The following is a 68,192-nucleotide window of genomic DNA, read 5'->3' as shown; positions in this document are numbered from 1 at the left end:
TCCGGCCAGAGCCAGCAGAAGCCCCTCCGGGTGGGCTTCTACGACGTCGAGAGGACCCTGGGCAAGGGCAATTTCGCCGTCGTGAAGCTGGCCCGGCATCGAGTCACCAAAACCCAGGTGTGTGCCAGACCTGGCCTGTGAGGACCCTCCCTGGGGGCGGCTGGGTGGTTTCCCTGTCCTCAGGGTTCATCGTGCAATGTCTCAGTGCTGACAGTTCTCAGTTCCACGAGGAGAAAATGCTTTATGTTATGATTCTGAATAATTTCGACAAATCTTAGGGGACAGCAGAGAGAGTAATGACTGGACGACCCAGGAGTGTGGGGCTCTGGGATCCAGGCCGAGGCCCTGTAAAGGGAGCTAGAAGACATTTAAGATACTTCCTTAACTTTAAGTACCACTAATGGTGACTTGTTTTTTTTTTCCCCCAACTTTTTGTGACCTTTGGGGACATAAAGTGTTACAGAAATTAAGCTGCAAAAAACCAAATGTGTCAATGAAAGGCGTTTGTTTGGGGACAAAAATATCCTTTCTTTTAAACTGTAGGTTGCAATAAAAATAATCGATAAAACTCGATTAGACTCCAGTAATTTGGAGAAAATATATCGTGAGGTTCAGATCATGAAGCTTCTGAATCATCCTCACATCATAAAGCTTTATCAGGTAAGGACTCAAGTTTGCCTTTTGCTGTGACTTCTGGCAAGTGTGTTACCTTTTATTTTCAACAATAAGCCTGCGATTCTGAATTTTGCCCCTCTCTTTGGGTGTGTGTGGGAGGCTGGGGGTTGGCTGTGTAAGGTAAATAGATTGATTTTTGTAAGCTCTTCAGATGCGTTTTCAACTATTTTCTTGCTTTTGGAGCATAACTGAGATTTGCCTCATTAAAATTTTATTTCGTATTGTCATTCGCTCCAGTTTTAAATGCGTAGAGGTCGGTTGTTAGATTCGCTTTCCTAAGAAAACAAACAACCAGACGTAGGTATTGTCTCATGTCAAGCATTTAGCATAGAACAGATTTTAGTGGAAGGAGACGCTTCCCCCTTTGCAGATGATTATTCAACTTTAAAACCGGCTGCGTTTACCAGTTTCCGTGAACTCTTTGCAAAGGCAGCAGTAAAAGCATTTGTCTTCCCGTTTCAACTCTTCCGTCAAAAACGGAGAGATGAAAATACTTTTGCCATGGTGAGAACAGAGAACTTGTCATTGAATCCGCGTTAAGAACATGCCTCGCCCTATCCGTCTGTCGGTTTGTTTGGTGACTTTATTGTCGTTACCGTGTTTTAACTAATAAATCATATCTCTGGAATATTACAAGCGCTGATTTAATGAGCGCAGTAAAGCAACTCTTAGCCGAGCACTTCTGCAGATGAGATGCCGGCTGCTACGTTTTTTGCAAATGCTCGGTATTTCATCCAGCTGTGCCGGGTGTAAGTTCCTTCTGGGGATTCTCGTGAAGCCTCCTGAATCTGAGAGGAACACGGGACGGCGCGGATGTGTGTGTGCCCACGGCGAGGCTCGGCGGGCAGTGTGGCAGGAGAGGGCGTTAGAAGAGAAGACTGTCCCACGGAAGTAGTGTCACCGGGCTTGTGTTCCCCTGAATGACAGTTCACTTAGAGTCACTGAGTGCAGTCATCAGCCCTCCACCATACGCTCGGGTTTGTGTTTTGTTTCTGTGTCATTTTTAGTTGTGCTGCTTTGATAAGAAGTTTCCTCCGTGGCCGCTGATGTCAGTGCCTGAGAAATGTGCCTGGCCTGTTTCCGCAGGAGTGGCCCGAGCCCTGTTTTTGACTTTGCTGGAGGGATGAGCCAGAGTGTACCTTCCTGGTCTTCCTGTCCCTCTCCTGGCCCATTGTGTGGAGCAGCCCAGTTAGACAGCACATCGCCCCCAGCATCAGAGTGAGAGGTCCTTTCACGGAGTGAAACCTCTCGGTGCTGTCTGGGTCGCTTTAACTGTTTGGACATGATAGGGACAGCAATGCGTATCATTCCTCGGGGTTTTACACTGGTGTCTAACTCTCATCCAGCTGGCCCAGTCCCCAGAACCTTGCCGAGACACTACACTCTTGCCTGGAGGTTTCCCAACACCCCAAACACGTTTACTCTTAATTCTTTCTCCGGCTCTCTTTTGAACTGAGGAGAGGGACGAACCTCAGCCTTCCTGCTCAGGCCTCTACCGCACACGTGGAGGGCCAGGACACTTCAGGACATTGGAGATTCTTGGTCAAACATACCGTGTTTGCTGTCTTGTTAGATTTATGGCCTAAACCAGTTGCCTTTGAAGTGTCTTTTTTACGGAAAAACTGTATTTCGAACCCTAAAGAAATCTGTTCCTGTGAGCACGTATTGTCTCTGTGTCTCCCTTTGAAATCTTGTAAAACACCTGGGAAGGAGTTGGATTTCCTTCTTTTAGGACCAAAGATGTGAAATTCACCTTGTTTCTTAGCTAGCTGTATTTTCAACTCTTTTTTAAAATTGTTTGCACAGTGAAGTAAAATTCTCGACCCGTAAGTGAGCCTGCAGGGTGTGTTTGACCTCGGCTGTTGCTACTGACACATGCTGAGGGGTTTGCCGTATAAAGAGCAGTGTGTCGTAGCTTAGCCTGGCAGAACCCGCTTCTCAGCGCCCAATTTATCATGTCAATAGCGCAAGGGGGAAGGGGTGTTCGTTTTCTATTATTCAGCTTGCGCTGGCCTGAATCATCTGTTGCCTGCTAGGCTTCTGGAAGAAAGCCCTAGCGGTGCATGCTGCGGGTGTCAGACCTCTGAGGCCTCACAGAGCCGGCGGGTGGGTGAGGCAGTTGCGTTAACACGGTGATACGGGAAGGTTCTAGTGCATTCGGATAGACAGGTTAGTGAGGAATTCACCTCTGATGTTTTAAATTCTTTTCCTGAATAGGAACCCCCGTATCTGTTTCTTTAACACAGAAGTGTTTATTTTCTTTCCTTTTGAAAGATAACGGATACACTCATCCTTGGGGAAGTTAAAAATTTACTGGGGTTCGAGTAGATTATTTATACCGTTGGCATGTTCTGTTCCCGTGTGGTTAAACGTTAGGTCTTTGTGTTTTTAGGTTATGGAGACAAAGGATATGCTTTACATTGTCACCGAATTCGCGAAAAATGGAGAAATGTTTGGTAAGTCACGCCTGTCTGTAACATCTGTTGAAAGCAGAGGGTGGAACTGGTCAGGGATCCGCCCCCCAGCATTTGGGTCTGCCCGTCTTTAAGTCGTACGGCTTTCCTCACTCGCGCTCCAGACGATGGCCAGGCTTCCGGACGTTAGGGCTGGAGCTTCGGCTTGTCACTCCTCAGATTATCTGACCTCCAACGGGCACCTCAGCGAGAACGAAGCACGGAAGAAATTCTGGCAGATTCTGTCCGCCGTGGAGTACTGCCACAGCCACCACATCGTCCACCGGGACCTGAAGACCGAGAACCTGCTGCTGGACGGCAGCATGGACATCAAGCTGGCAGGCAAGGGGCCCTCCGGGGCTGGGGGGCGGGGGGCGGTCCCCGAGCCCGGAAAGCGCCGTCTCCTAAGGGCCCACGAGGCCCCCCGCTGTGGGCGCGCTCACCTTTCTGTCCGTGGCCCTGCCGTTGCCGCCGTGACCTCACCGCCCGTTTTCCTGTCCCTCAGATTTTGGATTTGGGAATTTCTACAAGTCAGGAGAGCCCCTGTCCACGTGGTGTGGGAGCCCCCCGTACGCGGCCCCAGAAGTCTTTGAGGGGAAGGAGTACGAAGGCCCCCAGCTGGACATCTGGGTAGGAGCCCGCGTGGGCGGCGCGCGTCAGACACCAGGGCCCCGGCCGCGGGCGTGCGGGCGCTGACCCCAGGCCGTGTGGTCTTTGCAGAGCCTCGGCGTCGTGCTGTACGTGCTGGTGTGCGGGTCGCTCCCCTTCGACGGACCCAACCTGCCGGCGCTGCGGCAGCGGGTGCTGGAGGGCCGCTTCCGTATCCCGTTCTTTATGTCTCAAGGTGGGCGACCCGGGACGAGGGGCTTGCAGAGGGGGCGGGGGTTTAGTTCCCGAAACACCTGCCCGACGGTGTCTGGGTGTGCCGTCAGGTCCGTGAGTCAGCCCCGCGTTACCGCGGGCTGTTTCCCTGCCGCCTGCGACACAAGCCCCACCCACTGGGTGTTTCCTCAGTGCCCTACTTGTGGGGCGGGGCCTCGGCTCTGCGGGGGGGGGGGGGGGGGGGGGGGGGGGCGGCCTCCCCCCCCCCCCCCCCAGAGGGCCTAGTCTCTGGGATGCCGGCCGGCCTGGTCCTCGGTCGGGGGCAGGTCGGCAGGACCCCGTCCCCTCGATCGCTGGCTCTCCTGGCGGCGGGTCCTGAGTGGCAGCCCGGGGCCACTGCCCCCGGTCTCAGCGTCCTTCAGGACGGTCACTCGTGTGTCGCGCGCAGGAGGGGAGCCTGGTCCCCAGCGGGGCCGCTGCGGGAGCCAGCTGGGCGGTGGTGGGAGCACGCAGGGGGGCCGCCGGGCTCAGCGGGCCTCCCTCGCCCCCCAGACTGTGAGACGCTGATCCGCCGCATGCTGGTGGTGGACCCCAGCAAGCGCATCACCATCGCCCAGATCTGGCAGCACAGGTGGATGCAGGCCGAGCCCCCGGTGCCGCGGCAGGCCTGCACGGCCTTCTCTGCGCTCAGCTACAACGCCAGCCTGGGCCGCTACGACGAGCAGGTGTTGGGGATCATGCACACCCTGGGCATCGACCGGCAGAGGACCGTGGAGGTGAGGGCCACCGCCTGGCCTCGCGCGGGCTTGGACGGGAGAGGCGCTCACTCCGAGGAAAAGCAGGCACTCGCCAGTCGAGTTGAAACGGGAACATGGGCTGATTTAAGGGCCAGCTGTCCACTCCTCTGAAGGATATTCTCGGCCACCCAGGAATAACCCTGGGAACAGGCCTGTCAGGGAGCCTCCGCCGCTCAGGAAGCGTCGGGGGCACCGCCCGCCGCCGAGCCCTGTCGCCCCGCTCTGACCCCGCTTCCCTCTGCCTCCTGCAGTCACTGCAGAACAGCAGCTACAACCACTTTGCCGCCATTTATTACCTCCTCCTCGAGCGGCTCAAGGAGCACCGGCACACACAGCCGTCGGCGCGGCCCGGCCCGGCCCGGCAGCAGAGGCCGCGCAGCTCGGATCTCGGCGGCTTTGAGGTGGGGGGGAGCCTCCTTCCCGAGCTCTGCCCAGACTGTGCACCCCCACGCCCGCCAGTTACGGTCCCTCACCCAGACGGGCCCGGGACTGAGATGCCCGCCGAGCCCGCCGGCCCCCGGCCCCCGGGTCCCGTCTCCTGCCCGTGCGGCATGGGGGTTGGCGGGGGGGGGTTCCTGTGGGAGCCACGAACCAGAGGCTACACGGAGGAGAGGGGGTGCCGGCCGCTCCGCTGCGGGTCAGGCACTACCCTGCAGCCACTTGTTCCTTAACTGTCCCCGGTCTGGCCTCCTGACACCTTCCCCTGGTCACCCTGGGCGGCACGGCCTTGGAGAGGAAGGTGCCTGTGTCCTGAGCCCAGGCAGCCGGTGACTGACCTGTCAGCCCCGTGGCAAAGCCAGTGGGGCCTTCCTAGTGACGCTGTCTGCGGTTGTCCCCAAAGCTACCTCCCTGCTGACGTCTGTCCTCTGCCTGCCCGCAGGTGCCTCAGGAAGGCCTGTCTGGTGACTCTTTCCAGCCCTCCCTGCTGTGCCCACAGCCCCAGGCCTTCGGGCAGTCTGTCTTGCAGGTGGACGCGGACTGTGACCCCCTCAGCTCACTCCAGGTGTGTGATCTACACTGGGCAGCCGTCGCGTGGGAGGGGCTCTCCCAGCCGCGTCCCATGGAGCCCCAGGAGTTACGGGTCTGTGTCTGTCCCCCCAGCCCTTGCTCTTCCCCCTGGATGCCAACTGCAACGGAGTGTTCCGGAATCGCCCCATCTCCCCGAGCGGCCTGCTAGACGCGAGCATCAGTGAGGAGGTCAGGCAGGGCCAGGGCCTGGAGGAGGAGCGGGAGCCGCAGGAGCCCCTGTCCGGCGGCACAGGCCGGAGGCACACGCTGGCCGAGGTCTCCACCTGCTTCTCCCCGAGTGCCCCTCCGTGTAAGTGCCCGGTGGGGCAGGAACGCGGCCCAGGGCACCGGCCAGGGGGCGGGCGTGCGGTGGAGACTCTGACCGGCCGATGGAGAGTGCATCTTATTGGCTGGTCGGTGTCTGATTGCCCTTGTCCGGATTTGCCTTTTGCTCTGACCCCGAGGCCACGCAGATCCTACTTCGAGACTGCACGTGGTCCTTCGGTGGCAGGACAGCTTGGGGTTTAGCTGCCCCCGGGGGCCGGAAGGGCCGGTCCGCAGCCCAGGCCCCCGTGTGTCCTTGTCTGAGCCCCACCGGTCAGCTACGGCGGCAGCCACAGCCTCAAGGTGGCCGGCCACCATCATGGCTCCCAGACGCCTCTGACAGCCTCTGGCCGTCGTAGACTCCTGCCCCACGTTGAGGGCAGGCACAGGGAGGCCAGTACCGCCGTCTGCCCCTGTCAGCTGGCCCCACGGGCTGTCCCAAGACCCAGGGGCCGTGCACCAGGCACGGAGAAAGTGTCCGTGCCCGTTCTTTCCTCTGACTTCCGGTGAAAACTTGGGTGCTGTGGGTTGCTTCTGGCCTTGGGGAGCGTCAGGCCCCTCAAGAGCGCGTGCTTCTTCTGCAGGTATCGTCGTCTCCTCCTCCACCGCGAGCCCTTCGGAGGGCACCAGTTCTGACAGCTGCTTGACCTTCTCGGCCGGCGACGGCCCAGCGGGGCTCAGTGGACGCCTGGCCGCCCAGGGGCTGGTGGGCACCTGTTCCCCTCTCAGACTGGCCTCACCGCTCCTGGGGGCCCAGTCTGCCACCCCAGTGCTGCAGGCTCAGGGGGCCCCAGGAGGGGTCACTCTGCTCCCCATCAGCTTCCAGGAAGGCCGGAGGGCATCGGACACCTCGCTCACTCAAGGTGACTAACCTTTCCTGCTCCCCTTCCACCTGTCCCAGAAGGTGCTGTGTATGCCCCTGGGAGGGTGTCACCCTGTCCCGGTGCAGATGGCGTGCCCCGAGTCTCTGGCCGGGCCTGGACGGAGCAGCAGAGCTCCCAGGCTCTAGATGTCCCTGTCTTCTGGGACGAACTCACAGGGTCTCCTAGTGGCCGGTCCTAAAAGCCCAGGAGACACTTGGATGCCAGGCCGCAGCGCCTCACCTGGAGGAGGGGACAGGTCAGGGAGGGACCCTCCACAGAGGCAGCCCCCACCTGCCTGCCTGGGCTCCCTCCCTCAGCCCACCGCCCCGCTCGTGCCTCCGTCCACAGAGGACCCCCTGCCCAGACTCGTTCGGGGTTGGAGCTGCTGCCCCAAATCAAACTCTGAAGAAAAGAGGACTTAGCCCCGGGAGGGGTCATCCGATCGGATGACCAGAGAGTGCCCTCAACCCCCACGGGAAAGCAATCCGTTCATGCCTTCACGTTTGCATGGGGTCCCTCCCTGCTCACGCCGGCCCGGGGTCTGCGGGCCACCCACGGACCGGCTTGATTTTGCTCCCCCCAGGGCTGAAAGCCTTCCGGCAGCAGCTGAGGAAGAGCACGAGGGCCAAAGGGCTCCTGGGCCTGAACAAGATCAAGGGGCTGGCTCGCCAGGTGTGCCCGCCCTCCTCCTCCAGCCGGGCCACGAGGGGCGGCCTGAGCGCCTTCCAGCTGCCCGCGCCGAGCCCGGGCCCGCACGGCGGCGGGGCCGGCAGCCGGGAGGGCCGGAGCCTGCTGGAAGAGGTCCTACACCAGCAGAGGTACGCCCCCACCTCGCTCCCGTGACCGCCCCCCGGGGAGGGCTCGAGGACGTCTGGGTTTCTGGAGTAACCTTATCTCGGGAGCTCCTCGCCCTCTCCGTGGAATCAGACGCGTGCACCTGCCGGCCCCTAGTGTGGGGGGATCCGCCGGTGGGGCCTCGTTCCGGCGGAGGGGGGGAGCAGTCGGCCTTCCTCACTTTGAAGCCCGCCCGTGAGTGGGGGGCGGGGGGGGGGGGGCAGCGAATAACAACGTCGCGTCTGGTTGGCATCTCTGAGCTGCCGCAGAAGCAAGACGGAGAATGGAAATGTCAGGAATTGCTCAGGGATTAGTCACGCACAGCCTCGCGTGTGGGGAGCAGCCCCAGCCGGCGGCTGACCCGCCCCCTCCCTCCCTCCAGGTTGCTCCAGCTCCAGCACCACCCCGTGGGCCCGCCCGGCTGCCAGCAGGCCCCCCAGCCGCCCCCGGCCCCGCTGGTCCTCGCCCCGTGCGACGGCACGCTCCTTGTGTCGGGACTCCAGAAGGAGCTGGGGCTGGCGCCCGGCCCGCTGCTGCCGCCCCACTTCCTGCAGGCGGGGGGCTCCCCGGTGGCGGCGGCGGCCCAGCTGCTGGACACCCACCTGCACATCGGCAGCGCCACAGCCCCGCTGCCCGCCGCCACGCTGCCCCCGAGCTTTGTGGCCGCGGGGCTGCCGCAGGCGGACTGTGAGATAGAGGACCTGACCTCGGGCCGGCTGGGCACCTTCGTGCTGGTGCAGTGAGGACCCCGCCTGCGGCTCGGGCCGGCCGGCCCTTCGAAGCAATAATTTCAGAGTATGTGAAGACGTTTCCGGACTCGAAGCCAATAAGTTTCTAGAAGCGAAACAAGCAATACGTTTGGTGTTTTGGCTTTTTACTTTCTTCTCGGTTTTACTTTTTCCCTTGCACTGAGCAAATGCAACTCTGAGCAGGGCCTGGAAACTTGCTGAAGAAAAATAATAATTGAGGGGCGTGCCAGGGTGGGTGGACGGGAAGGGGAAGGAGGGCGGCGGGGTGAGAGGCGACAGGGCTTGGCTGGACTGGCCAGCGCCACTGCGGTCGGGGCGGCGGGAGGGGGCCACGGGGGCCACGCGAGGCTTGCCTCGGGAGAGACCGTGGCGTGGGCCGCGTGTCCATCCGCGTGCGTGCGCGTGTGTTTAGTAGCCTTTTTTGTTTGTTTTGGTTAACGATTCTCCACTCCCCGAAACATTTACACTTCAAAACGAGGACTGTGAACTTTCTACTTTATGTATCCGTTTTTTTAAAAAGGCTCTGTTGGCCGGCCCAGGAGAAAATAATCTACAAGTTCCTGGAATTCTCTACCCTGAAATCAGAACCCCAAGGACGGTGTTTTCTTATTTTAGATGAGAACTTTTGTCAACTGCTCGAGGTCGGTTTCCAGGATCCTTCAGAGGAGCCGTAGGAAGAGACTAGAAGCCGTGGGTGACTGAGGTTGGGGGTCCGGCCCGGATCACGTGGCTTCAGTCCCCCACGTGCCTCGGAGGGCCCCGGAGAGGTTTCTTCCTGCTGCCCATCTTATTTCCGCTGCTAATTTAAGTTTTTATGCATTTCATTATCAGGGTCCAAAATGAACAACTGACCAGGGCGGGGGGTGTGCAATACGGCCAGGTGTGGCCGTCGGGCAGGGGCAGGCGGAAAGCGGGGGCGCGGGGGCGCGGCCCCGCCCGCCTGCCGCCACCGGGCCGTGGCCCGTGGTATCCCTGCCTCATCCGGGCCCCACACGTCAGGCTTTCGTTCGAGAATACCGCAATGAGAGGTCAGATCAGTGTTGTTCAAGCTTTGTTCCTTTTTTAAAGCAGATATTGTCCATGTATATAAATAGACAAACGGACACTACTTATTTTTTATATTTTTTACTACACTTCTGTGTTCCTGGTGTCACTTTTGCTCTCTGGTAACGTTAGCAAGCACCGGCACCAGGTCGGCGCGGAGGGGGGGAGACGAGGTGCGTCCTCACCTGGCGGGTGAACTCGGGTCGGAAGCCACCCGAGCGGGCGGGCGGCAGGCCTCACCCCCTCTGCACCAGTCAGTACCCGTCCCTTGACCCGACCCAGGTGCCTTCAGCTCACTTTGGCTCTTACAACCTACAGTATTAACAGGGGAGAGGAGGGCGCTGGGAGAAGCCGAGGACACCCCCCCCCCGCCCCCGGGCTCCTAGAGGGCAGGGGGCCGGCCGCGTGCACGGGGGGCCGCGGCCCGCGTGTCCGCATCTGCCAGGCTTCCTGCTACCGGCCACCGGCCCTGCCACGGCCGCTGCTGCTACCTCCCCGTGGCTGTCGCCGGAGAGTCGGGGAAGGCACCGTCCTTGCGCCTGGCCACAGAGAAATCACCAAAGCCTCCTGCTGACTTGTAACGAGGGCCCCGGGGGCGTCCGGGCCTCCGGACCCACAGAGGCGGCGCGGCCGACTCTCCCCGAGACCGGGGTCCCCTCGCTAGACTCCTTGCTGTCGTGACGCCACAGATCAAAGGCCTCAGAGCCGTGACAAGCACTTTACTTTCACGGAGGTTTTCTTTCTGGCTGTGAGTCGTGTCTCTGCGTCGTGTGTTTAGGTGTGTGCGACGTGCGTCCTGTACTTTCTCCGCAGCGCCGGTGCGCAGACTGGCGGCCGTAGCCTGTGCGAAGGCGCCACGGCGCCCGATTAAGGTGTACAAAGTTTGGTTTGTTTGTTTTTTTTTTTTTTTTTTTTTACCGCAACGGAATTAATTATTTTATTTCTTATGTTAACATGAGAAATGTATGCCAAATGATTAGCGGGTGTATGTTTTTTTAATTTAATATTTAAATAAAATATTTGGGGGAAGAACCTTGCCTTTTCCCCGTGCTCGTCTCTGTGGGAGTGCCGTCCTTCCCAGCCGCTTCCTCCCGCCGCCCTCCGGTTGCAGATCTCAGAGAGGGGGCGGTGGCACCAGCTCCCCCGCCAGCCTGGCCGCCAGGAGCTGCCCTCCCCCGGAAGTAGCGACCCACCGGGCGCTGGGCGCTCAGGGCAGGGCGCGGGAAGGGGCGGCCCGGGGCTGAGCGCGCCCCGGCCCTGCGGGTCCCCCTTCCCCGGGTGGCATCTCCAGCCCGGCCTGTTTCCAGTGGGTTCCTCCCCTCCCAGGGTGCCATACACTCCTTCCTCCTCCCTCCCTCCCCGGTAACGCTCAGCGAATCCACTCGTGAACCAAACATTTGGAAGACCCTCACGGCCAGACTCTCCCAGTCTCTTCAAACCGGCTTTACGAACTTCTGGCAATAAGAGAGACATGGCTGCTCACAGAGCACAGGGGTCCCTTCATTTTGATTCCCTGGCAAATGCCTTTGGGTTAAAGAAAGTTTGTCAGTCTGCTTACACCCATTAGGATGGTCATCGCCAAAAGCAAAAACGTGAGGTTGCCATCAGCACCCGCGTGCGCTGCTCGCGGGAGGGGGTGGCGCGGTCTGGCGGAGCCCCACCGAGCGAGAGCCACCGTGTCCTTCCGCTGGTGGGCGTGGGCCCCGACCTCTGGCAGAGACCCCACTGGCGCCTCTGTTCATCACGGCGACTCAGCGACCGAGGGACGGAAGCAGCCACACACCCGTTGACAAGGCGATGGACGTGACGTCCGGTGGCACGTGAGGAGTAGCCATAGAAAGGACAGGAACCGACGCCTGCTGTAACACGATGAGTCTGAGGACGTTACACCAGGGACACTTACGCGGGGACCTCAAGCAGCAGAACCGTAGACACAGAAGGGGGATGGGTGGGAGCCAGGGGCCGGGGGAGGGGGAGGGAGAATCCGTGCTCTCTGGGGACAGACTTCGGTGTGGGGAAGGTAGAAGGTTCTGGAGATGGATGGAAGTGACGGTTGTATGGCAACGTGAATGGACCGAAGGCCACAGAACTGGGCACTTGAAAATGGTTAACGTGGTAACTTTGACGTTAACCGCGTTTCACCATAATGAGAAGGAAATAGATTCTCTCGGGGAGAGGCCTGACGTGGACAAGAAGCTTCCCCGTGGCAGAACAGCAGGACACGGGACAGAGGACAGCAGGCTGGGACCCGCAGGGGTCCCCGGAAGAGTAGGGGTCTGTCAGCCGGCATGGGGATGACCCCTCGGCCCGGCCACTCAAGCCCGGGGTGGCACTCGCGCTGTGGGCAGGAGGCCGGGCTGGCAGCGGCAGTGGGGTGGTTATGCTGCTTGCGTGGGAACGGCTACAACGCCCGGAACCGAGCCGCGGCTCTGGGTGTTGGGGGGCCCCGACGTGTGTGGGGGCTCGGCCTCACCGTGTGTGCCCCCGAGTGGGCTCTGCGACCCCCGGCAGTGGGGGGTCCCCGAGGGGGACACCAGCTTCGGAAGAGACTAACGGGTGTGCCACCGACACGCGCGGCCCACGGCTCCCCGGCTGGGCTCCTTACGGGCCGGCCACATCCCGTCCCACGCCTAGGACACCTCGAGCAGCCAGACCGCCGCCCGCTGAGATCCCAAGTTCACACTGGGTTGTTTCTGTGGGGCACTCCCGTCGTCGTCGTCGCCATGAAGTGGCGCTTCTGGAACTCCCAGGTTGGAAGTCGGAGCCCCCCCGCCTGGGGAGCGTCCGGGCTGGGTGATCCGCTTGGGAGTCATTCCGGCCCCTCGGAGAGAGGGCCAGGGCGGCCGCGGGCCTGGCCCAGGCCCGCCAGCCTGTTGGGGACCCTCGCCCGGCCCCGCTGCCTGCATCTTGCTCTGTGCCACGAGGGCCTCGCCCACTCGGGCGCTGCCCCGTTGGGGTGTGGCCAGGCTCACCTGTGCTTTGGCACACCCGAGTGCCGGGCACGCTGGGGGTTCAGAGTTTCCGCCTCCTGGTCGCTCTGGCGGGGGTCCGGGTACTGCCCGGGGCCGTGACCGCGGCAGACCCAGGGGCAGCTGAGCCCAGCGCGCAGAGGAGCACGGGGGCCCCAGAAGGTGGCCTCTGCTGTTGGATGCGCCTGGATGTGATCCGCGCGGCAGTCTTCCAGGCCTGTGGCGGCGGACAGGGCCGAGCCACGCCCGGCTTTCTCCTGTCAAGACGGCGTGCGTGACCACACGGTGTACTTCTCGGGGTTGAGCGAACACCGCCTACTGCGAGAACCGCTTCGCACAGCGCCCGGCACACGGCGGGCGCTCGCCACAGCCAGGAGCGGCGGGGCGCCCGGGAGGGAGGCGGCGTCGGTGGACCCAGCTCGCTGGAGTCACCGCCGTTCCTCTCAGGGGTGTTGTCAGAAACGTGGACCCGGGCGTCTTCCTGCCTTCACCAAGGGTGTCCACTTCCGGCCACGAGGGCTCAAGGAAAGCGGGGGGCTCGTAGGTCCCACTGGACCACGGATCGAAGACTGTGGGGAGCACGGGGTGGGAGCCTCCCACAGAACGGCGTGTCCCCAGAACCAGCCAGCTCTGCTGAGCTGCAGGGGACACACAGCGGGACTCACCCATCCGGACTGAGCGTGTGGCTCGAGGAGCTCTGCCAGCCGCCACCGCCAAACCCAGCCCGCCCGCCACTGCCGCCTCCCAGAAAGCCCCTGGGTCCTTTGCGGGGGCCCTTCCCATTCCCCGGGCCTCAGGCGGCCGAGGCCTGGTCTCCGTCACCGTGGACTAGTTCTGCACTTTCTAGAATTTCCTGCAGACGGTCCGTGCCGCGTGCGCCTCCGATCGTCGCGTGGCAGCTCGTGCAGGGGTCGCCCGCTGGGGCCTCAGCCTCTCTCGCTGCGGAGCCGCGCTCGCTGGGCCAGCATCTGTGGTCCCTCCGCAGTCAGCGGACACTCGGGTACACGCACACATACGCGCATTTGTGCACACACGCAGAATATTTCTCCCACCTGTGGCCTGCGTTTCGTTGGAAGAGAGGAGTTCAAAGTTTTAAATTTTATGAGGTCCAACACACCTTCTCTTTTCTGGTGCTTCCTCTGTCCTAAGCGATCTCCACCCCCGCTCCTGGTGTGGAGGGACTCTCCTGTGCTCCCTTCTGGAAGCTTCTCACACTTTTAGCTTTTGGTCCACATCTGCAACCCACCTTGGGATGAATGTTGCCTGCGCTTTGGGACAACGGTCGAGGCTTATTTTTCCTCTGTGGATATCCAGTTGTCCCAGCACCATTTATTGCCAAGACGCTCCCTTGCCCTGCTGGATTAATTTGAAACATTTGTCAGAAATCAAGTGATTTCTGAAGTCTTGATGAGTCGGGTAGTGTAAGTCCTGTCATTTTGTTCTTGTTTCTCTAAGAGTTTCGCTTTTCTGGGTCCTTTGCATTTCCATATAAATTTTCGAGTCAGCCTGTCATTCTCTACAAGTTGTATGGAGTCTGTATATTTGTGTAGAGTTGGAATTCTCTCTCTGCTAAGCGTTGGGTGGAATTCTTCAGTGAGCGCGCTTGGGGCCGGAGCCGCGTTGGGGGGTGGGGGGGCTGTAAATCACACATGCGATCTCCTTACTGCGTTTAGAGCGACGCACATTCCCCGTTCCACTTTCGAGCGAGCTTCGGAAGTTTGTGTTTTCTAAGGCGTTTGCGCATTTCTTCTGGGCTGTCGGATTTAGTTCTCCAAGGTCCGTCGTATTCTCTCGGGCCCCTCTTATCGTCTGTGGGATCTGCAGCCATGTCCTCTGTGTCACGGAGGTTTGTTCTGCGGGCGGGCGCGAGGTTCGCTGGGTGACCCTCCAGTGCGCTGCTGTTTATGCTCTGTAAGCATAACCACCAGGGAAGTCAAGCTGGGGGAGACCGATGTTTGTGTTCTGCACATCCTCCTGATTTTGTCTTCTTTTTTATTTGTTTTTGAGGGACGGGTGTGGACACGTCCAGTTACACCTGCGAGTTCATTTCTTCCGCCCTGTCCGTCTTAGCCGTGCGCACTCTGAAGCTCTCCCTTACCCGCTGCCTACTTTTTAGGACTGCTGTGCCTCCTGGACGAGCTGACCGTGCTTCCGTTGCAGGCGATTCCTGGCCGTGGATCCCCCTTGTTCCGAGGTCTGTCCTGGTGTTTTCACCGCTGTCCGGCTTCCGTACGGTCAGCGCCGTGTGGGCGCGATGTTTTATCTACCGCTTGCACACGTGCGGCCTGTCTTTCTATTTCCGGTGGGTTTCCTGTAGATGGTCCAACCTGGGGTCTCAGATGGGAGCCCAGTCCGCCACCTCTGCTCTTTACACGGTGTGTTTGCCCCTTTAACCGCGCACATAACTAACGTGTCGGGTCCCATCGGCCGTCTTGCTCCGCGTTTCCGGGCTGTCTCTCCTTTGTGGCTTGTCATGTCTTCTGCGGGGCTGCGTTTTGATTGCCCCCTTTTGTCTCCGCAAGGAGAAGGGGTGCGGCACACCTCCACCCTGCCCACCTTCCGCGGGTCACACTGTGGACACACGGCCACGCCTCGCATCCGGGAGGCTGTGGGCTCCCACGAAGCTGCCCAGTTTCATTGTGTTTTGCAGAACAGTGTTCGTATCGCATTTATTTCTGTGATAACAACAACAGGAGTGTGAAAAGCACAACTTCTTTACCCAGTGGGCACGGGGATAAAGTGTTCGCGAGGACAGGAGAGTCCGCTTTTCCATAAGCTCCACGCCTGGCACGAAAGTCGGGCCCTATCTGTCTGTAGGACTTCCCTTGTTCTGACGGGACTGTGGAGCCAGTGTCTCCCTGCTGCGTGGCTGTGCCCGTGGCCTCTCCTTCCACGTGCCCCTCGGCCAACAGCAGCACGTGCCCCAGGCTCTCAGAGGACACAGAGGACACCGGGCCAACGTGAGCTGCTGTGATTCGTCCCTGGGAAGCTTCTCCCTCACATCTGCGGCCTGGCTGCCGAGGTCTCAGCTCCCGCTGGGCAGGGAGGGTGGGGCCAGGGCCCCGAGGCCTTGAGGCTGGGGTTTCAGCCCCAGGTCAGCGGAGCCTGGCTTCCGGCCCTGGTCCCTTGGTGCCCGGCTGTCTGTCTCCTCTCACTGGGCAATCAGAAGACCCCAAAGAGCGAGTGGGGGAAAGAAAAGGCTTCTGCGGTGGGTCCAACCACCCAAGCGGGCATTGGGCAGCCTTCCAAGCTCGGGCCATCGCTGGCCTCGAGGTGCAGGGCCACACAAGGGCACAACAGGGCCAGTCAGTTTCTCCGGTCAGCCCCGGCCGGGGCCCCTCCTGACAGCAGGGTGGGACTCCCCGGGTGGAAGATGATAGATAGATGGAGGGGATAGGAGCCCAGCTGGAGGGGCTGGAGTCCCACTGGCCAGCACCCGGAAGCCCTCCAGACCTCGAGCTCCTAGGGACCCTGCCCACCTCCCTTGGGCCCCAAGTTGCAGGCAGGTTGTGCTGCAGCATTCTGGGCCCGTGCATTTAAGACACTTACTGGGCAAGTTCCCTCTCCGTGTGGGTCTCCGTATGGGGTCCAGTTAATTTTCCTGAACAGGCACGGTGGCCAAGTCGTCTGCCTGTCTGAGTTGGGCGGTGATTATCGCCTCCCGCAGGTGTGCCGTGGCCTCAGCCACCGCGGAGCCCCGAGGGCTCGCAGCGCCCTGGACCTGCTGGGTGGTGCAGGGGAGAGCCGGGGGTCAGGGAGGTACTGCCCGCCACAGCCACCCCACCCAGAGGCCACGGGGCCAAGAGTACGTGGCAGGTCACTCGGGCTGGTGGCCAGAGTGTGTTGGGGGTGGTAAGCCTTGAGCGGGGCAGCGGAAATGCCTCTGGGTGGGGTGCACAGCCAGGTCTTGCGGTGGGAGAAGGGGTGCACCCAACACGCACCCTACCGACGCCAGCCCCATCGAGAGAAGGCCCCTGGGGTCTGGTGATGTCGAGGCTGGTCATCGCCCCGGGCTGCCCGTGGTCAGTGGCGAGGGGTCAGAGCAGGACAGGGGAGGGGTGCTGGGGCACAGCTGTCATCCGAGGCTCTCTGGTGTTGCGGGGTCACCGCTCCCCTCGCCTGGGTTGGGGGCAGCTGGTGGGGGAGCGGCCGGTGCGTGGGGGCCGGGCTGCTGTTTCTCAGGCTGTGACCCCTTCAGAGCCGGGCCCCCCTTCTCCCTCCCATTCCTGAGGCTTCTCCTGCAGCTCAGAGGGCCAGAGCCTCATCCTCGTGCACAGGGCAGGCTGGAAGCACAGAGACTTTGTCCCCACAGGGTCACAGGTCCCTCCTCCCGGGCCAGCAGTGGTGATGGGCAGGCACATCAGCTTACCTGACAGCCAGACCCCAGAGCCACACGGTGATGGTGATGTGATGGGACTCTCCGGGCCCTCCCCAAGAGAGACTCCCCATTTTCTTTGCTCTCACAGCCCTGTGGACCCCCTCCCCACCACCAAGAGACCCTGCCTGGAGGCAGGACCCAATGGCTAGGGCCCCAGGCCAGAGGCAAGTCCCTATTTGTGATGCTTTCCATTCTTCCCTCCCTTTTAAGAAGAGGGTGTTGCGGGTTGCATTGTGTCCCCCAGAATATGTTGGTGTCCCAACGCCCCCAACCTGTGGATATGACCTTATTTGGAAATGGGGTCTTTGCAGGTGTAATCAAGTTGAGCTGGGCCATAAGCTCCTATCCTACCTGATAGGACTGGTGTCATAGAGGAGGGGAGTTTGGGCACATATGGAGGGACAGGTGGACACAGGTGTGGCCACAAGCCAAGGAACACGGGGGCCAGCAGATGCTACCAGAGCTGGCTGAGGCAGGAGGGACCCTTCCCAGAGCCTCTGGAGCTGGTTCAGCTCTGCTGACACCTTGATCTTGGACCTCCAGCCTCCAGACCTGTGAGAGAATAAACTGTGGAGTTAAATCCCCCTGGTCTGTGGCCTGTGATCCAGTGGCCCCGCGAAATTGACATGGAGGACGAAACAGGCAAGTGCCCACCTCCAAAGGGCAGAGGCCCCGGCATTAATTCCCAGGGACTCCTGGGCAGGCAGCCCCTCTGTGCCCTCGGTTCCCGCCCTCTCCAGGCTCCGGGACCGTGCCGTCTACAAGTATTGATGCACCTTCCCGACGGAACGACTCCCTCCTCCTCCCCTGTGCAGGGAACAGAGGCATCTTTAGAGAGGCACCGCAGCCCCCCCTTCCCTGCGGACCTCTCCTCCTCCCTCCAGCCTGACAGTCGGGCCTGATAGTCCCGTGCTTTCCCGTGGGAGGGTCAAGGTGTACCCGAGCTTGGGGTTGGAAGGCTGAACCCCAGCAGGGGACGTGGGGCGCCCCTCCCTGCCGGGCCAGCCAACACTGTCCATTCTTGTGGAACTGTTGGGTAAACAGACGCCCGGGCTTTATCTGTGGAATGGCTCTGGGGGTCTCCCCCTGGGCTTTGCAGGACCTCAGCCGCTGGCCGCCTTGCCCCCAGGCCCCGGGGCTGAGGGGCTGAGGGAGCCGCCAGCTAGGCAGGCTCAGGCTCGGCGGGGTGGGTGCAGGTGTTCCAGGCCGGCACGTGGAGGGGTCACGGGAGGCCAGAGCTTGGAGAGCTGGCCACGCAGGGCCAGCCCGGGAGGAGTGGAGACCGCAGCCACAGAAGGGGCCTGGCAAGGAGGTGGGGGGTGGGCAGCCTGCGTTGGGGCCAGCACGGTCCCCAGTGGCTACAGAGAGCCCCGTGTGGGGCCAGCAAGCAGAGGCTGGGCGGGAGCTCAGCCAGCAGACCGGCCACCCACCCAGGGCCACCTCCCGGCCTCAGTGGGGACCTGAGGTGGGGGTGTCTGCCCTGGTCTGCAGTGGGACCCCACGGCTGTGCTGGGGTGACCTGGGGGCGGTGAGGGGTGGGGAGTCTCCTGGTGCAGGGGTGGTAGGAAGGCTACGGAGGGGGGAGGCTGCCCCACACCTCCCGCCTGCCCTGCTCCAGGGCTGTGGGACCCTTGCAGCCAGACTCAATGGGCGCTTCCTGGCTCTGAGTCCCTTCCTCTGTGAGGGAAGGTGACAGCTCGCCCGACTTGTGGGTAAGGACCCTGAGTCCCAAAAGCTCCCTGCTGGCCCTGGGTGCCAGGCCCCCTCGGAGCCGAGCACCCCAGGCCTGGGGATGCAGCTGCCCTTGCTGAGGGCTTGCGCTGGGCCAAGGGCAGGTGGTCTCCCTTCATTGGGAAAAAGGGAAATGAAAACAGGAGAGGGAAGTGGTTTCCCTGAGCGGCAGAAGGTCACAAGTGCCCAGCGCAGGGACGGTAGCAGTGGAGGCAGTGGGCCCTGTGCTGCTGTTGCCTCGGGACCCTGGGGAGGAGCAGCGGGCCCCCAGCCCACGGGCAGCCAGATCCCTGGACACACACGGAGACCCCCCCCTCTGCCGAGGAGAGCTGTCAGGGCGCCTCGGGGCAACACCCCCTCATCACATCACACCCCGGCGTCCAGGCGGCCCTGGCCCCAGGAAGACTGTTCATCTGTGGTTCACCCGCGGTGAGAGTTGGGGCAGAGGTGACAGGGGTGCCCAGAGAAGTGACATGAGGAGGGGGGCGCCGTCGGCTCCTGGGAGCACACTCGTTATTGTCACTCCAAAAGGAAAGCCTTCTTCCGGGACTTCCCTGAGCCCAGGGTGGCTGGAGACAGCTCTCAGGAGGTGCCCACAGGTCAGGACAGCAGGAGATTCCCCGGGAAAGGCCTAGGGAGCTGCAGGGAAACTGAGGTCGGCAAAGCCCCCACCAGCCAGGGTCAGCAGCCCCAGTGACTGGGGGGGGGGGGGCAAGACCCCTGTGCTCTCTCCCCGAGATGCCCTCTGGTGATATGCTGGCTGTCACAGTTGGTGACTCACCCTCACACCCACTCGGTGGCAGGCATCATGTCTCCGGTGCCCGGAGAAGGAAGCTGAACCCCAGGACTCAGCCTGCAGGAAGCACAAGAGAGGGCACCGGTGCTGTGCCTGCACCCCAAGCCCTCCCCGGGGCCCCGGCACCCCCTCCTGCTGCTTCACCCCAAGTGGGATGCACATTCTCGAGAGGGGCCAGGGGACAGGAGGGGCTGGCCCGGAGGCTGGGCAGAATTTAAGCTGGAGGAGGCTGCTCGGTGACGTGTTTGCACGTGCACGCACGTGGGCCGGGGTGCAGAAACCCATCGCCCCGCTTGTTCAGACTGGGTCACCACCACAGGCTTAAAAAGCAAAGGTTTTGTCCCCAAGCTGCTGAGGAGGAAGCCTGAGAGAGTCGGTGACTCAGGACGGCCAGCTCATCAGCTGGTGTTGGCCTGTGTGACTCCTGGTCAGGTGCCCGCGAGCCTGGGGACAGCGCTGTTGACCAACAGGGCCAAGTGGGTGAGCTCATGGCAGGAGAAGGGTGTCTCCTGTCGGTGGATGGGACCACAGCGGGAGAGGTGACCACGGGGAGGTGACTTCCCCCCTGCAGTGCAGGATGAGGGAGGGAGCTGGCCTTCATCGGAGGAAGAGGAGGGCACTTACCCTGTGCCCCGTGTTCGGGGAGGACCAGGGACAGCAGGTCTTTGTCCCCTCTGGGGCTGCAGGATGGCCTGGGCTGACCGGATTCCGTAGCTCACGGTCCCTAGTGCCTTGGGCGCTCTGTCGCTAGGACAGGCTCTCGCCCTCAGCAGGGCCTTCCGCCCCCTGGGGCCCCGTCTGTGCCTGATCATCAGGCCGCTGTGTTCCAGGGATCCTGGAGCTCGCGAGAGCCAAGCCGATGGCGTCAGCACAGGACGGGCGTGCAGGCTGGGTATGCACCAAGCGTGCACCGGGTGTGTGGGCTAGGTGTGCAGGCCGGGTGTGCTGAGCTGTGCTAGCCCTGCCGTGAGGGAGTGCCGGCGTGTGCAGGGCTCAGCCTGCGCGTGTGTGCGTGTGCGTGTGCACATGCGCGTGCGTTCCCGAGCCCGAGACCTCCTCTGCCACAGGGAAAAATGTGCCGTGGTCGCCACCGTGCAAGTTGTCCCGAAGGAGGCCAGAGGCCGAGGGTCTGTGCGGAGCGAGACCCGAGGAGGCCAGGGGTGGGGGTGGGGGTGGGGGGAGGGGGTGAAGCCGGAAGTCATTTCTGCTCCAGAAACCAGACGCACGCGGGTTTTCCTTCCCGGGCCGGCGGAATCCTGCTCATCCAGGCAGGAGGAAGTGAGAGTTTACTGTAAACAGGGCTCCCCGTAGCCTTCGTTTATGGTCAAATATCACAAAGACCTGCTGGAGCCCAGGGCCTGTGGGGAGAGGTGCCCGCTGGCAGGCACACCTGCAGCTGACGTGGAGGGCGCCTCTGCCCCGGCTCCGGGCTCCGGGCTCCTCTAAGGCCGAGGGGCTGGGCCCCCAGCTCCCTGCGTGAGCTCCTGGGCCCGCGGGGACAGCTCTGTGGCCGTGGGGCTCCGTGCAGAGTCGCGGCCTGCCCGGCACGAGCCCGGCTGACTCCGCAGGGACGTTATGCTGCGTTTTCGCGTAAACAGGAGTCCTTTCAGGTGGCAATTCATCCTCGACTTTGAGACTCAGGTGACTTTCTCTCTGGGGGATAGAGTCCTGCAGGCTGGACTCCAAGTTCCCGAGGACCGGCCAGGATCCTCCTGGGCACCGTGCCCGGGGAAGCTCCGCCTGGCGGGAGGCCTCCTCCCCACGAGGACGCGCCCACCCTCCCCCCCGGCCCCTGCTCGGCTCCGTCGCTGGGCTCCATTCTGGCTCCGGCTTCCGGGCCCATCGGGGAACAGCTCTGGTGAGACCGGACACCGGAGTCGAACTCAGACAACGGGGATCGCACCCCCCGGCCTTCTCTCCTGAGGACCTGACCCTGGTGGGGACGGACGGAGGGCGGGAGGGAGGCACCTCCACCCCGGGCAGACGCTCTCAGGGTGACTCATCCGGGTGCGGAGGCACAACAGGCTTCGTTGCTCACCCTGGCTGCGCTTGGTTTGGGAAGGCGCGGAGACCAGTGACTTCTCGTGACCCGGGGTTGAGGCACCCGTGAGCTTGCCCAGGCAGGGCCCACGCTGGGCATCGAATCCACGCTACGCGGAGGCCGGAGTGGCTTTCAGGAGTCCCGACAGGCCCCCTGCCTGGCTCTGTGCTGCCAGGAGCCCTCCGCAGCCTACCCCGGGCTCCGGGGCTCGACCCTCCCCCATCCCAGGGTGCCAACTGGCCCCTGGAAACAGGTGGGGCCTGGGGTTCCCAGGCTGGAGGCTGGGGGTGCTGCTCAGAGTTTTGATGGACCCACGAATCGGACAGAGGAGGTGGAGAGACAGAGAGATGGGAGGAGAGGGGAAGAGAGGTCCACCTCGTGGCTAAGTGGGGAGACTGGGACAGGAAGGTGGGGTCGGCGCGTGGGAGGGGTGCAGGGATTCTAGGCAGAGATGCCGTGGTCGGTCAATTCCATCACGCTGCTGGCAGACAATGCAGGCCAAGGATTGATTTGCCGATTATGTTTGGTCCCCATGAGTGCGTACCTGCATATTTGACCACCCGGCGCTCCGGGGTGGCGAGAGGCGGGACCGTCCGCACAATGCCCACCTCACTGCTTTGCCGCACGTGGCCTCCACCCCGCCACCCGCTGCTCGTCGCCCTCAGCCCTTCCTGCGTCGGCCCGCCCCCCCCCCCCCCCACCAGCCTCTCTGAGAGCCTTTGCCTGGGTAGCTGCACACATCCTCCGAGACCCAGCCTGCCCTTCCTCTAGTTTCCACGGTACCTCTGCACCCCCCTGCCTGAGCACCTAGGCATGGACCTGGCATTCCCGCATGAGTGTTGGTCTCTTTATATTGCTAGAACTCTCTTGGCTCAGAATCTCCATTCAAATGAACTTAAGTAAATAGGAAATTTATTGGCTTACATTAACTACATCTCCCAGGAGCAGCTTCAGGCTTGGCTGGATCCAGGAGCCCCGGTCATGGCCTCGAGTCTCGGCCTCTCTCTCCCTGTCTTGGTTCTGCTTGTCTTTTATTGACTTCATTCTGGGTGCCAGCTCTCTCCCCGCGGGGTGGAGGTGGCCTCTGACAATCCCACAGTTGCCTCCTACCAAGTGAGCCCCGATTTTCCGGTCGCTCTGGGAACGAGTCCCAGAGGGGGTTCTCATGTTGTGATTTGGGTCACGTGAGCATCGCAGAACCAACCGCTGTGGCTGGCGGACGAGGTACATGTCTGTCCCAATACTGGGGAAGGGCAGCCCTGCAGGAAGGAGAGGTTTGCTGCCTGGCCAAGGGGAGAGGGAGGCTGGGCAGTCTCCCCAGCGGGCCGGGTGAGTTCCTCACGAGAAGGCTGTGCATTTTAAGTGTGTCTGTACCCGTGGCCCCCTGCACAATGCCTGGCACATGGATGGGTACGATCTTTCTTGACTAGCAACTGCCCCTCTCCCACGTAGGGGCTTCTTGGCTTTAGAGAGTGGGGCACGTGGGCTCTGGGAAAATTATAAAGTGACAAAGGTCATCTTTGGGAAACCTCTCGGCTGCCCAGGTCCGGCTCTTCCTCCTCTGATGGCCTCAAGACGAAGGATTAAGCTGCAGCAGAACGGACAGGGGGGAGGGGTGGGCGGGCTTTCCTGGCCCCTGAGGCCCTTCCCACAATTATCACAGTGTTCAGCTCCAAATCAAAACCCACGGCCTACAGTGGGGTGGAAAATGCCACATAGATGCTGGAGGCTGTCTGCTGTGGTCATCCCAGACACCCAATGCCAGCCTTGGCAGAGAATCAGAGCCTCGAGGCCATGATGTGGGGTCCTGGATCTAGCCATGCCTGAAGCTGCCCCGGGCGATGCAGTATGTAAGCTGACAGATTTTCTTCTTAAGTTCGTCTGAATCAGTTTCCCAAATTACCGTGTCCCCGACTCTGGAAGAAGGGGCTTAGGTCTTTGTGAGGATGTGTATTAAAATGGCTCCCACTGAGTGCCCCCGTTGTCAACGGAACCTCCCTGCTTTCAGGGGCGGGCAAGGAGTTGGTGGATTCAGTTCTGGACGAGCCGTGTGTCTCCTCAGCGTCCCCCAACACTCCCCCCCGAAGCATCGCTGGGGCTGGCTGCTTCCAAGGCTCTCCCTCTGCTGAGCCCACCCCCAGGGCGGGGATGCATTGGGTCCTGACGTCCTCTGATCCCCGGGGAGCCTGGAACCTCCGTGCGTGACATTCACGCAGGTCTGCAGCTCTCTCTGCCCTCAGCCTCTCCTTCCCTTCCCCAGGCTAAAAACGCAGACAAGTGCACCCCCACCCACTGTAACCGGTTCTCTGAGTCTCGAGGGTGAGGAACGCCACCGCAGAAAAGGCGGCGAGGCCACAGCGCACGTGTTCTCTCTCTGCAGGACGGGTCTCAGAGCCCCAGCTCGGGGTGAACACAGAGCGGTTTTGTTGGGGCCAACAGCCCCTCCCGATCATGCTTTGCGGCCTCCTCCCCTGCGCGGGCCCCGCCACACCCGGTCACTTTGGGTGGTCGGGGTGCCGTCCTCTGTCTAAAGCAGCTTCTCATCCCGCCCACGGCCCCCCTGGCCGGAGCCGGGCTGTGTCACACGGGGCTTCGGCTGCCCCCGGCCCAGGCGCCACCAGGTCTGATGCCCCCAGCCTCGTGGCCTGCCCTCGTGAGTCATCACGCATAAAGCCCTGCAGGGAGGTTTCCGTCCCCGGAGGGCCTCTCAGGATCGGAGTGGGGTGCAGGGGAGTGGGGGTGTCAGGGGCTGCTTAGCTCCACTGTCATTTACAACCTCAGTCACCGACTCCGGGGCTCTGGTAAGCACCTCCCTCTCAATCCCGTTCTCACCGTGCCCTCGCTAGGTCCCCAGATGCCACCCCGCGGTCCCCGGCTCCTGGTGTCCGTGCCCTTGTGGAGTCTGGGCTGCTCTGTGCCAAGGTGAGTGGCAGCCGGGACGAGGTCACAGGTGACATTGTGGTTTCCACCTTACCCCCTTTCGGATCACTGACCCTGGTAGACCCCGGCCGCCATGCTGTGAGGACGTCCGCGTGGCTCTTCGGAGATGCCAAGTGGCCGGGCACCGAGGGCCCTGCCAACGGCCGTGTGAACTCACCTTCTCGAAAACAGACCCTCCGGCCCCGGTGACACCCGCACGTGATGCCACCCTGTCTGATATCTTAGCTGCAGCCTCGTGATAAACCCTGAGTCAGACCCCCCAAATCCCGGAGCCACAGAAACCACAAGGTAATAAACGCTTGTTGTTTCAAACGGCTAGTTTTGGGGTAGTTGTTACAGAGCCCCAGGTAACTCCTCTCCCCTGCGTGTGCCCACACCTACTGGTTCTTGCTGTGGGAAACAAAGGCAAAGAAACAAATCAAATTTCCTTACAACGTACAGCCCATTGACAAGTCCTTGGGACAGGCAGGGTGACCTTCCCCCGGGAGCTCAGCGGCCTGGATGAGGACACTTTGCTCGGGGCAAAAGTCGATCTTAGCCTGACACTGTCCCACTCTCCAGGGTCCTGTGAGTCTCCTTTAGCAAATAAAGATTCCTTTGGAAACTTCCTTTGTCTCAACACCCCCCACCCCAAGATATATGCTGGCAATCATCCTCCAAGCATGTGGCCCCCTGATCTCCATCTGAAGGGTCTCATGACGGGGTTTTGACTAAACAGTAATAAATGACCTTTTCCCAACAACAGCAAGCCCCTCCGGGTCCTGGAAGCCTTGTTTCCGAAACTCCCGGGAGGCCTGTGCTGTCCTGAACCCCTCCCAACCTGAACCCCTCCTCGCAACCCCAGTGCAGCTCTTTCTGCGCACGGGTCCGTCCCCCTGCTTTAATAAAATCACCTCTTTCTTTGCACGGAAGACGTCTCGGGAATTCCTCCTTGGCCGTTCGCTCCGAACCCCACGTTTCCACGTCAGTTCTGTTCTCCTGGAGAGCCCTGACCGTCCCAGCACACACTCAGGCCACCCACCCCCCAGCCCCCAATCCCCGCCTTGCTTCTTAAGGTCTGTCTACACTCCTGCCCACGGTTCCTCGGTTAAACGCTTCTCAAATGAGCCGGTTTGCACGCAACAGCCATTTCTTGTCAGGCCCACGCTTGGCAAAGCCACCCCACCCCCACCCCAAGTCAAGACCCAACCAACTGCCACTGGAAGGGACTTTCCGGGCCTTTCCCAGCTGGAGAAATCTGGAAGCAACTTTGACCTTTTCCTCAGATCTACCCGCAGCAGCGGCAGTGACGGCTGAGGACCCGTAATAAAGAGAATGCAATCGGATGCTCTGGAACGACATTCTGCTTTCTCGTTGCTAACCGTCAACCTCTGCAGGTAATTGCGCAAAGGGGGCAGCGTGTGAGAAGACACTACTCGGTTCCACCGTCACCCGCTTCGCCTCCTCTGTGTGTGTGGGCAGCATGGCCTCCGGGGCCCCGGGAGCCGCCTTCCACCAGGGAGAGAGGGCTCAGGGCTCCGTCCCCGTGCCCCTGTCCCCGTGCCACCTGCGGAGGCCGACTTGCCCAGGCTCTTCGGGAAAGTCCCGGGAGGAGGGACTTCCTCACCGCATCCCTGGAATGTTGTTTTCCCTCCGGCGGAAGCCTGGGCGCAGGAGTCTCTTCCTGCCAGGGATTCCCCTCCGGTGCCCCCACCCCTGAGACGCCGCTGCCCACAGGTCGTGGGCTGGTGGCCGGGCGGCCGCCGGAGGGGCGGGTCCAGAGCCACGAGGGGCAGCACCAGCCCCGGGGACCCTGCCTGTGTTTAGGCGTTTGAAGTTTCGTTCATCAGGAATTTTGAATTAATTCTGGCTTTGAAGAGGGTTGGGCTAAAATGGTGCTCGTCTTGAGCAGTGAGTTTTTAGCGACTCCCACTTGGATTTCGCACCAAGACAAGCATCTCCCTCGCTGTGCCCTGAGGTCTGGTTTCTGCCCTCGAGGGACGGGACACACATCACATACTGGGTGTGCGTGGTCATCTGCACGGGGCGTCCCCCGCAGAGCCTGAACCCCACGCAGCCACGGGCCAGCACCTGGCAGACGCCGACAGAAGCCCGATAAACACCAGTACACGGAAGGGGCCTGACCCTCCCGGGCCAGGACCCCGCACGGACGGCAGCAGGGCCCCCAGCACAGCAGGAGGGCAGTCCTGAGGGACACAGAGCGGCCACTGCCCGTCTGCCGGCCCCACAGAGCGGCCACTGCCCGTCTGCTGGCCTCCGCCCCAGGGCAGTGACCGGGCAGTGCTGTGGATGCCCGGTGGCTTCTGAGGGACCAAAGGGTTGGTGTGGGTCCTCACAGAAGGGGTCTGGGGGTCCCGGTGCTGCAGCAGTGGCCACAGTGGCCCCTCATCCCAGATGGATGAGGCCGCCCGCCGCCCAGCCCTGGGCCCAGACTCCCCGGGATCACACCAGCCCTGCCTGGTTTAGACGCTCCCTCCCCGGCTCTCAGCGCGACTCCGCCCCATTCTCCCGCCGATGTTTCTCTGAACCCCTCTTGGAACATCAACCTGAACACCGCGTTTCAGACGCACCGTGAACAGACACAGGCCTGTGAACAGCACGATCCCAGACATGCAGAGTGCAGGGCCCCTCCCCCATCTCCTCTGCCAGGTCCCCCAGCCCGGGGGCCCCTGTCACTCCGTCTGATACATGGAAGGGGCAGCGAATGCTCCTTGACCTGGTGCTGTGCTGGGGGCCTCATGCCGTGGGCCACCCCCACCCCCCGGGTCCCTGTTGTGTGGTTGGGGCTCAGCGTGTTAAGTGACCTGTGTGGGGTTGCCCAGCGCCTGCCCCCTGGGGTACCCTGGAGCGTGGGGCTCCCCAGTTTGCTGAGATCGAGTCCCCTGGAAAGGGAAGCAGGGGTGGGCCGCACGTGGGGTCGGCGCGTCCCTGTGCGTGCCGCGCCTTCTGAAGCTTCTCCGTCGGCCTGGTCCAGGGCCCTGCAGCTGAGCCCTGGGACGGTCCAGGCAGCCAACAGAAGGGAAGGGGGCAGGTGAGGTGGGCCGAAATAGCAACTGTCCCAGCTGCCCCGCAGGACCCCTCCGAGCCGTCCACTGTCTGTCTGTCCTGCACCCGCCCGACTAGGCTCAGGACCGGCCAGAGAGCACCCGCCTCGCCCGGCAGCAGGCAGCCCGGTGGGGCCCAAGGGCCAGCGGCCAGGGCGCTGGGAGGAGCCCCATCCTGACGACAGAAGCCCTCTCCTGCCTGCCCGGTTTCTGCAGCGAGCACACCCTCTCAGAGAAGGAGCTGGAAGCCCAGAAAGCCGCTGGCAGGGCTGAGAGAAGGAAGGGCGTTGGGAAGACAGGTCTGTGTGCAGGTAGAGCCTGTGTGCACGTGCGTTACACACACACGTGACACGCGTACCATGGACACGCCCCCACATGCCCCTCACACACCAACACACACAGAACTAGGCTTTCCTCTTGCACAACAAGCACAAAGTCCTGGGTCTCCAATCAGCCAGAGCTGTGTTTCTGGCTCTCACTCTGTGCCGCATCCAATCTACTCCGTTTCCCACAAGGCCTACCCACCTCGGCACAGGTGAGCCTCACCTTGCCTCACTGCCTGACCAGGGCTGTCCCGGGAGGTGTGGGCCAGTGACCAGACCTGCTTGCTTTCCTGATGGGGTCAAGTGCTGTTGGGCAGAGAGAGCCACCGGGGCACCATTCCAGCCAGGGGAAGTACCCCCGTACTTGGCTGAGGAAACCAAAGCCCAAAGAGACCATGGCTCGCCCAAGGTCACACAGCACAGCTAACTAAGCTCCTTCCTGCATGTAGCCTGGGGGTGGAGGGACTCAGCTTGTGAATCAGCTTGGTGCCCACATCCAGTTTTCCACCTGGTCCTGGCCCCCAGCCCTCTGCTGATAGTGGGTACCAGGAAGTATTTACAGAGGGGCTATTGGATCGTGTCCTGGCACCCTCCCTCCTTATTCCCATTTATGCCCACAGACGAAGGACCCCGTGGACCACCTACCTCACTCTCCCAGAAAACAGCTTTGGCATGTACTTTGTTAATGAGACCACAGTCTGCTGACCCATTCTCTGCCTTCAGCCACACTTCCTCGCCTGCTGGTCATTCTCTGTGTCTCTCTCTCACTCCTTTCTAAGCCTCCCTCTTCCCTGGGACTCTGAGCCACATCACTCATTCTGTCTTTGGTCTGCAAAATGCCCACATCTGTAAACATCTCTGCAAACATCCTGAGCTCTTCCACTCCCTCACCTTCTTGATGAGCCAACACCTTGTTTATGTAGAAACTTCAGGTGATGCTCTTGTCCTGAAGTCAACTTGTCTGATAATATAGTCTCATCCACTTTCTTTTTTTTATTTTTTTAATATTTATTTATTTTGAAGGAGACAGAATATGAGCAGGGGAGGGGCAGAGAGAGAGGGAGACACAGAATCCCAAGCAGGATCCAGGCTCCGAGCTGTCAGCACAGGGCCCGAGGCGGGGCTCGAACTCATGGACCGTGAGATTACGACCTGAGCGAAGTTGGACACTTAACTGACTGAGCCACCCAGGCGCCCCTCACCACTTTCTGTGGTTAGAGTGTGACACTGTGCCTTTCCCTACCCAATATTTTCAATCTCTTTGTGTTCTGATATTTAAACTGTGTCTCTTGGCAATAGCATACAGTTGAGTCTTGATGTTCTTATGCAATCTGATAAGCTCTGTCTTTCCACTGGAGTGTTTAGTCCATTTACATTTAATGTAATTAGTGATATGGCCGGGTTCAGACCTTCAGTCTTGCTATTGCCACCTTCTCTTTCCCCCTTTGTTCTTCCTTTCCAGACTTTGCTGGTGCTCTGTCTTTGCCTTTCTACAGACTTAGGCTCACATCTGGGATCACTTTCCTCTGGTATTATTTCTGTTCTGTAGGTCTGCTGCTGATAAATTCTTCCAGCTTTTATTTGTCTGAAAATAACCTCGTTTTCATATTCATTTTCGAAGGATGTTTGCACTGGGTATGGAATTCTAGGTTGAAAGTTCTTTCCATCAGCATTCTGAAGGTGTATTAAGTTGCCTCTGGCTTTCATTGTTTTTGTTTTTTTTAATTTTTTTAACGTTTATTTGTTATTGAGAGACAGAGAGACAGAGAAGAGACAGAGACAGAGGGGCAGAGAGAGGGGGAAACACAGAATCTGAAGCAGGCTCCAGGCTCTGAGCTGTCAGCACAGAGCCCACCATGGGGCTCAAACTCATGAAAGTCACGAACCGCGAGATCATGACCTGAGCCAAAGTCAGACGCTTAACCGACAGAGCCACCCAGGCACCCCTCATTGTTCTTCATTGGAAGATGCTCATCATTCTCGTTGCTGTTCCCTGGGCAGCAAAGTATCATTTTCTCTGGAAGCTTCCAAGATTTTGTCCGTATCTTTAGTTCTTAGCAGTTTCACTCTAATGTACCTGGGTGTGGCTTCCTTTGCCTTTAACCTCTTAGGGATTTACGAGGCCTCTTACATCTGTAGAGTGATGTCTTTTATCAATTCTGTGAAATCTACATCTCTTCAAATATTTCTTCTGCCCCCTTCTCGATCTCTTCTCTTTCTGAGATGCCAGTTACATGAAAGCGTGTATGATAGACTATTTGCGGTGATCTCATATGCCCCTAAATTCTGTCCCTTTTGCCCCTATTTCTTTTCTCCCCATGCCTCACCCTGGATAATTTCTATTGGCTTGCGTTTGCCCAAACTGTATTGTCAGCCCCCACAAACTAAACGCATATACGGTGTGATGCCCCATGTGCACAGCCAGCCCCTCACACTCAAGCTCATCCTGGAATGCATCTCACTCTTCCCTCTGCTGCCGTTTTGCCCACACGACAAATCCTGGGGTGCAAACACCGAGCTTCCAGACATATGGCGCCTTCTCTCAGAGATTCCATGTCTCTGTTGAAACTCTCCTTCCTTTAACTCATTCTATATGTTTCTCCAAGTTCTTTAGCATCTTTGTCATAGTTATTCTCAAGTCCTCGTTCAATGACTCTAACATCTGGGTCACTTGTGAGTCGGCCTCTCATGCCAAATTTTCCCTCCTGATTCAGGGTCACATTTTCTACTTCTCGTGTCTCATAACCTTTTACTGTCTTCTGGGCATCATGGTTAAAGAAAGACAGCCAGGGGGTGAGTATCACTTCCCCCCACCCAGAGGCAGGCACTCTTTCCTCTGTTAGGCGGCTAAATGGGGGGCTGATCACTTTGGCCCACTCAGGAGGTAGGGGCTTTCTTTTTCCTGGAAACAATAAGGCAACTTCAACAACAGAAGAGGAAACCCCCAAATCTCTCCAGCTGGCCTCCCTTCTGCTGCTTGGCTCCCACGTTCTCTGCCTTCTGCCCACTCAGATCCTTCTCCATTTCCGAACCCGGGGTCTCGGTCCTCAGCCCCGGCTGTGCCTGTCAGGGCCCGGGGGTCCCCAGCTCTGACCGGCCTCCTTGGGGTCGGTCCACTCAGGGCCCCTCGCCTGAGTGTCCCAAACCGGCGGGGGTTGTGTCCGCCCACACCCCACAGCCCCGGGAGCAGTTCGCACAAATCTCCCACTCTCTGTCCCCTCCTGTCATGGTGACTCATCTAGCCAATGGGAGTGAGCCGGGTGACATGTGGGCTTTGGGAGGTCCTTCGTGATGGGCATGTCCCACGAGTGACAGATACATCTGGGGCCTAAGCCTTGGGGGACTTGGGGCTACTTGTTACCTTAGCATGACTTTACCTGTTGCGACTGCCGAGGGCCCTGCTTCCCACTTCCCAGCCTGCTGTTCTAGAAGCAGAGGCAGGACCTGGAGCGCCTGGGCGGCTCAGTCGGTTAAGCATCTGACTCCTGATTTCGGCTCAGGTCATGATCTCACGGTTCGTGAGTTGGAGCCCTGTGTCCGGCTGTGCACTGAGTGCGGAGCCTGCTTGGGATTCTCTCTGTCTCCCTTTCTCTCTGTCCCTCCCCTGCTCCACTCTCTCTCTCTCTCTCTAAAAATAAACACAATTAAAAAATAAACTTAAAAACTCAAAATAATAGAAGCAGAGGCACATCCGGACCCCTCCCTCGTCCCTACCCCGCCCCCAGGACGGACCAAGTCACACGCATGGGACTGTGTGCCCTCCGCTGCCCCACCGACACCCGGCCAGGCCTTCGTCATCCTCCCCTGGGCCTCTGGGCGCTCTCTCAGCTGGGGCACCCAGGACGGCACTCCCTGACTTCTGAGCACATCTGCAGAGCAGCTCTGCCGGCGTCCTGAAGGGCGGTCAGAGCGTACGGACGGGGACGGCTGCCCACCACACTTGCGGTAAAGCCCCTCTCGGCCCTGCCCGATGGTCTTCTCTCGGCCCGCCGGCCACCGGCCTCTCCGCTCCTGACAAACCCTTCCCCCCACCCAACCACAGGGCCTTTGCCAGTGCTGGCTCCCCTTCCTTCACCCTCGGCCTCCGCCACACCTCCAACCTTCTAGCTCCCATCCCGAGATCTCAGGTGTCAGTCGCCAGGAAGATGTGATTAATCCCCCCCACCCAACACCCGGCCCGTCTTCGCCCTGGAGCGGCCATGCATTCCAGCTGCCAACGACGTGTTCCTGTGCGTGTGAGCGGCCGCGGGGGTCGGCATCTGCTCTGTGACGACGGGCTCTCCGAGGTGGCTGTCCACTCTGCCCACCGCCTCGCCACCGGTGCCGGTGCAGGAGATTCACACGGGAGTGTTTGTTGATTGACTACGCAAGAGGATGCCCTAAACGGCACGTGTTCATTCTGCCGAGTGGCTGAGAGAACCGAGCCTACTTGACCCGTACGCGCTGTATGGGGTGGCGGGGACAGAGGGTGGGGCCGTCACCTGCTCGGGACCCGCCTTTGCAGCAGGCGGTGTCCACAGAGCGAGGCCCCAGCGTGGATGTGGGGGAGGGGGGCGGCTCTCGCTGACAGGGCTGGGGCGGGAAGGGAGGGAACCACGGGTCCTCTCACGCGGGCACCATGCCTGCCCTCATGACCTGCCTCGCTGCGTCTCAACCAGAGTGCCGGCCAGTCCTGCCTTCCTACCCACCACAGGGAGCCCGCCTCCGCCTTCCCTTCCCGGCTCAGACGCTGTCCCTGGGCCTGGGGGGACAGGCCCGTGACGCCCCCGCCCGAGTTTTCTGTCCGCACAGTGTGTGCTCCCATCCCCCCCACCCCGACTCACCCTAGGGACCAGTAACGTTTTGCTGCTGGGGAGGGGCGGGGGACACAGCTCTCGGGGGCAGGGAGCAGCTTCTCACGCTCTGTGTGGGTGACTGTCACCCTTGTTCAAGGGATGTCAGCAGGGGACAAGAGTGGCCCTTCCCGAGGGCGTCCTGGGGTGACCAGTGTTGTCACGACCACACTTGGGCTGGGGCTCCAGACACACCCACGACGCGCGACCCGCAGACCCGGGCTGGGGTTTCCTTGAAGAGCCAGGAGCAAAGTCCCCTAGACCCCTGTCCCTTGCAGACAGCCTCGGATTGGCCTGTCCCCACACCCCGGGAACTCTCCCTAGCTGCACATTTCTGGGTGACCCTCCTCTAGCATGTGGGGCTCAGACCCCCCAGGGGGCAGGGGCCTCTGGCAGGGGGAGCATGGGCTCTGGGCCCCTCCCCACCCCAGGCATGTCCCCTCTGGGGACTTGCAAGAGCCACAGGCATTGGGAGGCATAGAGTCGGGGCCACGTCTAGCTCGGGTGGAGTGGATGTCTATTCTGATGGTTCACGGCCACCTCTGGGCAGCATACCTGGATCGTGGGCATCTGGAAACTCCTGCCCTCTGCCACCCTGGCCTCAGGGCCAGAGGTCAGGGCAGGTCAGGACACCAGCACGTCCGGTGAGTCCTGGTCCTGGAATCGTGAGAGCTTGGGAATGCGGCCAGGGGAAGTCTGTGGAACGTTCTCCAAACCTGACAGCTCGTATAAATACTAAGCAGAACACCTCGGCAGAGGGTTCCCTAAATTTGATTATCCTGAAAATATGCTCAACATCATCAGTAAAGAAACTTTCCTACAAATAATTAGAAGCAAATTTTGATCAACAGTGCAACAGAAAAGCCTGAATTATCTTTTTATTCTCTTCATAGGAAATGTTATGACATCACGGCCACATGAAGAGACAATCAGAGTATCCAGCTGAACTGTAGAAAAAAAGGGAATTATCGGGGCACCTGGGGAGCTCAGGCGGTTAAGCATCTGACTTCGGCTCAGGTCAAGACCTCACGGTTCATGAGTTCAAGCCCCACATCGGGCTGTGTGCTGACAGCTCGGAACCTGGAACCTGCTTCAGATTCTGTGTCTCCCTCTCTCTCTGCCCCTCCCCCACTCGCACTCTGTCTCTCTCTCTCAAAATAAACTTTAAAAAAAGAAAAAAGGCAAAAGGGAATTACACAGGTATGTCAAGTGATCGATAATTTTCCTTGACTTTATCATGCATACGAAATTTAAAATATGATCCTTTCGCTATGGTTTCTTTTCTGGTTCCAAATAGTCACGTTTGCACCTACACCTTGTGGTTATAATTCTGTATTCTTTTTCTTGGAGTGATGCCCCAAAGTGTAAGCTTTAGGCCCACAAAACCTGGGTCTGCGGCTGCCCAGGCCCTGAGTGATAGAGCAGTCAGGGAAGCTTCCAGAAGGATGGGAGGTAGCATGAGAAAAGAGTGTATTGGGGAATCTCCAGGAGGCCCAGCCAGGTGGGGGTTCGGGGGCGGGGGGAGGGGACCTCGTGCTTGTTCCTCTCCCCAAACAGAATGAGGACAAATCACACACTACAGGGACGTTGCAAAAATTTAAAGATTAAAATAAATATACAGGATTTTAATAGTGAACATGCATTTGGGTTTTTAGGGAAAGATGCATTTTGAAGGGCTCTCAGGCATACGCTTTAAAAAACAAAACAAAACCGACTTTATTCTTTAGAGCTGCATTAGGTCCCCAGCAGACTGAGCACAGGACAGATGTCCCGTTTCCCGGTCCCCACACCCCGCAGCGCCCCCCCTCCCCACGCCGGCCGAGCAGCGTATCCGCCGTGATGGAGACGGATGGGCCCACACTGACGTCATCACCGTGCACAGGCCAGGAAGGCTCTTGCCGGTGTGAGTCCTGCGGGTTCAGGCGAAAGGCTGGTGACCTGTGTCCACTGTTACAGTGACACGCAGACCGGTTTCACTGCCCTCCAGGCCCTCTGCACTCTGCCCGCTCACCAGGCCCCCCCACCCGCCAGCCCGCCACTGACCCCTCTGCTCCCTGCAGAGCTCAGAGTGTGCTTTTAAATGAAGCTTTTGATTGGAAAGTAATGAAAGAAGGCAAGAACAGGGAAAACGAAACCCAGCAGTCTCTGGAATGAATCCTGGGAGAGTGGGTGGGGTCTCTCTGCACGCTGTGCAGCCCCGGGCCACCCCTGCCTGACCCAGACACCCCGAGGCAGGGGTCTGGCACCTGTCACAGCCCCCACAGTGCCCAGGGCAGCGTCTTACTCGCTGGTCATGTAACCAGGCTTCGCTGAACAAGGACAGCATCCGATTCCGGAGTCACTGAACTGGGTCCCGGCCCCCCGCCGGCCATCGGAGAACGGCCCTCCTCCCCCACGGGGTCCAGAACAGCCTTGGTGGCCCCCACTCTTTACCAGCTACACCTTGGCCGGTGGCCATGAAGCTCCTCCAGTGCAACAGCCCGCCGGACAGGTCAGACCCGGGACCCCCGGCCCCTGCTGTCCTGCTTGGACGTTGTCCACGCTGTCCCCTTCTCCCTGCCCCCCCTGCCCCTCGGCTGTTACCGGGCCTTCAGCTGGCGGCCCTCATGAATCATTCACAGGCCGAGAGGACTCTGCCAGCTTCCCGCAGCCCCCAGGTGATCTTCCAGGGGGTTTGCACCCGGTGCCCTTGAGCAGTCTCTCTCCAGTTGTGCCAAGAAGTGGGTCGGGGTCTGTCGGACCCGGGCGGGGTCTGCAGCCAGGGAGCAGGGCCCTGGGGTGAGTCCAGCGGCCGGGAGGCCTGTCGGTGTCCCCACACTCAGGTGTCGCGGACGGCCCCACCTTCCTGACCTGACCCACGGAGGCAGGCGTCCGTGTTTGACAACAGCCCTGAGCTCACAGTGTTTGCACAGCTCCAGGAGGATGTAAAGCACGACGAAGGAGAACATGTGACAGAGGCGGCCAGTGGCCCCAAACCCTCCATCAAGTAACGAGTGAAACGCCTTGCCCTTTATGGAGAAAAGACCCACTAGGCAGCTGCCCCTCCCCCGCATGCCGGCTCCTTCCTCCCCGGACCTTCATCCTCCAAAGCCGGCAAAAGGGCAAAGCGTGCTCCTTTCTCCCAGGGGTTCTGGAAAAGTCCAGGGCGGGCCTGGGGCTCTGCTCAGCCAGGGCAGGTCACGTGGCCCGGAGCCCGGGAGCAGGACGGGCACCACCTGGCCTTCACTGCAGGGTTGAGGCCACTCCCAAGGGTGACTGGATGTGTCCCCAGGAGGGGGCCGGGGGCTGCAGGGCTGCACGCCTCCTCCCTGCATGCTGTGCACCGCCCTCACCCCATGGGGTGCGAGCCACTTGAACCTGGCCCCTGGCTGTGCCTGCAGTGGCTCCCGACCCTGCGTAACAAGGCAGCAGGTGCTAGCGGGCACCTGACTTTCCTTCTCCAGGGCGGTGCTCGCTCGGTCAGCCGAGCAGGTCAGGTTGTAGGGACCTGCGGCAGACTCACGGTGCTTGACCACAGGAGCTTTCCTTCTTGCGCAAGGTGCCCGTCCATGCTGGGTCGGCTTCGGGACCCAGGATAAAGGTGCAGCCGGCCCTCACCCGGGGCAGCCTCCTCAGGGTCACGGCCAAGGGGACAGAGCTCACTGGAGCTGGCAACGGCCCTTGAGGCCTCCGCTGGGGTGGGGGCTCTCTGTGTCCCTGTCACCAGCCAGAGCCTCCAGGTGGCTGCGCCTGCCCCCCAGCAGGCCGGAAGCCCAGTCCTCCCCCAGGGAAGGAGGAAGAGACTGGTCCCACCCACCTTACAAGCGGACCCCTCTTCCAGGGCGACCGGCCCTGCCAAGAATAGGGGCAAGGGGAGGGCAGACGAGGAACGTGGGGTTCCAGCAGGGGTATTATGACGTACTGGGCCCTCTGACCCTCCCTGGGACCAGCAGTGAGCTGGGGGCTGAAGCCCTTTGATCCCCCAGCCAGGCCCCCAGGAGTCTCCACAACGCTCGGAATGCAGGTGGGTTTGTCCTTGACCCAAACAGACCAGGTCTTTTGACCACGCGGAGTGTCTCCGTCCACCTGCGACACGCCCCCGGGCGGGCTGCTCGCTTCCCGGGTTCCTCTTGCAAGCAGGTCACAGGGAAGGGCTCCATCCGGCTGGGGGAAGCAGAGCTGGCCTGAGCCAACCGCCCGCCTCTCTCCTGCGGATGTGGGGGAGGAAGGAGGTGATCGATCACCAGTTTGCCTGCGTGCCGTGCCTTTGCTGACTCCTTCGTAACGCGCACCCCGTCCCCAGCCCTGCCACGGGGACCCCGGGCAGGCCGGCAGCCTCGGGGGGCTTTCTCGGGTGCAGCCACTAGAGGACCCCAGATCCCTCTGTGGTCCCCGACCTGACGCGGAACAGGGACCCCCCCCGGGCTCACCGCCGTCACTGTCCGGGCCCACCGCTGGGGATGCCCGTTCTTCTCCATTGCTGTCTGATGGAGAAGCTTCCACCCGAGCGGCGCGAGGGTGGGTGGGGGCAGGGAGATGGGCTTGGATCGGTCATTTTAAGGCGGTGACCGTTCCTGCTTCTGCAGCCCCTGCCCAGGAAACAGTGCAGAGAGACCCCGCGCCTCACCTTTGCTGCGCTGGTGAGCTCCCAAATCAGAAACGAGGTCCTGGCAGGTCCTGGGCCACGGCCAGAGGACAGGACTGCAGGCCCACAGGCCTGTGACCCCGGAAGTGCTTCTGGAAAATAGTGGCAAACACGGACCCCCAGGTCAGCACCACGCGTCGTGCTCAGGGTGACCGCGGAGGCCGGCAGCCGCTGCCCGCGTGCCTATTTCTGAGGTCCTCCTCTGTCCTGCTTTGTCCGGCTCCTGCTCTGTCATGAACACGGTCCCAAGGGGACGCGTCCTTTCAAGAGACCTAGCGTGCAAATTCCAGGAATTAGAAAGAGATGATTCGCTCTCCAAAGGACCTTTTTCTCCAGAAAAGAACACCCTGAATTTGCCAGAAACACCGATAGCCACGTCCCCGAGTGCCTTTACTGTGTGATCCGTTTTTTCAAACGGGGACGGAATTTTAGGAGCACATCCGGGGCCTCGACTGAAGGACCTCCGCCGCTCCAAAAGCTCCCGCGGGCGGTGCGGGTGGCTGGCTGGCAGCGAGGCGCAGAGGTGGCCGCCTGCGGGCTGCGGGCTCCCTCGGGTCAAGGAGCATCGGCCGTGAGGAAGCAGCAGGCCGGAGAGCCCGTGCCCTGGAGGGGAAGGTGGGGGCAACGTTTGACGCTGGTAGAGTCTCACTGAGCAGCTGACGACGGGGTGGGGGGGGGGATGACGCCACGTGTGACGGCAGAGGGGGACACATGGTGAAAAGGCACACAAGAGGAAGGACCGGGGTCGTGAGAAAATACGCACTGAGAGAAATCCCCTTGGATGTTTTTTCCTTGAAAAACAAACCGACCTCTCTGAGCTGTGTCTGAGCCGTGATTCAGAATTCCACACTGAGCCTAAATTAAGCAGTGGCACGCACTCACCGGGGTGGGTGACATCTGCTCGCCGTGCGTCTTTTGTGTCCCTCTCCCACCAGGTCCCTCGTGGCAGGGCTGGTGTCCCCCAGGGAGGACAGAGAGTGGTTTTGTAGACTCTGGAGCTCAGTGCCCAGGAACGGAGAGTCCTCCGCTCTCCCGGGAGGTCTGTCTGTCTGGACCGTCCTCCCTGCCTGTCTGGCGGGCTGGGTTTAAAACCTTCCATGCAATGCCAAACCAATCAGCACTGCCTTCTGGCGCGGCGAACCTTTTGGACCTTCCCTCCCGCTCCTCTCCCTGTTCTCCCTGACTCGTGTATATGTATATTGTCACCAGAATGCACGTGGGACTTACCCCAGGCCGTTATAAACAAAGAGGCTGCAGGTAACCGACCCTCGGGGCCAGACCGGGCTCACAGCGTCCATCCTGGAACCTCACCCAGCCGGGGCCGGCTCTCCTGGGTGTGGGCAGTGGAACTCAGGAGGGCCAGACCCTCCGCTGCCCCACACCGACGGGCAGGGCCACCGCCCAAGCCGCCATGACCAACAGCACCGCACCAGGTTAAGGACGTTCACTGAACACAGCGACCTGGGCAGCTGGGCTGGCACGGGCTCCTCGTGTGCCCTGTTTGCCCACGCGCGCCAGGTCTTTCCAAAGAGGCCACTTGGTAAAGATAAACCCTACGCTTCGTGTCTGCAAGGGGTGGTCTGGGCATTGCGGGCAGACACCCCAAGCCCACGTGGCGGCTACGGTCCTGCTCCTGCTTTCATCTCACGCAAAGGGACACGGAAACTCTCTCGCCTTCTGCCTTGGGCATGTGAAACCAGGGTGGAAGCCGTTCGTGTCATCAGAGCTCGGGTTTTGCTTGGGGGCCGCGTGGGCAGGACGTGTGCAGAGCAGGATCCCGAGGGCCGCAACAGGAGAAGGGATGCCAAGCCACCTGGACCGAGTCATTTTCTCGTCTGGGGTTCTGTCCCCGTCCCTGCAAGACGGGGAGGGTGGTGACGCTCACGGCTCCAGGGCCTTAGCCAACACGGCACGTGGCTCACAGCCTGGTGTGCAAGCAAGCGGGAGAGACCGAAGACGCCACAGGAGTGCGGGAGCTTTCCTTGTTGGTCGTGGCCCGACCAGGAGCCTTGTCCACGTGGGGAGAGGACAGCTAGCTGGACACCACAGCTCTCACCGTCACCTTTGACACCTGGACCTACTCTGCACCCGCCGTGCCGTGTCTGACTCCCGGTGACAGAGAGCCACGGCGAGTGGTGGGTCCGGGGAGCCCAGGTGGTGGGTCCCCCGAGTGCTCGAGCCCCTGCGTGTGAAGAATGTGGACGGAGGTCAGCTGGCAGCCATCCGGGGCTCCCCACCGGGGTCGGGCAGAGAGTCCATTTAATCGTCATGGCAACCAGGCAGGCAGCAGGTGTCCCCATTTTATAGATGAGCAAACAGAGGTAGAAAGCGATGAATAGATCTGCACGATACCGAGTGGACGAGAGGGGGACCCGACGCAGGGAATGCCATCCGGGCACGGTGCCGGTTCGGTCGGACCCCCCGCCCCAGCCCGGCACACGCATGTGCCCGTGTGTGTGCACACGCACCACAGCAGGTGAGCAGGGAGCAGGGCTGCTGCCGGGCTCCCTTGTGAGCATCTTTTCTTTCCTCTAGGTGGGAACTCAAGGGTTACGCGGCACCACCCGGCTCCGTGTCCTGCCATCATGGGGAAAAAGGCAAGTGATCTCACGCGGCCTGCCAGCCAGCGCCTACAGCGACCGCTTGTGGGGTCCCCAGACGCGCCTCAGCGGGCACGAGGAGGGGTGAGTGGACCCCCGCCAGCAGTGAGTGACGGGGAAGGTTTGGGGGACAGGGCACAGCCAGGTGCGCAACTCACTTTGGGGGCATTGGAAGGTCGGGAGGTGCGGGCCATGTGCAGCGCGCCCCCGGGAGTGGCTTCCCCGGACCCCTTCCCGGAGGCCACAGTTCTAGATCCCCTGGGGCTGCCCTCTGCCCAAGCCGCGTGCAAAGGCTACCCAGCACCCCGAGGTCCCACAAGATCCTATGTGCTAAGGGCACTTTGCTTCCCTCACCGGTGGCTGTCCCTCTGGGCACCGGTGTCCGAATGCTAATCTCATCCCACTCGGGGCGGCGATAAATGAGTTCCTGAGGCTCTCAGGCCGGCCGGAGCTCCCCGTGCGAGGCAGTGGGTGTGTTGCTGTCCCACCCAACCCCCCTCTCCAGGCCTCGGCACCACCCCTGGCCGTGAGCTGTTAGGGGCCCAGAGGCTGCTGCGGCTCTGGAAGGGGTTCAGGGCTCTGAGGTACAGCTCAGGCCTGGAGCCCCCGCGGGACAGGTCCTCTGTGCACACAGCTCACACCCGAAGTCCCGCGGGCTGGGTCCTCCCTGCGGGACAGCTCAGAGTCTGGACCCCCGTGGGACAGGTTAATGTTCCTCTGCAGCCAACATCCTAGCTTAGCCACCTCCCTTGTCCCGTCTCCCTCTCCCCCATTCCCATGGGAATGAGTAAGGTTGCCACGAACAACCCAGACCAGGGGCTTAAACAACACAACACCTTTTCCACACGATCTAGAGGCTGAAGTCCGAGCTCGGGTGCTGATGGGATTGGCTTCTGAGAAGGCCTCCTCCTTGGCTCGTAGGTGGCTGCCTTCCCTGTGTGTCCTCACACGGCCGTTTCTCTGGGCGTCCTAATCGTCTTCCTATAAGCACACTGGTCAGGTTGGAGTAGGGCCACCCTAATGTTTTCATTGTGCCCTAATCACCCCTTTCAAGACCTTGTCTCCAGATACGGTCACATCCTGAGGTCCTGGGATTTGAGACTTCAGCACGTGAGTTTGGGGAACGTAACTCACCTCCTAATGCTCGGTGATTCGCCTCCCCACCAATCACCTTCACAAACTCCGCCTCGGGCTGTGCTTCTGGGGAACCCAGCCTGAGACATGACCCAGCCAGCGTCCCGCTCCTCCAAGTCAGAAGGTGGGACAGGTGTACCGTCCGCTCACAGGCGGCCTCACGCGGAACGGGCTGCAAGCCGCTGGCACCCCAGAGGCCGAGCTGCAACAGGCATGTGGGCCGCGGACGGGCCTGACCCATTCTTTTGACTATTTCAAAACGATCGTTGTCATACGTAAACCAATTTGACAGTAAATTTCATGCAAGTAAATAAATAAAACATTAAAAAAAATAACCTCTGTCCACAGCATGCCCACGTGTCCTTTTCTTAATTGGAGCGTCAGATTTTCTCAGATAATCGGGGCCATCTAACAAGAAACACGGTCTGCACGTACATTTGGCTGACAGGCACAGTTTCTTATTCCTGGGGACCCAGAGGAACGGAGTGATCATAAATTGCGAGAATGGAAAGAAACTGCTGTGCAGCTCTAACCCCAGCCTCTTCCTCGGGCCGGCTGGGGGCGGCTCTGCAGGGGGGTGGGAGTGGGGGGGCTCTCCGGCTGTGTGCTGCTCAGCCAAGGTCGACGGGAGCGGGTCTCCGGGTGGTTCCCAGCCCAAAGCCGACGACACGTGGGGCAACAAATGGTTTAATTAACCTCACGGCTTTCCCATCTGTGAAGCAGAGCTCAGAACGCTCGCCACCGGAGGCCACGAAGACAGGTGCATCTGTGTTTGAAAACTCTCCGCGCCTGGGGTGGGAAATGCCAGTGCTCAGTCGTCATGCTGAGCGAGAAAGGAGACAGCTCAGACCTGCAGGGGCATTCGGCATGTCTCCCCTTGTCCCTTGGGCCACGGCCCCGGTGGGAGGACGCACTGGATGGAAACCACGCGCCCGAGTGTTAGAGAGCCACATGCTGCTTCCCTACACGGAGCACAGACTCTGTGCGGGCGTCACCCCATCCCCAAAGCGATGGCTTAGACTCGTGTCCTGCTGTGTTTGTTGTCCTGCTTCTTTTTTTTTTTTATTATTTTTTTAAAGGAAACTTTATATTTTTTTAAATTTATTTTTGAGACAGAGAGAGACAGAGCATGAATGGGGGAGGGGCAGAGAGAGAGGGAGACACAGAATCGGAAACAGACTCCAGGCTCTGAGCTGTCAGCCCAGAGCCCGACGCGGGGCTCGAACTCACGGACCGCGAGATCGTGACCTGAGCCGAAGTCGGACGCTTAACCAACTGAGCCCCCCAGGCGCCCCTGTTGTCCTGCTTCTTTAGGGGCGTCTTCTTCTCAAAGGCAGGAGGGGCTCAGGTGGGATCCGGCTTTGCATCTAAGACCAAACCACTGCTAATTTTTCTTAATTAAGGAATATTTGGGGGCACCTGGGTGGCTCAGTCAGTTAAGCATCCGACTTCGGCTCAGGTCATGATCTCTCAGTTCTGGGTTCGAGCCCCACGTCGGGATCTGTGCTGACAGCTCGGAGCCCAGAGCCTGCTTCGGATTCTGTGTCTCCCTCTCTCTCTGCCCCTCCCCTGCCCATGCTGTCTCTCTCTCTTTCTCTTTCTCTCTCTCAAAAATAAATAAACATCAAATAAAAATAAATTAAGGAATCTTTGACAAATAAAAACTATATATAGTTAAGGCATACGATTTTATTTTGATAGTCATATACACTGTGAAATAAAAAACCACGGTTGAGCTAACGAACCGATCTGTCACCTCAAATAACTCTCCTTCTCTTCTTCCTTGTGAGAACACTGGAAACTTACCTCCTTAACAAATTTCAAGTATACAGCATTGTCCTCTGTAATCACGTTGTCATACATTATGTCTCCAGAACTCAGGGCACCGGGGGGTTAAGCGCCCAACTCTTGATTTCAGCTCAGGTCATGATCTCACAGTTCATGAGATCAAGCCCCACGTTGGGCTCTGCACTGACGGCACAGAGCCTGCTTGGGATCCTCTCTCTCTCCCCCTCCCTGCCCCTCCCCCGCTCGCATACACGAGCTATATCTCCCCCCTCCCTCAAAATATATAAATTAACATTTTTTAAAAAGTCTCCAGAACTCACTCATGTTGCCTAACTGAAACTCAGTACCCTTGGCCAACACCTGCTCGTATCTGCCTCCCCGCAGCCCAGCCCCGGGAGCCACCGTGGCGCTCTTTGCCATGCAGGGTCCACACGCATATTTGCCTGTCTGCACCTGCTCATCTCAGGGAGAACACTGACCTCGAGATTCATCCACACTCTCAGAAATGGCAGGCTTTCCTTCCTCGCCAGGCTGGATGATACGCCAGCATATGCATAAACCACATCTTTATCCATTCATCCTTCAGTGAGCACTCAGGTTGTTTCCGGATCTCGGCTATTGTGAATAAAGCTGCAATAAATAAGGAGATGTAGATTGCTCTCTGAAGTCCTGATTTCACTGTCTTTTTTTTTATGTTTATTCATTTCTGAGAGACACAGAGAGAGAGATCATGAGTGAGGGAGGGGCAGAGAGAGAGGGAGACACAGAATCGGAAGCAGGCTCCAGGCTCCGAGCTGTCAGCACAGAGCCCGATGCGGGGCTCAAACTCACAGAGCTGTGAGATCATGATCTGAGCTAAAGTCAGATGCTCAACCAGCTGAGCCACCCAGGTGCCCCATGGTTTCCTTTTCCTCTGGATATGTACCCAGCCGTGAGATGGCTGGATCATCAAGTCGTTGTATTTTTAATTCTTTGAGGAAGATCCACGCTGGTTTCCAGAAGTTACATTCCCACCAGCAGCAAAGGCTTCTCTTTTCTCCAGGTCCTCGGCAACACTTGTTGTCTGTTGTCTTGCCGGTAATAGGCGTTCTAACCCGTGAGGAGTGATGCCCACGGGTGAGCAGGAGGGCGCTGAGTGAGGTGTGGCGGACCCAGCTCCGGTGGGTGGCGGGTCGCAGCGGGCTGTGGTCGTGGGGCAGCGTCTCTGTGCGGCCACGTCAGCCGAGGCTGCAGGCGTCCGCGGTGGAGGCGGGGGCGGTCCGGGTGCACAGTGCTGAAGGCCGCCGGGGTCCCTGTACTCCTGTTACACGCGGACGGACGCGGTGGCCAGGGGGCCCCTCCGGCTGCACGCGGTGGCGGCAGGGCCCGAGTCTGAGGCGTGGGCGTGGGCGTGTGCAGGGTAGGGTGGCTCTGGAGCAGGGGCTGGGGCGTGGGTGGGGGCTCCGGCCCGGGGGGTGGCTCATTCCTTCCCCGCAGTGGGGCCGGGCCGGCAGCCCTGTGGCCCGGGTGCTGCACTGGCTGAGCCCGCGGGAGTCTGTGGGGTGACGAGGGCTGCCCTTCTTCCACGGGAGGTCATGCCAAGGGGATCCCTCTCGGGGCTGCGGTGCGCCAGGCTGGGGACGCAGGGGTGGAGGTGAGAGCTTGCTCCGCTACAGGCTGTCCCGGGCTCCTGTGCCCTCTGGGTTTCTGCAGCTTCTTGATGGCAGCCTGGGGCCTCCCAGAGCTGTTTCCGTCAGTCCCAAGTTGTTCACTCGCGGGGGCGGGAGGGTGTTGCGGGGACAAGCCCCCCACCTGCCAGCCTACGGTTGTCACCTTGCTCCTTCCCTTTGAGGCGGCTTCTTTCTTAAAGGAGTAGCTTGTCGGGGCGCCTGGGTGGCGCAGTCGGTTAAGCGTCCGACTTCAGCCAGGTCACGATCTCGCAGTCTGTGAGTTCGAGCCCCGCGTCAGGCTCTGGGCTGATGGCTCGGAGCCTGGAGCCTGTTTCCGATTCTGTGTCTCCCTCTCTCTCTGCCCCTCCCCCGTTCATGCTCTGTCTCTCTCTGTCCCAAAAGTAAATAAAAAACGTTGAGAAAAAAAAAAATTAAAAAAAAAAAAAAAGGAGTAGCTTGTCTATGTGCTTAGCAGTGACTAGCTAGTGTGGCAACTCACTTATTTGGGGATAGACTCGAGATTGTGTGAGGGGCCTTGCTCCTGCCACTTGATTATTCAGGCCAGGAAAGACAGGTGCAGCTGAAGAAACTTCTGGAGGATGAATCTCAGGATTCAAGGTCCTGGGTTCGCTGCGTCCACGGTGCAGAGCCGACGGGTTCGCTCCCAGACCCAAGCACCACTGAGCTGCAGTCTAGGCAGGACGCCCTCCGGGCTCGAGGGCGGCTGGTTGGCTCCCGGAGGCAGTATCCTCTCCGGCCGGCCCTCCGAAGCATGTGCCCAGGGGCGGGGGAGGGGTGGTCAGCACCCAAGGCCGGGCCTCTGGCGGCCAGAGTCCACTGTAGGATCTGTCTGTGCCCACGGAGGAGGCCATCGACCAGCCGTCACAGAGGGCCTAGGAAGATGGGCTCCTGCCCGCTGTGCTGGCTGCAGGGGGCAGGGGCCAGCGGCAGGAACAGACCACTGAGGTCAGAACCAACGGGGAGAGGTGTCTGGAGCGGCATGAAAGCCGGGCCACCAACAAGGCTTCGACCAAAGGTTTCGGCCAAGAAACACTGAAACCAGCTCCCAGCGGATAATCCACGGTCAAGAGGCACGATGCTTCTGAAATGAAAAATATCAAGTCCTCGTTCTTTAAGGCCTGGTCCGAACCTCAGCCGGGAGCCCGTGCAGGGCCCAGGAACCCGCCCACCCTTGGTCTCTGGCACCAACGTCCGCTCGGGGTCCAGCGGTGCCCCCTCCCCGGCAGCCCCCTCCCGCTGGCGATGGACGGTGTGGGCACAGCCCCTCCCCGCGGGCCGTGTGGCCTGTCCCCGTGGGGACGTCTTCACATAGCTCAGACTCCCCGGCTGGCTTGGGGGCATGGCGTGAACCCGCCAGGGAGTAGCAATGCAGGCGGCAGCCGTCACCGGGGTCCCTCGCTGCCAGCGCGTGGGTTTGAAGTGGGTCCCCGCCGGCTTGTCGTGAGGCACGCACGCCCAGCAGCAGCCACTCGTTACACCAAAGAAGCAGGTGCCCTTGCCGGTCCCCGGTCGACCTTCCTGGGGCCTCGGGGGCGGCGAGAGCCAGCACCCTTAAGAGCAGCAAGGCCATGGGCCCAGGAGGCAGGCTGGGGGGGGGGGTGCTTGGGGCCCGGCTCCCCGTGTTTACAGGAGCCAGCTGTGGGCCAGGGCTTGTCCCGACACCCCATGCTGCCCGGGGCCGGTGCGGGCCCTCCCGGGGCACCGGCCTGCCCACCTCGACCCGCCCCAAATTGAACTCTTCAAACAAACAGCACCTTTTATGCATACTTAGTGCGGTGCTTTAAAATTCTGAAGGCACGACGGGACGCGTACTCGGTGAAGTCTTCCCCTCCCCTTCCCCCCCCTGCAGAGCCAGCAGTGTGGCCCTTGTGCACGTGGAACCCTGGCATTAATGAGCAAATAGGAGAAAAGACAAAAGAGCGTGAAGGGGCACACCTGCGGTCTCACCGCTTTTATTCGTGCGCTTTTGTTTTCCGGGCGACACCGAGCTCAGGAGATTCCCTCCCCATCGCACAGTGGCTCATAACAGTCATAGGTATACAGGTCGGGCCCAGGAGCCACCACTGAACACAATGCCGCCGTGCACGTGGGCACGTGGACCTGCGGGGGGTGGGGGGGGCGGTGTGGGAGGGGCCGCTCACATGTGCCTTTGCAGGCAGATGCGGTGGCAGGGTTCGGGCATGACGGCATGGCCCGGGCTCTGACTGTCCCCGGCCCCGTGGTCTGGGACGGTGCTGAAGGCCCTGCAGGAAAAGCAGCCGGTGCAGGCGTTCCGACAGAGGGACGTTAGTGCCGGGAACTGGCCACCCGGGTGCTGGGGCCTCAGAGGCAGGTGGCTTGGAGGGACAGGCAGGCCAGGTGATCCCAGCAGCAGGAGCTGCTCTTGGCCACAGAGCCTGTGCCCCTGCCCGGCCGTTAGGGCTGGGATGCCATTGGTCCTGGAAGTGCCACGGAGGGGCCACCTGAGCAGGACAGGGATGCGCTCCTAGTGGCTGCTGACTCAACTCAAGCGGGACGAGCTGGTCCTCTCCCCTCTCCCTCCCTGCAGGCTGTCCCACGCAGCTGGCCGGCAGTGCGCTTGGGAAGTGAGTTTGCAGCCACTGACCCCTAGAAAACACGGCGTGGGCGAAAGCGGGGAGGGAGAGAATGTGCCGGGGCGTGGAAACCACATCCTTGCTACACTGTTGACCTTGGCATGAGTGCGGATGGTCCTGTAGGCTCCGATCCTGCACGTTCCAATCCCCCGAGGCCGCCTGGGCCTGCACAGGCCTGAACGCGCCAACCCCGCCCCCTGCCTTCCTCTGCCGCCTGCCGCCACCAGGCTCCTCTGGTATCATCATCTGCGAGGAGTCAGCCGCTCCTTGTTCTGGGGTCCTTAGTCAACATCCAGTGACTTGGCCAACCTGGTGGGCAAAAGCAGTTCGATCTTTGACACTTTGCTAGGACTGGGCGTATGCAGCCCTTTACCCCAGATTCCTTTCTGGGGACGGTGGGGATCAATGCTGTAGCTGGAAGTCCCCTGCAGTCACCAGGGTGCCAAATGCAGCGGGGGCTGTGGGAGAGGGAATGGGGACGAGGGGCTATCGGGTGTCAGGCCATCTCGGGCTCCTCTCGGGGAGGAAAGGGGACGGGGCAGCCCAGCACCTCTGTGACGAGACACGCAGGGCCAGCCCCAGAGAAGCTCCCCTGGGCCCCGGAGGTGACTTTCTTCCTCCACGTGGGAACGTCGGAGAACGTGCTGGCCGGCCCTGTAGACGCGGGGCTGATCCCTGCATTACTTTGCTGGGGCTGCTGTACCGAGGCCCCACAGAGTAGTACGGACAACAGAACGTCGTTGTTTCAGTTCTGGAGGGGCTGGACGGCCAAAGCCAAGGCGCCGGTGAAGCTGGTTCTTTCCAGCCCTCCCCCCGGCTCCTGCTGGTTCGCTGGCTTCTTTGGCGTTCTGGGGCTGGTAGGTGACGCCCCACCCCAATCTCTGCCTGAATCTTCACGTGGTGCTCTTGTACGTGTCTGTGTCCAAATTTCCCAGCGGTCGTATTGGATCAGGGCCACCCCTCTCCAATATGACCCCTCTTGTCTAATTACATCTGCAACGACCCGGTTTCCAGACAAGGTCACATTCTGAGATACAAAGGGCCAAGTCTTCAACACACGAAGGCTTTAGGGGAGAAGCAATTCAAAACCTGCAACCAACCCCCTTCTTGCGCAAAGAGTGTCTCCGAGTGAAAACAAAAACAGGTTAGGTGACCATGATGTGAAAGACAGGCCAAGAACGGGCATAAGGAATTCTCTAGAAAGCAAATGCCTGTGATCACAAAACACAGGGAGGACGGCCCTACCTGACCAGTGGTTAAATACAAACCACGACACCTCCACACCAGGCTCTCCCTGTCGAACTAGTGAGCTTCATATAGCGGACAATCCTCAGGGCTGGCCACTCTTCCAGCTGACACGCAGGCAACGTCAGAGGTCATTGTCAGCATGAATGTCCCCCCTGAAAATGTCCCTTTGATCCAGCGCATCTATTTCTGGTCACCTGACTTAGGGAAAGATCCCAAAACATGGGGAAATATCGATGCACAAAAATGTTCCTCTCGGGGTAATTAAAAATAAATAGAAGCAAACCAAAGATAGCAAAAGGGATTTTGGTATACTCGTGGGAGAGGGTATTATACGCTCATTACAAATCACATTGAAAAAGAACATCAATGGCCTTGGGAAATACCCACGTGACAATGTTAAGTGATGGGAGCAAGCTGCACACACACATCCCGTATCAGAATTGCACCCAGGGTTTCATTTACAGAGGTGAGAACAAGAGGGACCCCTGTTGTTGGAAGAAGATGTTTTATTCCGTACTAGAGAAAGGGGCACGACACCACATGGGGCCACATGGGGAAGCACCAGGCCCGGGTCGGGAGGCAGAAGCAAGGGGAGGGCTGGGTTTTCTGCAGGAAAGACAAGGCAGGGGAGCCAGCCTAGGACGGGCCAGTTTGAGCCATTCTGGCAGGTTCTGAGCCGCAGAGGTGGTCTCTTGTGGCCCGGTACGTGCCCCGGGGTTGATCCCAGGTGGGGGCATCAGGGGCGCCCGGTGTGTGGGAGCCCTGGCCGTCTCTGGCAGCTGGCTAACCCGGGGAGGGCCGCCTGTCCCCAGCCAGGGAGGCCACAGACACCAGGACAGCAAGATTGCAGAAAATACAGAAGTGTAGTTAAAACCATCCACCCTGTAGACAGAGCTAAACCCCAAGCGAGCAGAAACCCACACTCAAAGAAGACACACTCGTGCACACACACGCACGTGTGCACACACTCACATGCATACATGCATGCATATGCACACACCCACACACGCACACACACACACACACACACACAGACTTAATTCTGTTTTTACAATGTGCGGGAACAGGTAGGACTGGAAGGAAACATTCCAAAAGCGTTGACAGTGTTCACTGTGTGGTGAGTTGAGTGTATTTTCTTCCTTCTGCTTCTTATAATTTTCTTTATTTTCAAATTCCGTGTGAATGACTCTGCATTGTTCTTAAAGTCAGGCTAAAAGGGTTGAAGGCACTTTCGTGGCTGCCCCCTCCATGGCCTCAGTGGGCCTCTGAGTACGGGCCCCGAGCCTCCCCTCCGGCCACCAGGCCTCCCCCGCACCCCCCCCCCCCCCCCCGCGGTCCTCGCTCAAGCAGCTGTGACTCAGCGTGCTGGCATCTCAGCCCCCAGGAGGGAAGGAAGTACAGGAGTGGAGGGCGAGATGTGAGCCGTGAAATGGAAAGGAGGAACCACGCCTGGATCGTGCTGGTGACTAATTATCAGCTCTTCTGTATATAACGGCGCGGGCCCTGCGGAGCGAGCGCCCGGGACAGCACGCTCCACGCTCACAGGGGACAGGTGCCACCTGCGTCCCTCTCCTGCCCTTGGGGCGTGAGGATCTGGCCAGGGGTTGGCCACCACCCTTGGCCAGAGAGTTCGGGGCACTGTCAGGGAAGCCAGGACCCCAGAGTCCAAGCCCCTTTGTCAGAATCCCAACCAGAGCGGCCACGTCCTCTGACGGTCCCAGGGTGTGACTGTCCCCCAGCTCAGGTGACCGGGAATCCTGGTTTCAGCATTAAAGCCCTGTGTCCCCTCCGTCCTGGACAAACAGGGATGGCTAGTCACGGACTCCCAGGGGCCCAACCCTCCCCTCAGGGTCCCGAACCCTGAGAGCAGGGGGGGAAGGGAAGGGGGGAGAAGGGGAGGGGAAGAGGGGCAGAGGTGAGTTTGGGGGTGAAGACAGTCACTCTGGGAGGATGTCCCGAGGTGACCCAGGTACCTCCCGTTTCCAGACCCTGCCTCCATTCAGCTGTGACCTTCAAGAGGTCAGTTCATGTGCAGAGGAGTCAAACCTTTTATTAACATTTTCTCAGGTACTTTCAACCACAGTCATTACGCGGGGGCGCTTTAGAAATTACGGCGGAATACACTTTTGCTAATCGATTGGACTCACTGCACCTATGCAAGGTCTACACACATAGCAAACATGTAATAAAAACTACGAGGCTAGACAGTTTTTCACGCAGAACTGAGAGAACCAGACATCTAAACGACCCCCTTCGCCTCGAGGCATTTCGGGGATGGCTCGGAGCGGGCCAGCCTCACCCGCACACAGGCTCAGCTATCGCGGGGCTGATGGCTCCCTGCCTGACCAAGTGCTCTCCGGAACGTTCCACACTTAAGCAGGGATGTGGGAAGGAGGAGCCCGCCGAGCCAGACTTCAGGGTCTGTGCCCGACAGTTCCCGATGGCGCCTCCTACTTCTCCCGGAATTGGCTTCCAGGCTCTGCCTCTGGGGACCTGGCCTTTGTGTGCACACGTCGGCCCGGGTGGGTGCGCAGGCTGAGTCTCCGACTTTGGCTCAAGTCACGGTCTCACAGTTTGCGAGTTCGAGCCCTGCGTCGGGCCGGGTGCTGTTAGCGCAGAGCCTGCTTTGGATCTTCTGGCCCCTTCTCTCTCTCTCTGCCCCTCCCCCCTTGGTTCTCTCTAAATAAATAAATAAACTTTAAAGGAAAAGGGGGTCCCTCACGGCTCACATTCCAAAATGACCATGTTCCCCGCCTTCTTTGGGGCACAGGAAGAACACCTCCTGGCAGCCCAGAGGCCGGAGCTGGGTCCCAACAGTGCCACGTGGCGCCCAGGCCCTTGCCCTGCAGCCTCAGTTTCCCCAGAGAAGGTGAGAGAGGCTACCCTCTCATCGTCTTTGTCCGCAGGCAACGGCTGCTTTCATCAAGGCCAACGGGTCCCGTCGACACCACCTGCACAGCCGGCTCCCGACTCAGCCAGCCCTTCCCGACGGGAGCCCCATAACCAGCCCCGTAACCCACGGTGCCGAGCAGGCGGGCGCACCTGCCAGGCTGCGGTCCCCGCCCGTCGAAGGGGCTGCAGAGTCCGCGCGGTGCCGGCTGGACCTCCTCTCTATTCAGTCTTGCCCGCTCCCCTCGGGGGCAGAACAAGGCACCGCCACAGAGGACGCATGCTTTAATCTAGAAGACCGATCTTTTACTCGGGCCTCTGCCAGCCGCCGTGTGCCCGGGACGACGTGCGGCAGTTTTCGGAACGGCGGCGAGTCTGTGGTTGTGCGGCGGCCGGGTTTGAAGTGGCCGTCAGCGGGGGAAGCACTGAGGGTGAAACTGGTTTCCTGTCCTGGAACATTTGGGGATTTTGATCACACTCTCGGTCTCTGACAGCCTCCGGGGCCTTTGGAATATTCCGGCACGGCTGCCGGGTCCTAAGGCTCATCTGTTGCCATGTGTGGTTCTGGGGCCCTCTGGAGGGGTTAAGGGCCGATCAGGGCCTTGAGCCACAGAGGCACCGAGGGGAGGGCCTCGGGTGTGAGTGGCAGGGCCTCTGCGAGGCGCAGGCCACATACAGGAGCAAGGCTAGTGTGTGTTCTGGGCTCCTCTGGAGGCACTCTAGGGCAGGGTCCACATTCCTGTCCCGGTGGGGGCTCTTTCTCTCCCTCTGCAGATGGGACTCCTTCAGCTGCCTGGAAGAGGGGGTCCTGGCCGCGGCCCCCCAAGGCCTGCAAGGTGGTCCAGCTTCAAGACCCCAGAGGAACTACAGCCCCTTCCTCCCCATGTCCAGGGATGGCCCCGAGGCTCCTGCTGGTCAGCCACCCCCTGAGCCAGTGCACATGCCGGGAGACGGTGCTACCTTGGCCAACCTGGGGTTGCCGTGCGGGTCTCTGGGGTCCTTGGGGGCTGGTTCTGAGACGGGCTGCCTCCAGAACCACCCAGAGTCGGACTACTCCTGCTCCCGAAGGAACAGAGGGTGCTGCTGAGGTCAGGAGGGTGTCACACAGATCCAACAGCCACTACCAGCTCCCCCCGCCCCCATCGACAGCCCCAGAAAACAGAAGCAGGAGGTGCATCTGAGTGCAGGGCTGGGCCTCGGACCAGTCTCTGCCACTGCGTTCGTGGACTGGGCAAGTCCCCCGTCTCTGGGACTGTCACCTCGTCCTAGCCGAGAGCGTTAAACTCTGAAGTCTGCACTCTGCCCACAGGCTGTGCTGTCACGGCCCAAGTTTGGCCTGTTTGTGTCTGACCCCTGGCCAAGAAGGGTTTTAACATTTTATTTATTTAGTCATTTTTAAAGTTTATTTATTTATTTTGAGAGGGGCAGAGAGAGGGAGGGAGACACATGATCCACAGCAGGCTCCGAGCTGTCAGCACAGAGCCCGACGCGGGGCTCCGACCCACCAACCGTGAGATCGTGAGCTGAGCCAAAGTCAGATGCTCAACCGACCGAGCCGCGCGGGTGCCCCGGTTTTAACATTCGTAAGTGGCTGGGGTGGGGGGAGGGGAAGACGACCTGTGGAGGCTGCACCCAAGTCAGATTTCAGGTCCATAAATCAAGTTTCATTGTGGCTCGGCCACGCCCACTCGTTCACGTCGTGTCTCCTGTGACTTTTGCAACAGAGAGGATGTAGCAGAGACCGCTGGCCACAGAGCCTAAATATTTACCCTCTGGCCCTTTCCAGAAACAGTTCGCAGAGCCCTGGGCTAGATGGATGCTCCCCACGCCTCCGTCACCCACCGGCCACGGCAGAATTTCAGCCGGGCCGGTCCACGACGCGCCTGGCGCTTTCCGTTCGGCCAGCCGGGGGCTAACGGCCCTCCTCACCAGTCTTCGGCCACAAGAGATGAAATCCTTCCGTCGAGGTTTTGATGCTCTACGCTTTTTGCTAATGTGCAGGAAAATCCACACAGGACTTAAAAAGCTGACGCTGCGTCCGATCCCTGCCGCCCCACACGGCGCCCCGTGGCCTGCTGATCTTAAGGCCTCTTCCGCCGGATCCCAGGCTTCTGTGGCCCTGATGCCCACTGTCTGCCTGTGGTCACATCCGTCATCGGCCTAGCAGACGTCCAGCCTCATGGGGTCGGAGCCGGGACGCTGTGCAAGCAGGAGGGCCTCACCCTCTTCCCCGAGCTCTGGCTGACGGGAGCGTGAGCCGAGTGGGGGCAGGTGGGGGCAGGAAGTTTGCTCCGCTGATGAATCAGTGGGGCCGAGCCTGGGCTTCCGGGGTCATGTTTCGGTTGGTGTGGGGCCAGACTTTCCCGACTTCCCAGCAGGGTCCTGGGGGCAGGGGGAGGCCCGTGGTCCCAGCCATAGAGCCGGTGGGGGGCGGGGGGTGGGGTGCCGGAAGTACTGTGGTGGGAGATGGCTGGGGTGGGTGTGAGCCACGTAGAGGTGGTGGGGGATCCGTGTGTGGTCCTCAGCCCCCGCTAGGACTCAGACCACCTGAGCCCTCGTCTCACCACTCCTGCCTGTCTGTCGTAAGGGGCCAGAGAGTTCTGCAGACTCCACTTTCCCCCAAAACCAACAGTGGACGAGGCTCCCAGAGGGGAAGGAGGACCCGGGGAGGGACGGCTCTCCTTCCCACTCGACGTGGCTCGGGTGCCACGGGACCGTGGGACAAGGAGATCCCACGTCGGGAACATTCCGCTTGGTTTCCATCTTGGCCCAAACGGCGGAGTGCAGACGTCAGAGCGTCGAGGACGGAGCCAGGTGGCACCATCGTTCCTGGCAGGGGACTCCACCCGCAGCGGGCCAGGAAGCAGAGGCGAACAGAACGAGCCGCGTCAGAGGCAGGCGGTGGCCCACACCTCCGAAGCCGTCTGCCTCGGGAGTTGGGATTCACACACGTCCTCTGGCAGTGCCGTTGGACCAATAGCCTCCCACGGGCCTCCCAGACAGAGGCGCTCACTCCCTGTCCCTGGCAGGCCCGCCTAGAACGTTCTCTGGGCTTCCCACTCTGCTATCTCCCGGCCCAACTCAGCTCCAAGGTGGACACGGGCGACTGGCCATCGGACGACTGAGCGGGACACCAGCTGGAAACCTCTGGACCGTGGAGGCCCCACATAGTCCACCTGAGGCTGGCCTGCCACTCACCAGGCATTTTCAGCCCTGGGGAAGCTTCCAGGATGTGGAAGGCAGAGGAACACCTGTCAGGAAGCGGCCCTGTCTTCCAGACAGGTGGAGAGGAGTCCGGGCAGACTAGGGTGGCAGGATGTCAGCAGACCCTCGAGAGGGGTCCCCTGGAGGCTGGAGACCCAAGGGGAGCAAGCAGGAGGGTGAGGGTCAGGGCTGCTTCCTGAAGGAGGAAGGGGGCAGAAATAAGAAGGGAGAGCCTGGTCTGGAGGGGCTCCAGGCGGAGGAGAGCTTTCTAGAAGGAGAAAGAAAGGGAAAGCCCCCCACACACTCATAGGCTTGTGATCAGACCTGAGTGTTTCCTTATTTAAATGCCCCAGTTACCCACATGGCCACCACTTGGTTCCCACAGGCCCACGGGGTTGACCACCTTTGCCCCCCCACCCCACCACCACCCCTCAGGCCTCAGGCCATCTGTTACTTAAACCTCTGCTCCTGCTGCAGAAAAAGAAACAAGGAACCGCCTTCCCCCAGCCAGCCCCAGGACAGCTCATGTCAACTCCAGAGGGCCCGCAGAACTCTGTCATAGGCGTGACGGCAGACCTGGTCCTCAGAGCCCCAGGCAGGAAGCAAGCTTTTTTACCGACGTCATCCTAGGCAACACGCAGAATCGTCTCCCAGAAACAGGGGACCTGGGCCCAGCAGGGTGAGCCAATGGCCTGAATGAGGTCCCAGGGGCCCGGGTGGCCCAGCACCTTCCCCTGCCGCTGGACCTGGGATCTACGGGGGTCCTCGTGGGTTCAGTCCCACATCCCGCAGCCCCCCAGCCAGAAGGTGGCCTGATTGCTGCAGGAGCCGCTTTGAAGAGGACGAGGGCTCGCGAGCAGGGGAGGCTCTGGTGGGGGCTGGGGCCCAGGAGTGTGTCCGTCTAGGTCTGAGGGGCCCCGGGCGTCCAGAAATTAGGAAGCAAGCTGTCTGTGCCCGTGTAGCCACTTTCAGGACCGCCGGGGGCCCACATATGCGGGAGGCTGTGGTGTAAATGTCACCAGAAGGGAGGCCAGCCTGCTGGTGCCCGTGTGGCATTCCCGTGGGTGCCTGCGCTCAGGGCAAGGGGGCCCGGGGGCAGCCAGAGAGCACGGCCACAGCGATTTGTGTCACCGTTCATCTGTTTGTCGTGTGGATTCAGGCAAAGCTGTTAGAGAGGGCCTACTGTGCGCTGGCATGTCACATGATGTCCTTCTAGGCCTCGATTCGGCTCAGGCTCGAGAGAGGTTCCGGAGCCCAGAGCCAATGATGAGCCGGTACCAGTTACCAGGTGTGGAACACCTGCCAAACCTCACGGCCAAACTACCCCTGCTGTGGCCACGCCTCGCTGTGGAGAGGTGCATACCGTGGGCTCCATGTGCCCCCCTTCCACACGTAAGAGAACCGGGGCCTGGAGAGGGTAAGCAGGGGGTCAGGCGTCTAGTGAGAGGCTGAGTGTAAAATGCAGACCTTCCACGCCCAGGCAGGGCCTCTCTCTCTCTCTCTCTCTCTCCTCTCTCTCTGTCTCACCGATGAACGCTTCTCTGGCAAAGGCCCTGTGAGAACCTGGAGCCCAGAAACGCTCCCTTTCAGACCAAACCTCCCATGTGGGCTGGTGGTCAGCCTGCGGGCCAGGACTGGGGCCCGGCTGGGATGCCTGTGGCTCAGAATGACCACGCCTGCCTCCTCCTGGCATTGGTGTCGGGCCAGGGGCTCCTGCTGTCCTCCTTTCCCCAGGTGCCCTGGCTTCTAGAACATTCAGGCCGGCGGGGACAATATGGGAGGGCTGCTTTGTGCCGGGAGCCACAGGCCAGGCTTCCTCCTTTCCACGGTGTAGAAAGAGCACAGCATGTGCTTTGAAGGGCACCGATGTGTACAGAGCACTTAAAGGAAAACCTCTGACTATTTTCTCAATGGAAGAGCAAATATTGACGTCTTATAAACTGAAGGGCAGGTTGGAGTGTGTGCGGATACCGACTTTGGGGCGCTGCCATGCGGCCCCACGGGGAGCCGGCGGGAAAACAGACGCTGGCGGCTTGGCCGCTGGGCCAGAAGGACCGGAAGAAATGTCCCCTCGGTTGGGGGCGCAGGGCTGGGCGCCCGGGTCTCCAGAGGGAGGGGAGGGTGGGGGCGGGCGGCTGGTTCGCTCAGTCCCTCCTGCCGGCTTTTCCATCTGGAAAACCAGAAGTGGGGTGGGGAGGGGCGTCCTCCCATTCCTGGGGTGCCTTTGCCGGGCCTGGGGGAGCCCCTGCTAGGCTCCTCTCTCCCCCCAGCCCCGTCCCCACTTGCACATGACAGCCGACAGCCCGGCCACGTGGACAGCGTGACCATCGGCCGACTGCCCGCCGGCCGATGCGGACTGTGCCAGTTGTTTCGGTTACTAGAACAAAACAACACAAAGGCCAACTTCAGCCCGGAGAGCAGAAAGAGGGCAGCGGAAGGGAGGCCGTGGGCGGGGACGCCCTGCCTGCAAAGAACGGCTCCCTCCCGATGAGCCGGGGCGCCGGGGGCCAGGTGGGCTGCCGGGCCCGGGAGGCTCTGCCCTGCTGGCCTGAGGACACAGGGCTGCCGGCGAGTGTGCGTGTCGGGGGGTTGGCCCACTCCCACGCGGAGGATCCGGTTCAGGGGCCAAACTCCAGGAGCGCCGGCTAGCCTGGAGGTCTCCCGCAAGGCCCAACCTGCCCTGTACGTCTTTCTGCCCAGAGCTCAGGCTGTCTTCTCTTCCGAGCCCGCTGCAATCCCGCTGCACTGTTCTGGACGCTTCTGCCGGCAGTCCCCATCAGCTCTGTGCCTGCCTCTCGACCGTTTGCGTGGAGAAAGGCCCAGAGCTGCGTGGGACGGCTGCTGGAAACATCCAGAACAGCGCAGCAGGATTGTAGTGCAGGTCAGGAAGGAGAGCGACGGCAGCGACAGACAGATTTAGTGTTCAGAGTCAGTACTCACCAGCCCTTGACCTCGTGAGTGACCCTGTTTCCTGAGGCCGTGATTCCGAGATGGTGCTGGAGGGTGACCCCAGGCTGCAGGGACCCCGGACCTGTGTCTTCACAGCCAGCAGCAGGTGTCTCTCCCTTGGGCGGAGCCCTTGGACGGGAAGGGAGAGATCCAGCCTCCCAGCCACCCAGGTGGTCCTGCCGCAAGGCAGAACGCCCCACAGGCTCTTCCATGGGGAGGGGCTCCCCGCTCCAAGGGCCACCCACAAGGGTGACATCGCAGTGGCCAAGAGGAGACGGGCTGCTGTGTCCCACACCCCACAGTGTGACCCCCAGGGTGAGCTCGGGCTGTGTGACAGGGTTTTTCTCCATATGCCCCCAGCCTGCCTCCGCCCCCCCAGCCTGCACCTGCGACGCCCCGGGGTTGTTTGCCAGTGGCCGGTCCAAAGCGTCGGGACTGTGCACTTCCCGGCCCGGGTGCCGGTTGAGGGCAAACGTGGCCGGGAGGTAGGCCCTGGCATCGTTGTCCTCAGCTCCTGACGCGTCCTTCCACCCGGACCCCCCACTGCTGTCTCACTGTCACCCTCCCGGGTGGCTACTCGTGGCCCCTGGATATTCTGTTCTTCCGTGGCCATCAAGTCCAGGCCAGAGGGCTGTGGTTCTGCCTGCACGGTGTCGGGGTGGGGGGGGGGGCAGGAAGAGAGGAGAGGGTCCTCATGCTGTGCTAGAAGCGGTCAAATCCCGCCAAGTGCCCTGTCGATTGAAGCCAGTGCTGATCCGAATGGGGAAAGCAACCACACCCACGGTGTGTGTGTGCCCACGTGTGAGTGTAAGCGTGTGCGCACGTGCTCACACTCACCTGCATTTGTGCGTGCACGTGTGGGTGTGGGAGCGTGTTCACGTGCGTGTGTCTTTAAGGAAGAACAGAACATCCCGGCAGGCTGGCCTCTTCCAGGGCAGTCAGGGTCCCATGGTGGCTCTCATCCACAGGCGTCTGGAAGGGCACCCCGGGTTCTCGTGACCTCCAAGCCCAGCTCCCCACACTCCCAGGAGGAGCCCTGGACACGTGTCCCATGTCCGAGAACCGCCCCGGGAAGCCAAGGAGGGCCAGGCGGTGCGGCTCCAGGCGGAGGCCAGTGCACGGGGTGGGAGGGGGGTCCCGCCCCAGCCCTGCGGGATGCCGTGCAGAGGCTGCCCCGGCCCCTGCTCCCATTCGCCCTGGGGTGGGTTCATCTGGCCTGACTTCCTCCCACGCTGCCAGCGCCACTCCAGGCAAATAGCCCTGCCTGGAGCCCAAGGACCCCAGGCACCCTCTGGCTGGGGACGTGGGGCAGGAGGTGGCCTGGCAGGCGACGTCTGAGGCCCCGCGGCGCACGGCTGACCTTGCCAGGGGCTGCGGGGGGGGCGGGGCTGGCCCCTCTTGACCTCCGGGGAGTCCCACATGCCACGCTGGCCGCCCTTTAAAAAGCAGCTGATTATCTCAGATGCCAGGCCCGCTGGAGCCCTCTGCCCGCCACCCTCCCCCCTGCCGCCCCCGTGCTGGACCACAGAGCTGCCGGCTGAGGACGGTGGCCGCCGCTCAGAGAGCTGGAAGCTTTTGATTTGCGTCAGTGCCGAGCTGGCCAGGAGGAGCCTTCACGCCGGGCGCCTGGCAGCCTCATAGGGTGACGGTGACATCACAGCTCTTGGTCACCAGCCCTGCGGAGCGAGGGGAGTCCCGGGGGAGAGGCAGGAGGCACGCTCGCCCGGGTGCTGCCCGCTGAGCTGGCATTCCGGTCTCCCCAGGAGCGGGGCGGCTCAGGCCATGGGGTTTCTAGAAGCAGTTTCCATGATGCAAGCATCCCGGGGTCGGGCCCCAGGAGGAGGGAGCAGAAGCGCATTCTCTCCCGCAGCGGGCTCCCCACAGCCACCAGAGGCCTCTGGCTAATTGAGGGACTTGGCAGGAGCCCTGGCCGCCACGGCAAACCTGCAATTTCACGGAGATGAAAGTGTCCCCCGAGGACCCTCCTGGAAAACACAGGGACTAAAGCTCGTGGAGGAAACGTCCGCTTCCCGATACCTTCTCTTTGGTGTCCCGTGGAGGCTCCAGCCCGAGCCGGGTTCGGATTGAGCTATGTGACCCCACTGCCTCTCGCGCCTCCCCCGTGTGACCTTCCCAGCCCTTCCTTACCACCACCCCTGCCGCTCTAGGGCAGGAAAGTGTGAGTCACCTCACAGATCCGACACTGTATCCTTGCAAAGGGCCTGCTGCAAAGGTGTCCCCCGATGTCCCCCCCAGAGCTAAAACCCTGTGGCCTCCTGTCACCTTCCAGGGCGCTCCCTGGAAGGTGCCCCCCCCCACAAGCCTCCCACGAGGGACCACCCGCGGCAGCTCGAATCCCCCTTCCCACAGCTCTGGCCTGCCCACACTCTCTTTTCCTCAGCCCAACGCCCTGGGCATGCGCCTCAGTTTACCTGCTCGGAAAGCTTCCTCCTCCAAGCACCAGACCAGGAAGGACCCACGTTCACCCAGAGCTCACCCACTGGCCTCAGGGCCACCACTTGTTCCAGCGCATGCTGTCCTGTGCTGCCCTCGGCCCCAGGTGGGAGATCTTGTCCCCCGAGCCACGCCGTGGCTGCCTGGAGGCCAGACCCCGTGCGCTGTCCGTGATACAGACTGCGGGGCTGGGTCCCGAGCACAAGGACACGAGTCTTCCTTATCACGTGCGTCCCCGCGGCCTTGTCCTTGCTTACAAGGAGCACTGGTCACAGTCTGCTCTCCTCTGAAAATCCAAGAATCTGGGCGGCTCAGTCGGTTAAGCGTCCAACTCAGGTCATGATCTCGTGGTTTTTGAGTTTGAGCCCCGTGTCGGGCTCTGTGCTTGTACCTGTTTCCGGGGCAGCCGTAACAGATCAACACATTGGGAGGCTAAAATCACGCGTGGGCAGGGCCGGTTCCTTCTGAGGGCTCCGGGGAGGGGGGTCCTCTCCCAGCCTCGGGGCCTTGCTGACAGCCCTCGGTGCTCCCACACACACATCCCTCCGGCCTCCGCCTTTTCCCGGTGAGTCTGTGTGTGCTTTTATCCGTCGCTGGGTCATGTCCCCTCCCCACCGGCCAGGATGGTCTCATCTTGACCCTAATCACGCCCGCCAAGGCTCTTGTCGCACGAAGGTCACATTCACAGGGCTGGGTGGACATCTCTCCTGGGGCCACGGTTCAGCCCACGAGGCCAGGTGAGCAGGAGGAACAAGGTCCCCTGTCCTGATTATGAGCTCACCGAACTGGCCCAAGCTGGTGTCTCGGGACCAGATCGAGACACCGAGGCCGGGGGATGGTGGCTGGCCCAGGGCAAGCTCGGTTGGGGCAGGGCCAGGACAAGAACCTGGGCGGCTGTTCCCCCCACTCCTGGGGGCTCATGTATGATGGGGGGTGCTGTCCTGGCCCCATCAAGCATCTCAGACCCTAAGAGTCCTTTCCTCTCCCTGCTGCCCTCCCCCCACTTGCCCTGTGACCTGTGGGTAGCTCCGCATCACGAAGGCCTGCCTTGGTAAAGGACAGCAGCCGTCCTGGCTCTTCCTGGCCATGGGACTGGCCACCCCGGGCATGGAACCTGACAGCTGAGCCACTCAGGACAGAACCACACATCATGAGGCCTGGCGGGACCATCCGCTGTCACCATGACTCATCTACGGCGGGCAGGAACCGCGGATGGAGAGCCTGTGAGCTCGTCCGCCACGCTGAGGGTCACGGTCCGGGCGACTCAGAGCAGGGGCAGGGCCCAGGAGCAGGACCGATTGCCCTTCCCCCCAAGCCCCTCTAGGCTGCAAGCCGGGTCGGTGCCCCACTTCTCCAGGGTGAGGCCTCCAAAGTCGGAACGGGTGAGGCCGCTGCTGCCTGACCCCAGACCAGAGCCGGTGACTCATGGTGGAGGCCTCCCGGGAGGGCTGATGGGAGGCATCTGGCCACAAATACTTGCACACGTGCTAAGCTTGCAGCCCTACAATGGAGTGGGTGGGGAAGGCCTTGGGGTCGGTGCCCACGCCCTGGAACCAGTGGGGTGCCTGGCTTGGCAGGGGGTGCCCGGGCTGGCTGTGAAAGAGCAGACCGGGACGCCCGCCACCCAGGAGGGGCCCGGATGTGGTCCTGTCTCCCTCCCGGTGTGGGAAGGAGGACTGCCGCCCCGGTCTTGGTGCCACTGGCAGGACAGGCAGGGCTGTCCCTGGGGACAGATGGACACACGCTCTCCCCAGGCCTCCGAGGAGTCCGGGGAGCAGATCTCAGCAACAGGAGCCCCCAGGCACCCCCAGGAGAGCAGAGGGAAACCGGAGAAGACACCCCAGATTCCCAGGCGGACAGTACCTGAGTTTCTGGCTCGGGGAGGGGTAGCCCTTCCTCCCCCAAAGGCCACGTTCCTAGTTGCTGGTGAGCGGGGGTGGCGGGGGGCCTCTCGGGCAGCGGTCTCGGGCTCACCAGTTTGTCGTGTAGGGGAGCGCCTGGTGGCCCCTGGGGCACCCAGCACGCTCTGTGACTGCTCGTACTCAGGGGTACCTGTGGGACACCGGGGGCTGAGGGGCCTGGGCGGTCTCTGTGGGGAGTTGTTCTCTGCCTTCTGGCTGCTGCTGGCTGAGTTCTGAGACGACTTTCCCAGAGAACCCCCGGGCCAGAGACAGACCCACCGGGCCTTTAACTCCGGCGGGAGGTTAAACCCGTCCATGGGGGCTCTGCCACGGCCACGGGCGTCATCCGGAACTACTCCCAGATCCCCCCGCTCAGGACCCTGTCTCCAGGGACAGCTCCTTATGAAGCCCCAGCTGGCAGGGTCGTGTTGCTTCAGTGGAAAGGAGCAGGAGAAGCCTCACCCCGTGGGGTTGGCTGGACAGGCGGTGAGGGCCACCGGGTACAGGCTCCGGCCTTTTGTGGCCATCACGCGTGTCCAAAGTCACCGGCCAGGGAGCGAGTGGCAGGCCGGCTGCACGGGACCCGGCTCTGTGTGGGAGGGTCGCACGGCCTCCACAGCTCCCTCAGACGCCACCCTTCGCTCCGGAAACTCCTCTGGCCTCACTCAGCCCGCGGACGCTCGGTCAAGCTCCACGGAGCCGGTCGCTGCTCCCGCAGTGGCTGCCGCACCCCGTGACCAGGCTTCTGTCCAGTGGCTGACCTTTGCACTTTGAGGGGGGGTGGGGGACGGTCCTTGAAGGTGTCCCCAGCACGTGTCACAGGGCTGTGCACCTGTCCACAAGGACACATGCGTGTCCCGCCCCTACTACGGGCTCTGCACTCTACCTGCGGTTCCGTCCTGGACCCGTGTGCTTGTGTCCACCATCCTGTGCCACAGGGGAGGAGACCCAGGCCCAGGAGGGGCAGCGGGGACCCCGTTTGCGGGTCTGGTCCCACCCTCCTGATCGGAGTGGGAGAGCCTCAGGCTGAGAGCTGGCCCAGCCCCACCAGTGGGAAAACAGAGAAGACTTTCAGAGTCATCTTGGTCCACAGAGGGGGCATGGGCTCACGGACGCAGACCCTCCCGGTGCCCCCGTGCGTGCGCCCCAGGGTGGCCCTCGGCTGTCTCTGCTCCGTTCCGTGGTGTGGATGGTGTTGTGGGCTGAATTTTGTGTCCCGAAGAGAGATGTCCACTCCTAACCCCCGTTCCTGTGAAAGGGACCTTATTTGGAAACCGGGTGTTTGTGGGTCTAATCAAGTTACGAGGAGGCCAGGCTGGATCGGGGTGGGCCCTCAATCCCGTGAGAGTGTCCTTAACAGAGACAGAAAAGGACACACAGACACAGAGAGAAGCCATGTGAGGATGTAGGCCAGAGAGCAGGGAACCCCAAGAATTGCCAGCAACTCCGGAGTTGGGAGAGAGGCGGGGACAGCTCGTGTTCCAGAGCCTCCAGAGGGGGCGGGGCCCGGCCGACACCTTGTTCCAGACTGTTCCAGACGAGTGATGTATGCTGCTTTGAGTGGTGGTCCAGGACGCTGGTAGAGATGGGAAGATTCCAGGAAGCGGCTGTCTCCACCTGGACATCGCCCCCTTCCTGGTCAGGGGGCGCCTCACGGGGCTTAGGAGGGCCCCTCATGGGGTCCAGCTGGGTACCAACCACAGGCCCGGCCCGTTAGCCCTGACCGCCTCCTGGCACCGTCCCTCCGCCCCTCCTCTGCGCCAGACGGGCCCTCTGCGGGTTTCCTTCCCTCAGCACCGTGCGGCCCCTCCAGTCCAGCCCCTCCAGTCCAGCTGTCCACCGTGACCCCCGCCCAGCACCCTGCCACCCTCCCTGGTCTCCCTGCTTCCACATCCTGATCTTGCAGAAAACCCTCACCTTTGCTGGATTCCCTGGCAACAGAGAGAGGCTGGCTGCTTCCGGGCTCCCCGCAGAGGATCTGTCTTGCCCACGCGCAGCTCCGGGCCCGGGAGGATCAATGTCTCTGCTCACCCGCAGCCCATTGGAGCCGTAAGTGCAGGGAGCATACTCCACACCTGGGGACATCTTGGAGGGACACGGCTCCCTTTTCCAGGCTCCCCAGCCTCCCCCCTCAGCCTCCCCGCATACCCACGGCCCACCTCACAGGCTGCCCACGCCCCCTTGCCCCAGTGACAGGCCCTGACCCACACAAGCTGGTGAACCAGTGTCTGGGGCCCACGCCACGGGGAGGAAGGAGCTGGCCCTGGCCACACGGATGCCATCCCGCTGTGCTGGGCCCTGTGTGCCCCATCTCACCTGATCCCCCAGCCCCTCATGGAAGGGGTTCTCCCTGAGATTCAGGTGGGGAGTTCCAGGCTCTGCCAGGTTGTAATGGCCTCCGGTGACTCACGGTGGGGAGCGGGTCCCGATGCGCACGGGGGCCCTGTCACTGCCGTTAACAAAGATCACCCACACAGATTTAGTCCCGTACAGTCTCCTGGGCCCGAGGTCCTACAGGGTCTCACTGAGCTAAAGGCAAGGTGTGGGCGGCACTGGTTTCTCCTGGAGGCTGCAGGAGAGAATCAGTTTCCTGGTCTTTTCCAGCTTCTAGAGGTCTCTGCACCCCTTGGCCTGTGGCCCCCCCCCCCTCCATTCACAGCCAGCCTTTCTCTGACACAGACCCTACTTGGCCACAGAAAGTAACACATTCCCAGTTTCCAGAATCAGGACGTGGGCAGCTTTGGGGCCACTGCTCTGCCCATGCTGTCTCAGCTGACCCGCAGGCACACACGTGCATCTGGCCTGGCCAAGGACACAGAGGTTCCTCCTTGCCCGTCCCGACCCCCCGCTTGCCTTGCCCATGGCGCCAGGCCCAGGATAGCCCCAGGAGGATCGGATGGCTGGGACACAAGCTGCCCATTGTGAGTCCGTGGGTGGATCCCGCAGGGCCTGGCAGGCCCGAGGCCGGCATCCTCCTGCCCTGGTAAACAGGCCTTTGTTCGGGCAGCCGGGTCCCCACCCTGCCCTGTGCTGGCCAAGACCAGACTCGGAGTCTGGCTCCCCTGCCTGCCCGCCGGGTGACACGCTGTCACTCAGTCACCCTGACATCGATGCCTTGAGCCATCAGCAACTTCTGAGAGCAAGAAGCTCAGCTCAGGAGGCTCTGGGGCGGGGTGAGCAAAGCCTTCTGGGAGCACTTATCGTAAAGCGTCAATCCGTACCGAGGAGAAAACCATATGTGAGTGAATTTTGCTTTAAGTAAAAACATGAGATTCTGGGGACATGGTGACTTTGTCGTGGGTACTTGGGACCTCTCCCTCTGGGGCATTAATTCATGGCCTCCACGGTGGGGGGTGTGCTCAAGGAAAGGGAGCCACCCCCAAATGCTACACGGGTCTGGTGGCCAGCAGGTGCCGGGGCTCTCGGTTGGTGCTGTCACTATCGTCACCAAGGAGAGAAAGAGGAAGGAGGGGGAGGGGAGGTTTGGCGGCAGGGGTCTTGGGGAGGGTAGCAATTACATCGAGGGTCAGACCTGGAAGGAAGCCAACAGGGCCTGGTGGCCGGGGAAGAGGCCTGGAGCCCAGAGGAAGGGGAACAGAGTCCTGACCCCGGGTCAGCCCCTCTCCCGCCTGCATGGGCTCCATGGCCTCACCTGTTTGGTGAGGCCAGTTTTCAGCCTTTCCTGAGACGGCACCTCCTCCAGGAGCCAGAGGCCCTACTCTGATAAGTCCGTTGTCCCCGAGGCTCAGGAACGAGGACCCTCTGGGAAAGAGCCAGGCCCAGATAAATGACGAAGTCCCACGCGTGCAAAGAGCGTGTCCCACTCCTGCAGACCCCCAGATGGGCTGGGCTGGACGGCCCCCTCTAGGCCGCCATCCAGAGCCCAGGGGACAGGAGAGGCTGAGGACTGGGCTTGGTGGCCCTGTGCCAAGGGCTGGCTCTCCTTCGAGGGTCATGACCACTGACGGCAGAGCCAGAGGCCTGGTGGCAGGAGAGGACAAAACAGGAGCTCCTCGGGGAGCACAGACCTGGGTGGGGCAGGGGGAGCAAAGGGGAAGAGGGGCAGGAAGGGAAGTCAGCGGAGAGAGAGGCCTTAGCCCAGAGGAGAGAGGAGCGGCTTGGCACTTCCCCACCCAGCGCTGTTGCGGGAGGCTCGGTATCCCCACCGAGAGGGGTCTGTCTTTCTCGCCACCACCCTCCCCCACCCCCACCCAGCAGGGCCTCCCAGCACCCCGGGGGCAGCCAGGGCAGGCTCCAGGGGCCACTCTGGATCTCCCCCAGGCGTGGGCAAATCCCCGTTGCACCCAGGCCTGATTCCAACAGGCTCGCTCCCACCTGCTCGCCACCTCAGCTTCTGGAATTGGACTCTGCTCCGTCTGGCTGAGGCCCTGCCTGTCTCCTAGGCCCCCGGGGCCCCCGGGGCCCCCTGGGGCAGGCCGTGTCCCTGAACTCAGCCCAGATGCCCCAGGCACAGGTGCTGCCAGATGCTTTGATGGGGGCTTTGTACGGGTGCCGCTGGGACCGCATGTGAAGCCCCTGGCACACCACGAGGCTGGCGTCTCTCAGAACAGGCAGGAAACAGATGGCCCGCTTATGGGAGAAAAGAGGCTTGTTCATGAAAAGAGCATTTTCGGAGGTGTTGCCAGGGTTGAGGGAAACCACCAGAGCCGCCGCAGCACCAGCGGACCTGTGAGGGCGGGAGCTGTGACCACCCCCAGGCCGAAGGGGTCTGGGAAGGATGCTTGTTACCGAGCGAGGGCCAGGGCCTCAGGCCTGATGGCAGCTACTCTCCTAACGGGGGGTGAAGGAGAAAACGCAGCCCTCCCCACACGCTCTCCTCCGTATGACGTCCTCTACTCTTTCTGCTTGGCCGAAAGTCCCGGCCGGAAGCTACAGGGTGAGGGAGTCAGGTGGGCAAAGTCACCCACCTGCTGGGCAGCTCCCTGGGGCAGAGCGTGGGGTGGAAAGAACGGGAGGTTCCTGTCTCGGATAAGAGGGTACCTGGGGGGAGCAAATAGCCGGTCATTACCCCCCAAACGGGAGACATTTGACAGCGTTAATGACGGTAGTGGTGGTGAAGGTGACGACGCTGGATGCGGAGGTTGTGCCGACGGCGGTGATGACGATGTTCCCAGCGCTGGAGACGAGGTAAGCCCCCCTCTAGGGTCCGGGGCCATCTCACGGCACGTTGCTAGCTGCGGTCAGGTCACATGTCCGGCGTCGATTTCCTTTCGAAGCCCTACACCGGTCACCTCGCGTCCCGTCCGCGGCCGTCCAGGCGGGTTCCCCGGGCACGGTGAGGGCCGCCCGACCCGACCACCTGGCCAGGATAGTCCTGTTAGCTGTGAACCCACCCCCTAGCCCCCGTTCACGGTGGCCATCGACGCATCCTTGGCCCTCCCTGAGCCACTGAGCACCGGTCACACCTGTGGAGGCCCCTGTGCCCTCTCATTCGGGTTACTTACTTCCCAAGGTTCCCACAGGCCGTTCGCAGGAAGCGGCCTCCCGGGGTGGGGATGCCGCCCTCCCCACGGGGTTCCTCCCGCCCCAGATGCCCACCCACTCGGACAATGTTGACTTCCTCTTCGCGCCCTCCACCCCCTCCGGCCTCCCTCCTCCCCCCTCCTCCCGGTCAATGAGTAGCTTCTCCGCCCACGGCAGGGACGTGGGTCTGTGAGTCGCGGGGAGGTGCGTGCCAGCCACCGGCTGGGCGTCCGCGCCTTCCCCCTGCTGCAGCACGCTGCTCCCCTCCCCCTGAGGCCCCGGGCGCTGGGCTCTCACACTCCAAGCCCACATGGCAGAGCCCTTCCTGACCTTGGGTTCTTTCCACATGAGTTCCCTCGGTCACTTTTTAAACCAATCCAAACACGCGCCCGCACGCACAGACCACAGAAGCAACGTCGCTCTCAGACCCTGTCCCCACGTGGCAGTGGGGGGCTCTTGAAGGGGCTTGGAGGGGCCGGGCCCAGCCCAGGGAAGGTGTCGCGCCCTGCCCCACGCCTGGGGGCCGGCTCTCTAGGGACAGAGTGTGGCGTTGCGTGACTGTGGCGGAGGTCTCAGACCTACACGTGTCCGTCCCAACCGCGAAGCGTCCCCGGGACTCCCGATGCCTGCCCCCAACACCCCAGACGGGTGGACCTGCTTCTCCAGCCTCCGGTAGGCTGAGCAATGGCCCTTCCCGCCTCCCGCCCCTACAGCATCCCCCACGGACGTTGTGGCGGACCCGATCCAAGTTCTGCTCGTTCCCGGGAAACCCCCGCCGGCTCTTTCCCCAGAACGCACCGGGGTCCGCCCACTCGACCGCCTCGCCGGATCACCCCTGGCTCACGCAACACCCTCCCACTGGGTTCCCTGCCACCCTTGCCGCCATCTGCTTCCACGCGGCAGCCGACGGAGCCTGAGAACACGCGCCGAGGGGTCTCCCCTCCGCTCACAGCCCCCGCGCGGCCTCGCTGCTCCAGCCTGAGCGGAAGTGCGACCGCGGACCCCAGGCCGCCCCACTCTGCCTGCCCTG

The 68,192-nt window shown here is 61.2% G+C and overlaps 1 protein-coding gene and 2 long non-coding RNA genes across 5 annotated transcripts in view; 2 read left to right on the top strand and 1 right to left on the bottom strand.

Annotated features, from left to right (window-relative positions):
• SIK1 (salt inducible kinase 1) overlaps window positions 1-10,606 on the top strand; it is an 11,832-nt gene extending 1,226 nt beyond the window's left edge. Inside the window, exons 2-14 of the mRNA XM_058732144.1 lie at window positions 1-117; window positions 544-660; window positions 3,068-3,131; window positions 3,309-3,470; window positions 3,634-3,758; window positions 3,849-3,972; window positions 4,503-4,726; window positions 4,999-5,148; window positions 5,628-5,750; window positions 5,849-6,065; window positions 6,664-6,942; window positions 7,526-7,760; window positions 8,159-10,606. The exon at window positions 1-117 is cut by the window's left edge and continues 54 nt beyond it. Coding sequence (XP_058588127.1) covers window positions 1-117; window positions 544-660; window positions 3,068-3,131; window positions 3,309-3,470; window positions 3,634-3,758; window positions 3,849-3,972; window positions 4,503-4,726; window positions 4,999-5,148; window positions 5,628-5,750; window positions 5,849-6,065; window positions 6,664-6,942; window positions 7,526-7,760; window positions 8,159-8,519 — 2,298 coding nt within the window. The 3' untranslated portion in view covers window positions 8,520-10,606. The remainder of the gene's footprint in view (window positions 118-543; window positions 661-3,067; window positions 3,132-3,308; window positions 3,471-3,633; window positions 3,759-3,848; window positions 3,973-4,502; window positions 4,727-4,998; window positions 5,149-5,627; window positions 5,751-5,848; window positions 6,066-6,663; window positions 6,943-7,525; window positions 7,761-8,158) is intronic.
• Window positions 10,607-26,685: 16,079 nt separating this feature from the next.
• LOC131512921 (uncharacterized) lies at window positions 26,686-33,937 on the top strand. Of its 2 annotated transcripts, XR_009262381.1 has the most exons (4): window positions 26,686-27,767; window positions 31,517-31,736; window positions 31,834-32,227; window positions 33,517-33,937. It is a non-coding gene; the product is annotated as an uncharacterized LOC131512921 (long non-coding RNA). The 2 variants fall into 2 exon arrangements; XR_009262382.1 differs by lacking the exon at window positions 26,686-27,767 and having other exon boundaries at window positions 31,444-31,736.
• An 18,616-nt stretch (window positions 33,938-52,553) lies between these two features.
• LOC131512922 (uncharacterized) lies at window positions 52,554-60,047 on the bottom strand. 2 transcript variants are annotated; one of them, XR_009262383.1, is made up of 4 exons: window positions 59,756-60,047; window positions 58,684-58,759; window positions 58,161-58,295; window positions 52,554-54,570 (listed from the first exon to the last, which is right to left on the bottom strand). It is a non-coding gene; the product is annotated as an uncharacterized LOC131512922 (long non-coding RNA). The 2 variants fall into 2 exon arrangements; XR_009262384.1 differs by lacking the exon at window positions 59,756-60,047 and adding an exon at window positions 59,361-59,585.
• Between the last annotated feature and the right edge of the window lie 8,145 nt (window positions 60,048-68,192).

Source organism: Neofelis nebulosa, chromosome 5, assembly GCF_028018385.1.
Source record: "Neofelis nebulosa isolate mNeoNeb1 chromosome 5, mNeoNeb1.pri, whole genome shotgun sequence".
Taxonomy (NCBI): domain Eukaryota; kingdom Metazoa; phylum Chordata; class Mammalia; order Carnivora; family Felidae; genus Neofelis; species Neofelis nebulosa.
The sequence above is the reverse complement of the archived record's forward strand: the minus strand, read 5'-3'. Positions and strand labels throughout refer to the sequence as shown.